Raw genomic sequence first — 69760 nt, 5'->3', positions numbered from 1 at the left:
CAAATCTTATAGTGGCCCAAATTTCACTTTGCCTTGTCTGCTTTGAGCAAGTCAGACACGTCAGTACTTTAAATAAATTCTGCTCCTCACATCACAGATCTTTACGTTAAAAAAAAAAACAAAAAGCAAATTGTATTACCAATTGGTTGTCCACCAATTTTGCATGTGTAATAGCTTTGAGAACTAGGGGTCTAGGCCATTTACTTTAATTGGAGTAGACTCAGTGTGGGGTCTTTTCTGCCATTTCAGATCAATAATGTGAATGATCTTACTTTCAAGGAATATACCTTTAAGAGGGTTTCCATCTAAAAACTCCTCCCATTATTGCAACGTAAATTTCTGTCTTGAAAGGGAGGTGGTACTTTTAATGGTATCATGCCGAGAAGATATTAATAATACAATGGGTTTTGCTGAGCTTCTTCTATATCTGAACCCACCTTTTGAATCCCAGAGTCTAATTAGGGACTGGGGAATAATTAGTGCTACACCAAACCTCTTTATTTCATTTCATTTCATTTTCAAAGAGCCAGAGCAAATCTCTTACGGGAACCTTCTTTCTCTGTTGAATATTTTATGGCTTCTGTATGCATTGCTATTCTGCATGTTGTCAAATTCACATTGTCTCTTTTGCTCTGTATCCCAGGTGAAGTGGGAGACTCTGACACTCTTGAAATCTAATTAGTGCACCTCAAGTCGACTCACAAAAAAACTTGATCTCCTCTCTTCTCTTCCTGCTGCTCCGTTATTTAAAGAGCCTTGCAAGCCCAGTGGTCATTTCTGAACCTTCAGCAGTTGATTATTCAGGGGCTTCCTTGACAAGCAAAATGCTCAGGATGAAATTCAGCCAGGGTGCAGAGAGCTGGTTCAAGCCCCTGCATATCTCCTAAGACCAGGACTAGGGTGACGGGGGAGTAGCCAAGAAAAGGAAGGGGGCCCTTTCTCTGTACTCCGTGCTCTCAGTGGAAAGGAATCTCCATGCCAGCTTTGCATTGGCTAGCACATAATGATTGGGGCCACAAAATCTGTGAATTTGTAGAATCCCATATAGATTGGCATAGCAGGGCTAGAAGGGTTGCCTACAGGTTGGGGAGTGAATTCCATTGTTCTCCCGCCCCCATTGAGATTGAGTATGGAGCCCAGTTACTTAGGAATTATATGGAGGGTTTGAATTTCATCCAAAGAGAAAAACAGAGAGTTCAGACTTAAGGTGAATATGAGAACCAGCAGTATTCTACTGTGATTATATAACATACAGGGTCTTTCTGACAATAGCCATTTCTGTGGGCCGGAAAGTGTTTGAAAAGGCAGTAGAGTATTTTAATAAAACCCTAAATGTTCTGTTCTATTCTATTGTATATAGGTTTTTATACCACCCTCCATAGTATCTGAGCACCTTCCAACTCTGCGTTAAGCAACAGCTGTCACGTGATTATTTTTTATGAAGGGTAAGAAATTTCAGGATCATAGTGCCCATATATTATAATAATAATAATGAATTTGCATTTATATCTTTTGTCACCGGCATGGTCACCCTCATGAGGAGCTATGACTATCCTTGTTTTATGGGGGAATAAAGAAAAGCACAGAAACATTGAGTGGGTTTCCAACAGGCACACAGCAAGTCTGTGGCTGAATGAGGTCTAGAACCCTAAATCCCCAGCTGCTGCTCTAACCACAGGGCCATATCCAAGAGTATTGACTGCCTTACTGACAAAGGCAAAATTTAATCCTAAAGAAAACATTTAGTTACTAATACTCATGTTTTTGGTATAAAGATACCAAATAGTCTCAACAAACTAAGACAGAAATAACCTAATATTAATATATACATAAGAAAATAGATCCTGTTTAGGATATACAGATCGTTTCCAAACTATTTCTGTTTCACCCATTGAAGAACTCTCACTGAGTGGGAATCACGCCTTGAGAGTCTTGTTTGAAAGTCTCAGTCTTTGGCAAATTCTGCAGATTCTTTGATTGCTTTATCTGGTGCACAATGGTAGGCTGGAATGTATGTTATCCAAAGACCTCAATGTGCTTTCCAAACATTAATTAACTCTCTCAATACCCTTGTGAGCTACCCTAGGTAAGTAGTATTATAACCCTTGTGCCAATGGGTAAACTGAGGCATGGGGAAATTAAGGCCTAGATCCTCAAAGTTAGGAGCCCAACTTCTGTTGATTTTAATGGGAGTTAGGCTGACATGAGCCTAAGTGAATTGCTCAGGGTCAACACAGCAAGTCAGTGGCAGAGCTGGGAATAAAACCCTGACTTTAGTCCCCTGCTCTAATCATGATGCCTCTCTCTAGCTTCAGGTGCTGAATCTCTTTTAGCGCCCATGTCTTCCTTAGCAGGTGACCACATCAAAAACCACCGGTGATCATTTTAAGACCAGCTGTAATAATACATTAGAAATCATGTACTGGATTTCCATTTTGAAATCAACAAACATTCCTAGTTCAGACGCTGTTACTAATATGTCCAAATGTAGAAAAGATTTGCCATTGACATTACTTACAAAGGCGCTTTAAGGCATTCTCTGCATAACAAACCAAATATCTGTCAGTCCATCTACCATGGACACTAAGGATGGCAATTTAATATTCGAAAAGTGCATTTTCTTGTTGGAGATTAAATGTTTTGGCAAGTTAAAGGCGCTGCCGTGGGCTGAGCTGTCGCCTAATTATGTCAGTCTCTTTGTGGGGTGTTTTGATAAGTACATCACAGGAGCATCTTTAATCTTCATGCTAAATCTGATCACTTCATGTCCTAATTCCATGTACAAACAGTTCTCCAGCTGAGACCTTGAAACATATAAGAATAAAAATTCCAGTTACCAGTTCCAGGAAAAATCTGATTATTTTAACACAGTCTTTTATGCTTTCAGACAATTTTTGAGGAGAGGCCGCATTGTCCAGTGGGCAAGGTACAGGACTGGGAGTCAGGAGACATGGATTCTTTTTGCCAGCTCCGCCACTGACCTGATGTGCCCCCTTGAGCAAGTCACTCAACCACTCAGTTTCTTCATGGGGTACTTACCTTCCTTTTTAAAAGTACGTTGAGACCCTTAGATTATAAATGCTAAATATTATTAATTCACCCGAGACAGTGCCCAAGTAAAGAGCCTCAAAATATTTTGTATTTATGTTACATTTATAATTCGAGGATCTCAATGTGCTTTACAAGCATTAATTGATTCTGTGAAGGAGGTAAGTATAATTATGTCCATTTTCAGGCTGAAGTCAATGGTCACACAGCACAGTGATTTCAATGGGACTCGGGCACCTAATTCGCTTAGGTGCTTTTGAAAATCCCACTAGCTGCCTATGTGCATCTTTAGGTACCTAAACACCTTTGAAAATCTGGCCCCATGGGGATTTATACTTCACAGGTTGATTGGTGGGGAAATCAAGGGCCCAATCCTGCCAGGAGCTGAGTGCAAGTGCAGAGATGTCTCAACACCCATTATAACGATTGAGGGGCCTGATCCTCAGTGGGTCTGAGCACTCTCAGCTCCCCTGGAAGACAAAGAGTCTGCTCCTGCTTCCATAAGAGTTGAAGGTGTTCAATAAACATCTGAGGGGCCTGAAGTCTTGTTTGTACTGGGAATTAGCCCCAGTCTCAGGAATTGGTGGCCAGTTACTGTTGTAGTTGCACTGGTACAAACACCCAGATCAGACAAAGAAAGCTTTGATTTGCGTGAGTGGAACTGAGCCTGGTTTCAAGCAGATGCAGCTACCCATGGAGTGACCTTGGTTGCTAGCCACCAATTGCTGAAATCAAATCTTATCCCTAGTATAAACAAGGCCATCGACACCTTTCTGCATCCTGCAGTGTCATTATCCTTTCTTTCTGCCAAGATGCACACATTCGTTAGCTGATTTGGTTAGAGTTAGGCTCGAAATAGCATATTCACTCTTGAGCCTTGATTTTTGGTAGTTTACAAAAACTATGACCTTTCATACTGAAATTTCTCTTCCAAAAGGTGAGCATTTTTGGAAAGCTTGAAATAAACTGGAAAATTGTTCTTATTTGCAAGGAATCCTGCAACCAAAAGGTGCTGGGCTGTGTACTGAGCTCAAGGGGAATCTGCTTGGTCTCCCACTAACAATGCCTATAAACAATGGTCTAATGCAAATTAAATGCATGATTTTCCTATACTCCATTTTCCCTGGGAGATCCCCAGCCAAGCAGTGACAAAGCCCAGCCCCACACAAACAAATAGGTTTTATGAAACTTAAAATCGCTACTGACGGGAGACCAAAAATGAGACATTTTATCCCAAAAGGTAAATATTTGAGAATGCTGTAAGAAATTGGAAATACATGTTGAGTATTATATATTTTTTGTATTACAGTAGGGCCAAAGAATCCACTGAGATCAGGGTTCCACTGTGTTGGTGCTGTACACACACACTCATAGTTAAAGATAGTTCTAGCCCAGACAGCATACTGTTTAAATAAACAAGGCAGACAAAGGGTTGGCAGGGGAAGAGAGGTGAAGTCATTTGCCCAAGGTGACAGAAGGAAATAGGCAGAACTGGGCCCTAGCCACTGGACAATGCTGCCTCTAAATTGTAGAGGTTATATGGAAAAGGCATCTTAGCCTTAAAGGACAAATAATTAGTCTCAGGCCTTTTTTTATTTTTAGTTATTTACAATGTGCAAACAAGCCAAGAAGATGTATAGAATCTGGGCACGGAGTCTGGCCCCAAGTGACTGGTAGTGGGATCCCACCCCCTCTCCCTTTTGCAGGAGGTACAGAGGACATTTCTTCCTGCCTCTGCAGAGGGCCAGGCACCAGGAAGTGACAGGAATGCCAATCAAAACCCCCAAACCCAGGAAGTCATTGACTCTGTGACTCTTGAGATCATCCCATGACAAGCTCCCTTATGTTACTACAAGGCTTTAAAATACAAACACCTAATACACTGTTGAAATCATATGGATAATAATACTGAATACATAATAATAAAAGAAGAACACTTGATTTAGGAATGACACAAGCTCTCTGCAGGTCAACAACATTCCAAACAGCGTTTAAAGCAGTTGTAATCACAGCACTTAAGATATTTCCTTTTTTTAAAAATGATCAGTATATATATATATATCTATATTATAACTAGCCCCTTGGCTGCTGTTTCTTGCTACACTGTAACATGTGACTGCTAGCATTTAGAGTGATGCACTCTGTAGATGCGGCAGCACCTGACCAAATGTTTTTCCCAGTATACCAGGTCTGTTATTGAAGGGTCAAGCAGATGGATCTGGTTTCAAAACCGAAATATTACACTAGCCACTAGAACCTAAAATCGGCTCTAAAATACTACTTAAAAATGGCTCTTGCTGTGTTGATCCAGCTGAAAACCTAGTTCTAAGACCTCTGCTGCTGGATGCGGTTTCCATGGAAATAGACGTTAGATCAGAAAAAAAAAAAAAAAAAAAGAGCAAGTGTCTAAAATAATTTGTGTTTTGAAAGCTTTATAGTTTTATGTCACAATATTAACCCACCTTAAGGTGGGATTTTGTGTGTAAAATCCTTGTTTTTAAAGTATGCACCACAGGGGTGGATCCCCTTAATAAAACCTCATATTTCAATACTTCAGGTACAAAGCCTTTGAAATAAAGAGCTTGGCTCAGAACACATTAGGGCTGCTCTTCCCTGGTCATTTACCTCTCATGCATATTGACTTTTGATGCAATTTAAATGAGTGGATCACAAAAATTACCAAGGGAATCATATTGAAATAATTTTTAAAAAACACACTAAAACCCAGCCAGTTCATTCAAAGTTCGTCTGGGAATGAACCACTTAACTATGCTTAGTAAGTCAATACCTCAGAACCAGAATTGTTCATAGTGTACCTCTTAACACAAAGAGGGATGGTTCTTAAAGCAGCCTACATGTACATAATTATAAAATGATCATTATGGATGAAGAAATTGGACTAGCTGGCTAGTGGCATGGCTGCAGGGGTTTCCAGTGTAACTGCACAAATCCGTGAGTCATTGGCCAAGTGTACTGTATGTAACAAAAACCATCAATGAAGGCTGCATGCCATTCTTTAACTGTATTGTTCCCTAATAATATTTACATCTTTCACAGGCAGGGTTGTATGGCTTAGGGGAAGCTTCAACAAAGCATGTTGAGTCCTTTGGCTAAAAGATACTATGGAAGTGCAAAGGATTTATCATATTATACTACCTCTTGGTACTTTTAGATTGTAAATTGTTTTGGGGGCACATGTTTCACTCTGATTTCTCTTTCCTGTATTTCACTTGCATTGAAGTAACAGGTACATTTATGGCTTCATACAAATGACAGCACACGGCATATAATAATTAGCCCTTTTGTAGCATCTCCCATGAAGGTTTCTCAAAGCATTTTACATATATTAGCGAATGAAGCCGAACTACTCCCCTCTGAATTAGGTATTCATTAGGCTAAATCCCAGCCCAACGCGCAAGGCACAAAAAGGGCGTGTTGCTATGCTGAGAACCCCTTTTAAATGGGTCGAAGCAGCCTCAATTCCTACTGAGTTCCCTGCTCCCCAGAAAGGCATTTGGTTGCAGCACCCCGGGGGGGGAGCTGAGATCGCTCAGCACCTTGTAGCATTGATCTGTCCCTGCCCCGAGCACTTTCCGCCTGAAAGATGGACAAAGCCCCGGACAGCCTGGGAGCCCCAGCGCTGGGCAGAGCCTTCCTGCTGCTGACCCTGCAAGGGCTGGGGCTGGCACGTGGCTCGGAGTTTGGGATCCTCCCAGGACAAGGGGGTTTCAGGGAGTGGTTGGAGGGACGGAGCCTTTGCCCGGGGCTCGGGGCGTTAGCCCAGACAGAGACAGGGGTGGGAGAAGGAGACAAAGGGAGTCCCGTTATCCCCATTTCACACGTGGGGACGGTGAGGCAGAGGCGGGGTGCGCGTGCCGCAGCGCGTGGAGGAGCCGAGCGGGAGCAGACCCGGGCGTCCTGGCCCCCAGCCCCTGCTGGCCCCAGCCCCTTCACCGCCCCCGGGTCCGGCCCCGGCCCTGTTCTGTGGACTACAGCTCCCACGATGCACCAGGCGAAGGGGGCGCGCGAGCCCCCTCCGCCCCCCGCTGGGCGACACGTGCCGCCGCTCTCGGCCAATGGGGGCGGGGCGGGGCCGGTCACGTGCCATTGTTTGGCGCTTTTGTGAGCCGCAGGTCGGTTTGGAGCTGAGTGTGGCCAGCGGCGCGGACGGAGCAGGTGGGTGAGCGAGGCGGAGCGGGACAGACCAGACAGCGCCTAGGAGAGGCGCGGGGAAGTAGCGGGTCGGTGCCTGCGAGGGAGCGCACGGTGGCGGGAGCGGGAGGGTGGGTGTCGGTGGGCGGGGGTCGCGGGAGGGACCCCCACGGTCCCCCCACGGTGCGGTTCGGCGCTGGAGGGGACGGGACGGTCGGGGCCAATGGGGGGCTGTGTCCTCCGCCGCGCGGAAGTGGGTCAGTCTCCGTGAGGGGCCGCGGCCGCTTGGTCGCGAGGGCGAGGCGGTGGCTCCGCGCTTTCCCCGGGGGAGTCGCGGCGCGCGGGGAGCGGGGCTGACCAAGAGGACGGGGCTGTGGGAGACAATGCCCCGGGGGGCGGGGTGGGGAGCGTCCCCTCCCTCCGGCTGGGCTCTATTGTCCCCGCCGCCGGGGCGGTTCCCTACGGAGGTGGAGAGGGGGGTGGGATCAGGCTCAGGCAGCGGCGGTTGTCCCCGCTCCCCTCCCTCCTCTGACAGGACCTTCCCCATTGTTCGCGGGGAAGGGGCGGCGCCCAGCGAGCTCGGCCGCCCCGCTGCGAGGTGAGGGGCGCGGAAGGGACCGAATCAGCCCCGTGGCTCGCAGGGCAGGGGCCGAGCCGGGGCGGGCTCCCCGGAGGCAGTGGTTGCCGCGTGAGGACCTTTGGCGCGCGGAAAGCGGGGGCCCCGATCAGGTGAAACGGGCGGGAGGGGTAGATGGGGAGGGGGACCCAGGTGCCCGGATGTTACAGTTAGCCCCGCCCCCTCCCCTTAGCCCCTGCGCGCGCTCTCCAGCGGTTTGAATTCGGTGCTGTTCGAAACGCGCGTGCCGAGGGAGGGGCTTCGAGGGAGCCCTGCGTCACGCGCGCTTCTGAGTGGCTAGATGGGGCATCTGCCTGCCCCGCCCCCACGAGCTACAGCCTGCCCCGCGTGCTGCTCTTCGCTCTGCCCCCCCCACATCCCCGCTTACCCGCAATAGCCAGACTGCTCCACCATTACTCTGCACCCCATTACCCTTCCAGAGCCCTGTCGGTCTGCCTTGATTGTAAAGGAGGTCCCCCGCCCTGCTACTCCAGGCTCACAGTCCTTGCCCATCTGGTTCTGATCTTCCCTATTTAACAATCCAGCTGTTCATAGCGGTCTCACTCACCTCAACGATCAGTCATGCTTTTGTGGCTTTGAAATGATCTCTACTCTTATGTTAGTGAGGCTATCATAATCTGGCATTAAAGAAAATGGCTCAGCTATCAATCTTTAAAAGTGCAGAGTATCATGTAGTGCTTGTCATCCAATGACTTCTAAATAACCATTCTAAACAGAGTCAACAGCAGTGGGACTGTACCCATTTTTTGTACATGGGTAAACTGAGGCACTTGTAGCTGGCCTGTATCCAGTGGATCCTCTGGATAGAATGCTGGACTGGAACTCCAATCTGAGTTCTATTCCTGGCTCTGTTACTACACTGCTGGGTCCTTGGGTAAGTCACTTCCCCCTCTGTGCCTCCACTTCCACATTAAAATGGGATAATGATACTGTCCACCTTTGTAAAGTGCTTTAAGATCTATGGCTGGAAAATGACTCTAAGAGCTAAGTGTTACAAAATGGTTATGCTCCGAGCATGCTATATAATGTGGCTTGGTTTCTCTTCAGTAGATGGGTACTAGGATCAGATTTCCCTTATTTTTAAGCTATGGCTACCTGCACAAGCACAACCAAAACTTAAAGTATCTTGAGAGACAGCTGTTTATGACTAGTCTCATTGTAGTCTTAAATATAGTGTTGACTAAGCCTAAATTGTCACCCCAATTCTCTGAAACTGGGAACCGGCTGTTGTCTTGAATCCACTTCCTTTGGACTACAGTGCCACCCCTAAAATTTAAAATGTTACTTTCCTCAGTTTATGAAGTGACTTAATTTTTGGTGGAAAAAGCAGGATTAGTAGCCCTTTGTCAGGGCGGAGAAATTATTGGACTAAACACTTACATTGTGGCCTTTGCAGTTTTGAAGTGCAAACAAGGACTGAAAATATTCAGGAGGTCAACTGGGCCTAGAGGCACTGGAATAACGGAAACTTCTCCAACTGCCTAAATTGGCCACAAACTCTCAAATCATAGAGTTAGAAGGGACCACAAGGGTTATCTGGCTGTAGTAATTAATACCTCTTCAGTATTCTCTTATTGTAACACACAGGGATTTTGATGGGAGTTGCATTCTGGTGTGTAAAGCAATTTTTTATTAACTCTTATGGTTATTTACTCAAAGAACTAATGACTATTAATTACTTAGGGGTTCCACTGATTGGAGTCTTTCCAGAGCACATTTCTGGTGTCTACCTTCTTAGTCATGGCTTCTTCTGGTATGTAATGTGTTAAGAACACTTTATTGAATATTCCTGTATTGTATCTTCTCAATAACTTGTAAATATTTTGAATGAAAGGGAAGTTTCTTCACTAACCTAAGTTTGATGTTAAATAAGCAGTGAGCAAAGTACTATTCTCCCATCTCTTAATGCGGGGGTTAAGAAAACTTTGAATTAAATGCGTGTGAAAACGCATGAAAAGCTTTGTCAGGTAGCAGATGGCTTTCAGTTCATCTATGTGCTATCTGGTATGGTTGATGAAAGTGACTATAAAATGTGGATGTGATGCCCTAAATCCTATAAGCAGAACAAGTCAGTTCTGCAGGAGTTTAGGAGCCATTTGTGCTCTGTCCTGAGAAACTTAGTCTGAAGTTCTGGAAAGAAGGCTGGCCTGCTGGCTAAAGCACTGCACTGGGACTTGGGAGACCAGCGTTCAATGCCTGGCTCTACCACAGCTTTCTGTGGGACCTGGGGCAAGCAATTTAATCTTTGTCCTTCAGTTCTCCATCTATAAAGTGGGATACTTGCCTACCTAACTAGGATGTTGTGAGGATAAATTCATGTGTAAAAGTTGCACAGATACTGTTGTGGCTATGTGACTTAAGAAACAAGTGTATTGTTGGCTTATGCTGCTGCTTAAACAGGCTAATCTGCTTATTTTAAACTCTTGCTTCATTAGACAGCTGCATTATCTAAATCTAAGAATCCAGTGTAATGATGCAAAGTCAACACTTAAGTTGGCTCTAAGTACCAATGTGTTTTGTCGTTCTCTTAGATATTCAAGTGAAGGAGCTGGAAAAGCGTGCCTCTGGGCAGGCATTTGAGCTGATACTCAGTCCTCGTTCAAAAGAAGCAGTCCCAGAATTTCCCCTCTCCCCTCCAAAGAAGAAGGATCTTTCACTGGAAGAAATTCAGAAGAAGTTGGAAGCTGCAGAAGAGAGACGTAAGGTAAATCCAAAGTACCAGTAGCTTCAAGGGCCAGTCAGGTAAAGCTCACTTTAAAAAAACAAAAAACAAAAACCATTTCTGATAAATCTAAACTTGCAGGACTTTCAATCTTAATATAGGCACTTGTTAGTTTGGACAACCAGTTAGATACTCACATGTTAGCACAGTGCTGCAAAAGAGCAGGAGAATGTTTGCTTGTTAAATGGCTTGCAGTAGAATTTCTAAAGCTCTTACTCAGTTGTGTTAAATATATCTGCAAGACCTGAACTTCATTCCCAAAGTGACCTTTCAGGGTTGTCCCAAACATGGGGGTGGTGGGGCATTTAATAGGGAGAGAGAATGCTACTCTGTGATCTCCTAACCTTTATTGAAAGGTTGTCTTCCATCTAATTCTTCTCCTACCTCTTACTTCACGGGGAAAGTCTTGGACTCCTTCTCCCAGAAAAATCTGGCTATTGGTAAATCTCTGAAACTCCCAATACGAAGTCCATGGTTGAAAGTTGGACTTGACATGACACCTGCTGTTGAGACGCGGCTTCAAATTCCTAATTATAATTAGGAGGGTGATAAATGCAAAGGCTTGTTAACATAAACATAACATCTGATTTTTGCATAGTCTCTAGTGTCCATGGGTTCATGCTAAAACATACAGTGACTGGAGGCGGATAGAATCATCCAGATAACTTGGCAGCAATGTGCCCTTTTTCTTTCAGAAGTGATCTAGTTTACCAGATTCTTATACTTAACTGCAAGAACTTATTTTCTTGTGTACTCAACTGTGGTGGAATCTGGGCAAGTAGAGAAGGAAAGCACTAGGGATTTGTGCCTGATATGTGTTAAGACTACAATCACAAATTGAAATAGTCAGTAGAAAATGTTATGTTGTCTCCAATGTAGACAACTACAATTGGGACCTTGCTATATAGTTCATCTGTCTTGTGTCTAAACATGCATGGTCTATCTTGTTAGTCTCATGAAGCAGAAGTCTTGAAGCAATTGGCTGAGAAACGAGAGCATGAAAAAGAAGTTCTTCAGAAAGCAATTGAAGAAAATAATAACTTCAGCAAAATGGCAGAAGAGAAGCTGACCCACAAAATGGAAGCTAACAAAGAAAACAGAGAGGCACAAATGGCCGCTAAACTGGAGCGCTTGAGGGAGAAAGTAGGTGTAGAGTTCTAATTCCCACTTGGGAAGAACTCTTGTATGTTCTTTTCTATGCTAACCAACTAAACATACCCCACTTTGCCATTAGTTGGTTAATTGTCTAAATAGACGTCTGGGGGGGGTGGTATCTTTTGGTCAGTCTCCACACTAAAGCGGATTGTATATCTTATTAAATCCCCAAAAGACCTATAGTAATTCTGTTGGGAAGAGGACTGGAGGGAATTTATGCACTTTAAAAAAGGAAGCAAGAAGTCACTGATCTTCTTCAAAACCGTGGCATATGCTACAATTCATCCCGTCAGTTGGGGGTCAGATGTGAAGGTGGAATTGGAAGATGTGGCAGCTGAAGTGTAGACATGAGTGCTGCTACAAACCTAGAATCTTGGTTTCTTTAGTAGACTAATTCAAACAACTAATCGCTCAATCACATTTGCTTTCTTCAGGACAAGCATATTGAAGAAGTACGAAAGAACAAAGAAGTCAAAGAACCTGGCGAGAATGAAACTGACTGACTTCATTCTGGAAAATGACTCTCCCCCTCCCCCTAAATATCCAAAGACTGTATTGGCCAGTGGGTTTTTTTTGTTGAATTTCTAGAAAACTGATGTAGAGCTGTATAGTTAGATCCAAACTGTACACTTGCTTTGGGGACTAAAGGGGAGATCTTACATGTTTCACTTTTTCTAAAGTGTTGTCTTTCCAGTGTAGCTATCTTCTTGTTGCATCCTTTTCTACTCCAGTGCACTTGCTACTGGGCTGATGGCTAGTACTGTATAAGCTCTGTAAGACATGTTTGTGAAAGGAATATGTAGTATACTATTCCATGCTGAATGTTACACTTCAAAATCTGACTCTGTCCCAGTCTTATAAGATACTACTGTAACTGACTGACTTAATAAAGCTGCACAGTGCTATTATCACAAGTGAATTATTTCTGAAACTAGTTTGACAATGCATTAAAAAAATCCAACTTTTATAGATGACGGTCTATTTTAGACATTCTTTAACATTGGAAAGAAAAAGCACACTGCTTCAGGCTTTTCTTACACCCAGCTACTGGATATACTGTAGTGTATGGCATCCTTTTCCCTAGAGCTGTCTTCATTGTCTTAATCTTACAATAAGAGCTTTGTTGTGGCACCTCAGCAGTTGTCAGCTGTTATGGTTCTTGTTTAAACAATTCAGAACCACCTCCCTCTGGATGTTGACACTTCAACAAATAAATCCTTGTTACCACATGACTGTAATCTGACTTTTTATGTTAAAAACAACTTTTCTGGAAACACTAAGAGAGCGATCCAAGTGTTGCCATGCAGCTTTGTGCAGTGACTTCAGACTTGACACAGTTCTTGCACTTCTCTAATCCAATGACAAAAAGGTTTAAATTTAAAAATGGGCATCTTATCGAGACTTCCAGTACTTACCATGTACAGAAACTGGTACAGTGCAATCTACACCTATTACCAATTAAGAGGAGCTACACTTCTTGTGAGTAAAAAATAGTTTATTCTAACAGTAGTTAGAACTTAAGGGAGAGATAAGCACCCAACTCAATTGCTGTCCTTACAAAATAGTCCCCCAAAACTCTATTTTAATTACTGTTAACTATCATGTGTTGTCCTTATTCAATTCATGCCAGTCTAATTGGAGAAAGGCTATTATTTCACTTAGCTCAGTCGCTTTCCTTCCAAAGTGAAAGACTCTAGGAGGCTCTTGTATACATTTGTGAATGAATACTGCTAATTACAAGTTAAAGGAATAACAGCAAATAGCACATGTAAGTAGCTATATGCTCATAAAGTCTCCAACCTAGACATAGGTAGGATTCATTCTTAAACGGAGACCCTGTTAGTCAGGCTTGTACTATAATTTATCCCAGAGAACTTTACTAGATAAATACAGGAGTACCTATTGAATGGCTTGACACCATATACTCTTACCACTGAAGCTTGTAAGAGGCAAGGTGGGGGAGATGACACAGGTACCAAATCTGAGACTGCTAATGTCTGACTTTCAGAGGCCCTGAGCACTAACAGCTCCCACTGACTTCAGCTGGAATTTTGGATGGTCAGCACTGCTAAAATAGCTGAGAGCTCAAAATTGGACACCATTTTTTAATTTGTTAGTCTTATTGCAACAGTCACTTCACAATCCAGTTCTGCTTTATGGGAATAAAAGTCACAGGGCCTCTGATGTCCTGAAGATGGTGTGATGGCTGAGCTAGGGATCTAGGTTTTTAAATTGCTGACCTGAATTCCAAGCTGCTCCTCCAGTTTTCTGGGGGCTGTTAATATGGAAACCTTTCTGAATGTGAACTGTTTTTGTGCAGTGTTTGTATGGTATCTAGAACAGTGAAACCCTGGTCAATGACTGGGGCTCCTCCTAGCAATTACATGTATAATAATGTCAGGTCAGATGCGATCAGATCAAGAATCTATTCTGCATATTTAGTCCAAGTATTGTAGGGTACTACTCTATCAATGGAGGGGAAAACTAAGAATAAAAGAAGAGACAGGACAGAAGCAGAGGCAAAGTGACTTTTCTGAATTCACGTAGCAGTGCTAATCAGAAATGAACCCTAGATCTGGCAACTGCCAGTCTAGCGCATCTCTCATGATATACACTACATCACTTTTGTGGGGGGGAAAAAGTCAGAGAATCCCAAAGTATTCATCACATTGATTTTGTCTCAGCTAGGGAGAAAGCCCAACCCTGTCAGCAGCCTAGTGCCATGCTGTGAAGAAGAGCACCACCAACTATAACCTCAACATTATGTTGTGTAGTAGGTTACCAGATGGGCCCTGGTGCCATATCTAAAGATCTGGTCATACCTAACCCTGATCCTGTTATATCCAAAAGGAACAACACAAGGGGGATATGGCTTAACTAGTCTCATTCCATCTTAAGAAGGAGAGTGGTGGAAGAAAAGGGTCTTTAAAGAAGGGTAATAAAGGAATTTGAGGAGGGAATTAAAACATGAGGGACCCAGGAATTGAGAGGATGACAGCAAGTGAGGGGAAAAGTGAAGTAATGGATTACAGGGAGAGAGGATGGAACAGGAAAGATGAGGGGAGAGAAATAAAGGGAGAAGACATCTGGAAAAAGTGAAAGGCTAGCCAGCCAGCCTGTAAAGAGCACCAGGCTTTGTTAAGACAGACAAATTCAAGTTGGAAATAAGGCACGCTTTTTCACAGTGATGGTGACTGACTATTGGAACCAATTACCAAGGAAAGGTGGATTCTCCATTTCTTGATGTCTTCAGCTCAAGGTGATGCCTGTCTGCAAGACATGCTTTAGCCAAACAAGTTACTGGGCTTATTACAGATATAACTGAATATTAATTGCCTGTAGTATACAGGAGGTCATGCTAGATGATTTAATGCTCTCTTCTGGCCTTAACATCTATGCAACTACAAAGCTATATAAAAATTCTTGGGTCCATATTAGAAGAATTATGGCTTGAGAAGTAGGAAAAGGCTGTGATGTGTTTTTTATTGGATTAACTATGAAAATGAATATAGCCAGTATTATAAGCTATCATGTTGTTTATTTTATGCTGCCCTCATATTTTCAGTTTTCAATATACCACAGATTTTTGCACTGATAATGTCCAATTACATCATAGAGATTGTCAGGGGAAGCTAGACATCTGAGTAGGGGACATTTGTGGTTGACCCCTTCACTGGTATGGATGGCAATTTGGGATTGTAGAATAAATACATTAGCTCAGGGGTTCTCAAACTGGGGGTCGTGACTCCTCAGGGTGTTGTGAGGTTATTACATGAGGGGTCGCAAGCTGTCAGCCTCCACCCTAAACCCTGCTATGCCACCAGCATTTATAATGGTGTTAAATATATAAAAAATATTTTTCATTTATAAGGGGGGGGGGTGGTCATACTCAGAGGCTTGGTATGTGAAAGGGTCACCAGTACAAAAGTTTGAGAACCACTGCATTAGCTGGATGTTTTTGCTACAGCAATCTGTGAAATAGTTATCCATGTTGGGATTTAAAATGTCATCTTTAGGTTTTAGAGTTAACTCATTTCAGATGAACAGGCCAGTTCACCTCTTTCAGGTATTGATACAAGTTGTCCACAGACTCTGGAAGATGTCACTGCATCGATATAGGTCCTAGGGCTTGTCTATGCTAAGAAGCTATTACAAAATAAGCTAGGGTGTGAATTTAAAACATGATAGTTATTCCACACTAGTTCCCAATGTGTACACTCTTATTCCATGCTGAGTGACTTTTTGCAGATTCAGCTTATTACACTCCCAAAATGGTTTAAGCTAAACTATATAAAGGCAGTCACTGCAGAATAAGCGTCCACATGGGGAGATAGTACAGAATAGCTACTTCCCTGTGTAGATAAGCCTTTATTCTGTTCAGGTTTTCAGGGTTATGTTTGCAATAATGAGTGCTACAAAGATCTTTTTTTTTTTTTTTTAAAGTGCAAGCTCAGATTCTGGAGCACAATTATACATCAAGGGGTGAATTCCATAGCCACTGAATTATGGATTACACAGGGGCTCTAGCTATGATTTAGAGAGCCCAAAATGGTCTGCAACCCCAGTTGGAAAGATCTATGTTTCTTTATAAATGGCTTTGACATACTTGCTATTGTTCCTACCTCTCCAGGACAGATGGCTGAGTATTCTTAATTGAGGATATTGCTGGAACCTTTTCTTTGGCCATTCCCCTAGAGCAGTGGTTCTCAACCAAGGGTATGCATACCCCTGGGGATACACAGAGGTCTTCCAGGGGGTACATCAACTCATCTAAATATTTGCCTAGTTTATAATAAGCACGAGCAAAGTCAGTACAAACTAAAATTTGACACAATGACTTGTTTATACTGCTGTATACACTGAAATGTAAGTACAATATTTATATTCCAATTGATTTATTTTATGCTTATATGGTAAAAAATTAGAAAATAAGCAATTTTTCAGTAATAGTGTGCTGTGACACTTGTATTTTTATGTCTGATTTTGTAAGCAAATAGTTTTAAAGTGAGGTGAAACTTGCAGGTACGTAAGACAAATCAGACCGCTGAAGGGGTACAATAGTCTGGAAAGCTTGAGAGCTACTGCCCTAGAGCCTGCATTTGGCAGGTAAGAATTACCTGTCTAGGCTGGCTTTTGACTGAATTTTAAATGATGTTAAAGGTGACTTGTGAAGGGGGAAAAAGGGGGCTGTACCTTGTTTTGCCTTTTTATGATGTATAAAGAAGACCTAGAAGGAGTTTTTTCCTAATAGAAATAGAAATCCGGGTTCTGTCTGCACTGGGTGGATCTAGTATGGGGTCTCAAACTCAAATGACCACGAGGGCCACATGAGGACTAGTGCATTGGCCCGAGGGCCGCATCACTGACACCCCCTCTCGCTGCCCCCAGCCCCGCCCCCACTCCACCCCTTCCATGAGGCCCCGCCCCTGCCCCGTCTCTTCTCCACCTCCTCCCCTGAGCGTGCAGCTCCCTGCTTCTCCCCCCTGGAAAGTGCTAAGCGCCACCAACAGTAATGCACCTCACTCAAAGGACAAAACACGAACTTAGTTAGATTTACTTCTCTTAAAGCACCCCCACTGCACTGGGCTGCACCACCATTTCACCCCTGCTCTGCCTCTTTCAGGGATGGCAGGTTTGTAGAAATTTTGGTGGTGCCCAGAACCTGCCCTCCCCCAAACTCCACCCCCACCTGCCTAAGGCTCTGGGAGGGAGTTTGAATGGGGGAGGGGGTCTGGGGTGCAGGCTCTGGGATGGAGTTTGGGGATAGGAGGGGGTGCCAGGGTGAGGACTGTGGGGCTGGGGATGAGGGGTTTGGGGCATTGGAGAGGCTCAGGGCATTAGAGAGGCTCAGACCTAGGGCAGAAGGGAAGGGGAAGGGCAGTCTGCCCTGGCCATAGTGGAGAGGGGCACCAGGACCCTGCGGTAGCAGGTGATGCCGGAAGCCGGCAGAGCAGACTCGAGTCAGCATGAGCTGCAGGCTCCGGGGCGGTGAAGGGGCAGCAAATGAGCTCAGGGGAGACGCGTGGGGGTGGCAGGTGGGGCCAGGGGAGAGACCCAGCCTCAAACATTGGGGACCAGGGAGCTTAGCTGCCACAGTAAATAACTGGGGGGGCGGGGAGCGTGGGGAGCTTGGAGGGCCGCAGGGATGCGGCCTGCGGGCCGCGTGTTTGAGACCCCTGATCTAGTATGATTGGAGATCTGGTGAAATTATAAGTCCAGAGACTGAAAGCTGAGCAAATGAGAAGGGAAGGAATTTTTAATCATACTTTTAAAACATGTTTTTCAAGTGTAACACCTCTTTAACTATTTAACCTGTTCAACTAATATACATTTTGGAGAAAGGATGTCGTAGTTAAAGAAATACTCCCAACCCTTCAGGGTAAGTTAAGGGGTTTCAGTGTAAAATATACATCCTCTGAGGCATCCAATAAATGTTTTGCCAACACCAGAGAAGACCAGACTTGACATTTCTGATATTTCCAAAGCCAAAAAACAAAAACTCGCTCTTTATCCATCATAAAGAAGCAAAAAAAGATTCACAAGCCAAATTTTTAAAGATTCTCGGTGGGTCACTTTTCACATCCTCCATACCTGAGTCTATTTTGAAGGTCTTGTATTTCATTAATGGTTTTTAATGGTAACCAGATGCACTGAGCACTTCTAACACCCTGATCTCACAGATACTGACAAATGTTCATAGTCCTACTAAAGTGTTTTTCATGGCAGAAACAGGTTGGGTATGGAGGTGAAATGTCTGAAACAGAGAGAGCTGAGAGGCCATTTGGGGATGAATTCAGATCAGAGATACAGCAGTCTGATATTTCACTGCTCCCTGACTCCTGTTTGATAAAACAGTAGACAAAACCTTTGTCAACTCCTATGTCACCTGAAATTTCTTTACTGACAATGAGTGAAACCTCAGAACCTACTTGTGTGGTTTTACTGACCCTATTTTATAGATGGGGTGCAAATAGCGCTGTGTCATGAAAACAGCAGGGAATTTGCAGGAAAGTGCCACACTAAGGTTCATATCATAGAGCTATATTTTATTGAAGAACCGGGTGCAGAAAGGCAGGTGTCCCTGGGAGTGGGCCTATTTAAATCTTGATCCGAAGCTACACCAGTGTGATTGGATGTTGATCGCCATGTAAAGACAATGGTCATACGTTTTAATTAATCAATATTTAAAAACCCAGTGAAAAGAGTTTGCCCCAGCATACTGGGTTCCAGAAAAGCCATCGCTGTAATGTGATAGCTCAGCTGGGCTGGGAAACGTGGGAGATTGCCACGGTTTTGAGAAGGATCCGGACTGGGGTTGCCATAGGGGAGGGTGGGAGACGTGTGTGTTCAGGTGGAAGGCAAGTGCCCCTCACTAGACTGTGGAAGCTGCCTGTTTGAAAACAAAGAGGTGTCAGTAATAATGCAATGGTCACTTCGTTTGCATGGAGAAAATACAGGCTGACGGGGCTGCTAGCCACGGGCAAAGGGGAAGGTTCAAGGATCTTAAATCCCCTCCCCATCCTGCAAAATTTAAACACTCCGATTTCTAGAAACGCCCCTAATCCCCCATGCCTGATCGAGGCAGATTTAGTCCTTGTCAGTCACCCTGAGGCTGCGATTAAAACGGCTGGTTTCAAAATAATGTCTTAGGGCAATTAGTGTCCGAGCAGAAAAAGGGAGAGCTACAGGGGGCGGCCCTTCCCCGCAGCCCTTTCCTGCCACCTTCAGCTCCTGGTATCTTCTCTTTGCAGCCCCGTTCCGCCCCCCCGCCCGGGCATCTCACCCGCCCGGCTGCCCCAGCTTCAGGTCTCTACGGCCTCCAGGTGGCGCAGCTCCCTCGCTGCAGCGGCCTGGTCCCTGGGTCGCAGAGGCACGGGCGTCCCTGCCAGATGGGTGGGGAAGGGAAGCAGATAAGGCGGGTCTGTCTGGGGAGGCGGCCGCTGCAGAGGGGCGGGGTGCCGGACTGGGTAGCCCCTTCCTCCCCTCTCTCTCCCTGGTGCCGCTGGGACTAGGGCGGGGCAGAGCCAGGAGGATCGGACACGGGCCGAGGGAATTCGAGCTTCGCAGGTACCTGAGCGGGGCAAGGGAGGGACTGAGCTGTTTTAGGGAAGGGTGGGTACCTCTCTAACACTACAAACCTCCGAGATCCCCCACAGCCTTTAAGCCTAATACCAGGGATCCATAGGGGACACCCTGGGGCATCCTTCATCGTAGGAATCTGTAGGGGACCCCAATACTTAAAACCTTAGGGCACTAGAAAATGGGGTACCCTGTGTGGAAACCCTAATAGCTAGAGATCTCTCAGGGGTACCTGGAGACTGCTGGGGTGCCCTGGTACTGCATACTCCTGGGCGGACCCTAATCCTATAGATCCTAATATTAGGAAATTCTCAGAAACCCCAGTCCCCTGAGCCTTTTGGAGTCCCCTTATGGCACGTAAAGGGATCCTGGTATGGGGCGGGGGGTAGAGTTTGCTCTCGGTTATGTGGCTGAACGCCCATTGACTTCAGTGGCGCTAATCCGGATTTACACCGGCAGAATTTGGCCCTTGAGTTTTAGGGGAGTCTGACACCTGTACATAGCTGGGTCCTGCGGACGCAGTCCCCACAACCAAGTACAAAAAAATCACAGCTCTGTTTTGGATCAGTTTCTGCCTGTCTGACAAAAGTTTTTCAGAACTTTGAGAAATAAGATAAAAATTCAATTGAGGTGAAATTGATCCCTACAGGGGACACGGAGTTTAAGCCAGCAACGGAAGTGAGTTTTGCTGATCCTGCCCCAGTTTAAAAGAAACCACATAGTGGTTTAACATTTAAAATAAAACCACTTTTATTTGCGCTTTTGACAGGATGTTTACATGTGTATACACAAGCAAATACACATGTAAACATTGAGGGCCAGATGCTGCAACCTTTACATTAAGTAGCACTCCATGGACTACCGGTGTAAGTGCTACTGAATATGAGTCAGGGATCCATCGTGGGAGAGTTAGTTTATGGCACTGTTGCACGCCTGGAGGTGACCTGGGTATTTGGTGCAGCACTGTTGCAATCTAGTTAGGTACGTAGAAGTTCTTGATTAAGAGTGTAAATGAATCTGGTATTTTCCTAGGTACTATACAGGGCCCTTATTATTTCTTCGCTCCCACTATGTTGTAAGAAGTTCACTAGTGAAAGATTAGTGCTGCCCAACCAGTCTTGGGGCTGCCTGATTTAAGCTGTTACCTGTTTCCTATCTTCTGTTTTGTTTGGCCACATGGAAGGTCATAGCGTGAATGATATATTTCCTTGCTACTGTTAACTTACTGTTAAGGCTCTGAATCAGAGGTGATGCTAACTTACAGGAATATTTTTGGGTCCCTTCTCACCGCCCCCACTAAAAAATACTAAGTGCATTATTTCCACAAACCAAAAAAATATACTGACACAACACATACTAACACACTTGTGTTAACAAGTCCACCTTAAATAAGATGAATGGTACTTTGTGTGTAATACTAAATCGGGGAACCCTTGAGCTGCTGGGGGCCCTAAGCAAATACTTAGACTGCTTATGCCTAGCAAGCACTACCACTGCTTCAAATACATATTTTTATTGCCTTGTAGATCCTGGAGCAGTGTCTCCTAAAATGTAGCAAAGTGGGGCCTTAGCTTCATTGGGAATTTGCACCGATTCCAGCAATTGATGAACCAGCCATCCACCAATATAGCTTGGAGTTGGGTAAGCACTACCCATGCAAATCGTGGCTTTCCTTGTCTCCACCTGGGGTTTGCAGTGGTGTGCAGCTACACTGATGGCTGGAATCAGGACATATTCTCAGTGCAGACAAGGCTTGAGGTTTTTACCAAACCGTGGAAGATTTTCTATCACTTAATGTACGTGACCATAATGTGTTTGAGTCAGGAAGCATGTGTGCAGCTGCCTTCTTGCCCGTGCCTTCCCGAGCAGGGATCAGGATGGTTTCAGTTCTTTTTGTTGAGGATTAGTTGGAGGGTGGAAGAAGCTGGTGATCACATTCCATTGTCATCCTCCCCATTCTGGTGATTCCCATCTGGAGGAGAGGAGGGTGGCATGAGCAGTTTGGAGTGTGTGTGCGGGGGTCATGGCAAGTATCTCATGTCATTTCACTTCTTCTTAGGCGTGGCCCTCTTAGCCTTCACTGTTTTGGGTTTAAATTAAATTAAATTAGTGGAGATATCCTATCTCCTAGAGCTGGAAGGGACCTTGCAAGGTCATCAAGTCCAGCTCCCGGCCTTCACTAGCAGGACCAAGAACTGATTTTGCCCCAGATCCCTAAGTGGCCCCCTCAAGGATTGAACTCACAACCCTGGGTTTAGCAGGCCAATGCTCAAACCACTGAGCTATCCCTCCCCCCTTGTTTCTTGGGCTTGGAGTTTAGAGGCTGCCTCCACAAGAGTTTTCTGTCTCGAACCCTGGAATTCTTTTATATAATGTGATTTCAGCACTAATCAGACCTGCACAGACTAGGAAATATTATTTTGTCCCCAAGCTTATTTTTTCAATATCACAATGGGGTCTAGTGGGCCCAACCAAGGATCATAGAATCATAGACTGTCAGGGTTGGAAGGGACCTCAGGAGGTATCTAGTCCAATCCCCTGCTCAAAGCAGGACCAATCCCCAACTAAATCATCCCAGCCAGGGCTTTGTCAAGCCTGACCTTAAAAACCTCTAAGGAAGGAGATTCCACCACCTCCCTAGGTAACCCATTCCAGTGCTTCACCACCCTCCTAGTGAAAAAGTTTTTCCTAATATCCAGCCTAAACCTCCTCCACTGCAACTTGAGACCATTACTCCTTGTTCTGTCGTTTTTGGACAGAGTTGGATCTCATTGTGCTAATTGCTGAACAAACCTAGAATAACAGTCCCTGCCTCAAGGATTTTACAATCTAAATAATCTTCTAGACAGACAGTGGGGGAAAGGGATGCAGTGTAGAAGCTGAGCAGAAAGCAATCTTTTCATCTGAATGCATGTGGTTCATCTTCAGCTATCAGCCTGGGGGGGCCATGTATCTGTTTTGATGTAGAGGTAATGATAGCCGGTCAGTAATAATAATAATAATTAATAATAAATAATACGCCAACCTTGTCTAAGGGTACATTTACCCTGTGACAAAAGACCCGTGTCATCATGGCCACAGCTGGCCCAGGTCAGATGACTCGGGCTATAAAATCGCAGTGTAGATGTTCAGGCTCAGGCTGGAGCCTAGGCTCTGAAGACCCCCAAGAGTGAGGAGGGTCTTAGAGCCCGGGGTCCAGCCTGAGCCCAAATGTCTGTACTGCAATTTTTAGCCCCACAGCCTGAGCCCCATGAACCCCAGTCAGCTGACCTGGGCTTAGGGTTGCCAACCCTCCAGGATTGTCCTGGAGTCACCAGGAATTAAAGATTAATCTTTCATTAAAGATCATGTCATGTGAGGAAAACTCCAGGAATTCATCCAACCAAAGTTGGCAACTCTACTGGGCTATGAGACACGCTGTGTGGTTTCTTACCAGAGTGTAGCTGTACCCTGAGCTGTTCCAATGGTTTCATGTCTGAAATGTAAGAGTTAATCTGACATGCCCCGTTGCACTGGGTCTGGAATGGAGTTTGAACTTTGTGTTTAAACAAGGCTTTAGCAAGTAGAGTTAGGGTAGACAAAACATTTTAAAAAACGTTCTAGCCTAGAATAGGGTCTTCTTAATACACTTCCAAGGCCAGTGTGAATGCAATAAAAGGAGCCAAGAAGTCTGGTTTTTGTCTCCTCAGGGACAGTAGTTTATGAGTAGACTGCAACTGCATAACAGTTTGCGCCCACAGATGTGTTAGGGAATCTAAATGATGTGTTTAGACTATTTGTGTTTTGTAACTAGTGTTTTTATAAGGCCATATGGAAAATTAAGAACTGCAAAAAGCAGCTAAGACTTAGAACACTTTATCAACTCTAAAATGCAGCCCCCTCTGAGGTAGAACACACCAGCTGTTTAACCACTCACAGCATCACTATGCAAGCATTTAGGACAGGGAATGAAGGGGGATGCTGAATCCCATTTGTAGAGGGTTGGGGAGTGGAACGTAACTAATTGAGTTACAAGTTTGTCCAGGATGTTGGGGCTTGGGCCATCACAACCTGCTACTGGCTAAGCAGGTGAAGATTAGTGATCACTAGCTAAGAATTGTGCACCACCTACTATATTTAGATATTATCCAATCTTCCTCACCCCCTCCCACTCATTTATCTCCTCTTCCTGTTATGCCTTGCCATTTTTGCTTTCTAAGCTCTTAGGGACATGGACTGTCATTCATTGTATATTTCTACAGCACCTGGCCCAATGGGGGTCAGACTTGCTTGTGGCCTCTAGGCCCTGCTGTAATACAAATAATAGTGTTTAAACCCAAACAAAAGAAACCCTCCATGCTACTTTTCATTCTTCATTTATTGTAAATGTCAGGAGAACATTATCTCTGATAAGCAGATCTGCTAAGATTTAACAACAACAAAAAACGAACCCTACATGTTGATCCCCTATAATGCTGCTCTTAAAACCAAACTAAACTTTCCTTTCTTGTCTTTATGAAGGTTTGCTTACTTGGCAGCAATTGAGTGTACCGGTCTCCTTGTCATGGCAACCATTGTCCCGGAAAAACTTACCCGCCTTTTCATTAATGTGCAGCAGCTTTGGCAGGTCCCCAGGCTGCTGGAAATGGCGTTCCCCTCGCCTCCCTGCACTGTGGGCACCTCAGATGTGCCTAAGGTCTTCTGGAAACCCTACATTCACACCGGCTACAGACCCCTCAACCGGACCTGGAAGTATTACTTCTTGACGCTTTTCCAGCAGCACAACGAAGCTGTCAACGTCTGGACTCACCTCGTGGCTGCTCTGATCCTGCTTCTGAGGTTCCAGCGGCTTTCCCAGACGGTGGATTTTGTGAGCGATCCTCATGCCCATCCCCTGTTCATCATTGTCATTGCTTCTATCACCTACCTAACCTTCAGCTCCCTGGCTCACCTCCTCCAGGCCAAATCAGAGTTCTGGCATTATAGCTTTTTTTTCATGGACTATGTGGGAGTAGCCATTTACCAGTACAGCAGTGCCTTGGTGCATTATTACTATACCATTGAGCCAGACTGGCATGCAAGGATCATGGGGTTTTACATGCCAGGAGCTGTTTTGCTAGCGTGGTTATCCTGTGCAGGTTCCTGTTATGCTAAATATAGATACCACCAACTTCCTCGCCATCTGAGCAGGCTGTGTCAGGAAATGCCCTTGGGTCTGGCGTATGCTCTAGATATTAGCCCAGTAATTCACCGGCTCTATACAGCTCAGCCCTCCGAGCAGGCGGATCCAGCCCTTTTATACCACAAATGCCAGGTGTTGTTTTTCCTTATCGGTGCTTTTTTCTTCTCATACCCTTATCCAGAGAAATGGTTTCCTGGGAAATGTCACTTCTTTGGGCAGGGGCATCAAATCTTCCACGTGTTTCTGGTGCTGTGCACCCTGGCCCAGGTGCAGGCGGTGGCTCTGGACTATGAGTCAAGAAGGGAGATTTACACCAGTCTGCACGGTGACCAGACTCACAATTTCTCTGCCCTGTGCTTCTTCACCATAGCCTGCTGCCTCCTCACTGCCGCTTACATGACCAGCAAAGTGAAGTGCAAACTGAACTGCAAAGGAGAATGAAAGCTGTGGAGGGGAAGCTCCTGATCTCTCCGAACCTGGCTGTTTGAGGGGATGCCACCATAACAATCTGGCTGTGGACTGTATTTTAAAGAGTGATGGAATGCTTGGAAATGTGCTATTGTTAAGTGATCTGCAAAGGGAAAATGCTGGGAGTTTGTGCTCTTTGGGGTTTTTTATGATGTATAAAGAAGACCTGGAAAGGTGTATGTGTGTATAAGTGTTAAAACATTTTCTTTTTCTACTTATTTTCTGCCTTAGAAATTCAGGTCCTGTCTTTAGAAGGCCTCAATGAAGAGCTGGGAGCAACGCTCTCTTTGCTAAATATGCCTCCTGCTGCCCTGGCATCTATGGGCTGAGAAAGCTGACTTGCACAGCTGAGATCCTAAGTGAGTCTTCTAGCAAAACCAGGCGTGGCCAGCTCTGACATTCCTGATATTTCTCAGGCAGAAGTTAAGACAGAAAAAACAAGTCCAGCTTGTCTTTACATTTTGCAGAGAAGCAAACAAGGGGACAAGACAAACATTTTTTTTCTGTTCAGGTCACAGTAACTTTACATGGCACTTTACACACAGAGAAAGACATGTGGCCTGCCCTTATCATCTAAATAAGACAAGATACACTGAAGACAAGGCCCTGTCAGGAGAGAGGAGGAGGTTATCAGTAATGATGAAGAGGAGAAGGGAGGAAGGATAGCTGGAAGAAATGGGTTTCTAAGTGGGATCTGAAGGAGGAAAGAGGCCAGTTGGCCACTGAGAAGAGGGAAGCTTTGTCTATACTGGCCCTGTACCCCTAAAAATTCCTTCTGTTGCTACCACTGGTGCAGTTCCATTGCAGGTAACAATAATGTGAGTGCTACTGTAAACGAAATACCGGTGTTTTAACCACTGTGTCTTGCAGACCTGATCTGGGTGATAAAAACACCGGTGGCCAGTCTGTACTACAGCTGCCACCACTGTCACTACACCAGCGTTGGCAACAGTGGTAAAGAGAGAGACACTCCTGTAAACATAGCCAGAGTGTGTCCCAGGCACGGGGGCGCATGAATGCAGAGGTGAATCTGCGGGTGGGAAAAGGAGCAGAAGGAAGGGGACATGCGAGCAGTGAGAGATAGGTGGGGGGCAAGATTGGTGAGTACAAGGAGCCTAGATTCGATGTGGCCAGAGATGGGAAAGATTCAAGATTGGGGGGGGGCTGGGCTGAAGCAGCTGGAGTGTGGTGGAGGGCAGGAAGATGACTTTAGCAGCAGCTTTGGGGACAGACTAGTGAGGAGAAGATGATTGTGTTCAAGGGAAGGGGGATTTAGCTGGGGGTGTGGGCTGCAGCAGCTGGGATAATGAAAAAGGGCCGATGTTAGTGACGAAGCAGTGATTGAGATTTAGCAAGAATTTGGCTATGGAGGAGAAAGAAAGCCGAGGCAAAGATGATCCAAGATTCTGGCCTGGGAGGTGGGAAGGACAGTGGGGGAGGTGGGGTGAACAGAAAAGTTTAAAACGACTGATTTGAATCTAGACTTAATTTTGGTTCTAAAATTGGTTCCAGTTCCTGCCAGGACCTGATCTCATTCCACCCCCTCCTCCCGGTTTCTCTTTCCTCTGGTGCCCTCACTGATCTAGACTAAGGCCTTGTCCACAGTGACGAAATTGACCCAGTCCTGAAATGGCTTTCTCACTCTGTCCAGTCTGGAAGGGTTTCAGGAACCTGGCTACTTCGGCTGCTCCCGAAGATGGTTTTCAATAACCAGGGTAAACAATAAATGTTCTGCCCTGTCTAAGCTGGGCTACAGCAGCCTGCAAAGCAGGTTCACCTGAAACCGTTTTGAAGAGCGGTCATGGAAAAACGGTTTCAGAAAGCTGTCATTTCCAGGGGCCGGAGTCTGCTGCCATGTAAAGAATCCAGCTGCCTGATCCGGTTGGCGTAGTGAGGGCTGCAGGAGGAATCATAAACTACTCAGGGCCTAAGTCAAGTCCCGGCAAGTCAACAGTATTTTAAATAAATGCATTGGCCATACGCATAGTTCTTTAAAGCAACACAAATTTCATTGGAGAGCTCTAATGGCTAACGAGACAGCTTACCGGACCAACTGACTTTAAGATGCACAACTCACATATTTAAAGTTATTGGATCAGTGCATTTCTGTTCTGCCATTTTTACCTAAGCAAGGAGCCAGGAGCCGATCCTGGGAGGTGCTGAGTCCTTGCAGCCCCCAATGGACTTTTCTGGCTCAGATGCCAAACTCTTATGTAAAGTGCTTTGAAGATGAAAGACACTGTGTACATGTTAACAAATATTAGAGAATCGTATAATTAACAGGCGTCAGTGCCTCTCTCCTCTCCCTCTCCTTTCAAGTGGGAGAGGAGTGACTTCACCAGCTCTGTGTCCCCCACAACCCAGTTGAAGGGTTCCGCTATGTTCCTAAAATCCTGAAGTGAGGGAGTTTCACACCAGCATGAACAATATGGAGTTTGAACGAGCCAGTTGACTTCAGTTCTCCTTAAAGCTTGTCCTCTTGGTAGATGATGTTTTCTGAATGTAAATATTTTATTCCTCTATTGATACACAAAAAGCCTTAGGATGTAGTTTGAATTTTAGTTTATCTTTACTTTAGTGGGGGATCCAGGATTTCGCTGCCTCTAAGATTTTAGAATGGCAACAAACTAACATCCATGTGTCTCCCAAACATGGGGAAGGATCCGGATCTGAACTTCTCCAATGTTTGGATCTAGGATTTTGAGTCAACTTGTGACAGGAATCAAAGTCTCAAAGTCTGGATCCGCTTTGGTTTGGACCAATCTCTAGTTTGTTTAAACTATTAAAATATTTTTAATATGTCATATGAATAGACTAGATCAGTCAATGTGGATTATCAGCCCAAGCTGTGTTGATGTTCCCAGACTGGGGCTGCCTGGTTCGGGGTGAAGGGTAGGGCCTATCACCGATGGTCAGGAAAGATTTGTGCTTCACCAGAGATCACTCCTTGACATATTTAAAAGCTTTGCTTCCTTGAAAATTATTTCACTGATTTGCAAACACTTGGGCTACTTTTCACCTTGGAAAAACTCAGGGAAGGGAATGCCTAGAGGTAGACAATAGCTTGGTGGGCTTTGAAAGAAGCCCTGGGGGTCTGATCCTGCTGCCACACCTCTGGCCAAACCTCTATTGACAGGAGCAGGGCTGAGATGGATCGTTGTTTGGTTGCACATCTTGCTGGCAGCAGAGTTTGTGTTGCTGAACTCCTCCTTGTAGGAGTTAATTGGTCAGCCACAGAGGAGCTGTTAGAGCAACAAGAAGAACAAGATCTGACAAGTGTGAGCAATGTCTCCAATGCTCCTAGCTTCCACCGTAAGACCTGCTGCAGCACCACAGGCAGGCCGGTGCCTGCTCTGATGGGGACTATATCTTCTCACTTGCAGCAGTTTTGCTGTTTGCCCCAGATGGGGCAGCACATGGGATTGGTTGCATTGTGTTGAAGGGCCAAGCCGTCCCAGGAGGAGCAGGACTGAATGCAGCACAGCAAAGCTTGTGCAGTTTATCTTCAGCCCTGTTGCAACTGGAAATAGGCCCATGAAAATTAGGAGCCAGATTTTAAACAGCCCCCCTAGTTTGGGCATATTCGGGCTAGGTATAAAGGCGGGGGAATGTGTAAAATTCAAGCCCAGATTCGAGTGAAGGTTTCAAACATCCCCTAAATGTTGAGGGTATTCGGATCTGAGCTTTGGTGTGGGACGTTCCCAGGTCATGATGTTCATTTAAACACTTCCATGGATACTAAGCTTCTCCTTGTCCTTTGAGGCTATGATGCCTCTCCTGTCCTGACCCATCTGCAGCCTCTGTGTGTGATCAGGCTCTTCTGCTGCCAAAGAGCTCTGTGGAGTCAGCCCCCTTGCTCCGGCTGGTACTTCTCAAAGCAGATGTTACTGGTGCGTCATTGTTTATGCCGCAGGCCATTCCTTCCTGCGGCTCTTACATTCCATCCTTGGCCCAAGGAACTGCATGTTAACTTGGGGGTTTTTTACTCCCCAAAGGAGGCAAGAGTAAAAATAACAGTGACGAGTTACACTCCTGAGGATGATTTTGCCTTGCTAGCACCACTTGCCGCTGCTGTCTTAGGTGTCCATCCGTAAAGCCCTGTGTGGTACCTAATGGCCTGATCCAGTGCCATTCTGCATGCCCGCAACTCCCATTGACTGGGTCAAGTTCAGCCTGTCGCTGAGCTCAGCCATGGTGCTTCATTAACAGCCGCTAGGGCTGGACCCAGGATGGCGGGGAGTGGCTAAGCTCAAAGCATTTTCAGTGAAGAGTCCTTGACTTTGGAGCCCCCCCCCCAATCAGTTCATCTGCACCTGAGTTTACCCTCCCAGGTGTAGAGCCCTTAGCTCAGGTTTTGGGCTAACGGAGGTTGGTAACTAAGGGGTTATGCTTCACGATTGCTAGGGAGGCTGCCTGAGCAGCTGTGCCCTTTATTAGGGCCCTGTGGCCATTGTAAATATGGCATGCGTCGTGTTGCTGCAGAATGTGGTTGATGACTTGGGCTTTAGTGGGGTAAATGCCTCCACAGGCTTCGGGCAGGTGTTGCTTTATAACGATGCCTGTGTCCCTCTCCTCCCATGGGCATAGCTTGGTGGTGCCCACTGCCAGTGAGGTCAGACACTTTCGGCTACACTTCTCTAGTTACAAACTATAGAAATGATCCCTGAAAGTATAGTTACTAGTACTTCAAACTTTACCATTGGCTAATCAGCCTCCCTTTGCCTTGCGGCCAACTGCTTCACTGTCTTCAGGATGAACTCAGCCTCTGTGCCTGGTCCCAGTGCCTTATCACCATCCACTTCATTGTTTGCTGTATCTTGCCAGGAGTGACTTGCAGGTCTCACACCAGCTCTAGAGCACGGGTGGGGACTGGGTGGCCTATTAAGGGAGGGAAGGCAATAGAGGTTGCTGGCTGCAGGCCGAAGAGGGTGGGGAGAGGTCACCAGCTAGTACGATGGTGGGAGTAGTCTGGCAAACTGGTCTTGTTACCTGAACAAGTTGGGAAGCTCTGCCATGTTCTTAATCACTGCAACTACATGAACGGTCTTTTCTGTTGTCACAAGCTCAGCAGAATGACATTACAGCTTCCATAGCGTCTGCAGCAGTGACCATATTACAAACATGCAATATCCGGCATGCTTAGGAGGTGTGAAAACTGGCAAGCCATAACGTTTGGCAAAGGTATCAGTTCAAATGACCAAACTCTATTGTCAAATATCCTCTACTTTGCTGTGTCAGCTCCAGAGCAGCATAACTGATAAGGGAATCAGGACAGGCTGGAATCAAAGCCCCAGTAAAGGCACATAGCATTTATGTGGGTATCCCTCAGGCAGTGTCTGGGCGATCCTGTGTTATATGTGGTACGCACAAAATAAAAAGATTGTGCAATTCAGCTTTGTTTCTTTTGCAATTGTCTTGATCTATCATGTTTGTAGTGTGGTTGTAGCCATGTCGGTGGTCCCAGAATAAGAGAGACGCAAGGTGCGTGAGGTAGTATCTTTTGTTGGACCAAATTCTGTTGGTGAAAGAGATACGCTTTTAAGGTCTGCAGAGCTCTTGTTCACATATGGAAAAGATGCTGGGAGGCACTCTGATTACCTTTCCCAGACCTGAAGAGGAGCTCTGTGGAGCTCAAAAGCTTGTCTCTTTCACCATCAGAAGTTGGTCCAACAAGATATTGCCTCACCCACCTTGTCTCGCCCTCTTAATCTACCATGTTAGATTCCAATTTGCTGCATCATATAACAAACAGCATTTGTGTTCCATCCAGTGGCGGAAACAACAGCGGAGTGGGTTTACATTAGATCTAATCAGGTTAATACTGTGTGTTTGTTTAGAGGATCTGGTATCTTGCTGCAATAGGCTGAGTACAAAAACCCCAAGGCCATTAATCGTAAACATATGACAAAACTTCCCCTTTACACTTCACTTTATTTGCGTTTTTAGGTGCAATGTTTCTGACAAACTTTTAAAAAATCAAGTAGCTTTAAGAAAAAATTTCTGCCCTGATCCTCTTACTGGTGCTATGATGATGGACCCGCAGTAGAGGATAATTGGGTTAGACAGGAGCACAGATCCACCCTGATGGAACAGGCTTCAGGAATAGGGTGCTAGTTTGTAACTCCTAGTTTACAAATGTTCTCCCCTTACCCAATCTGCAAAGCAATTGAGAAATTCCTCCCTCCCATCTTTATGCAGCGATGGGCTTGGCTTTGTCTGTTGCCCGTTTATAACAATAAATAAGAGCCATTTGTCTCATAGCTAGCCCATCGTGTGGAAGAGAAATTCACCTTGAGGCAGAGAGCATGTGCATGACCATCTGCCTTGCTGAAAGCTTTAACAAGATGTGGGGGCTTCATCACCCTCTGCTGTGGGGTGAACTTAACCTTTGTTAAATGGAGTGAATAAAAGCAGATGCAAACCTAGTGTGTGGGTCTAGACCTCTGCCCCCCAGTGGCATGATGATGGCTGTGCCACACTCCAGCTGTGTGGGTGAAGCTAAACTCTAGTCAATCTTGCCATTATTTGTACAGCTCCTAGTACGATGGGGTCCCGGGCCAAGCTTGGGGGGTGGGGGGGTCCTGTGGGCTACCACAGTATTAATAGTAAATAATTACACACTGGGTGGGGGAAATCTCAGGAGGAGTGCATTTGTACAGCAAGTAGCACAAGGCAGGGCTGGGCCATGAGCACCCCCCACACAATGCATAGTAAATAATTCTATGATGATGGGGGAGCAGGATGGAACTCAGGCAGAATGGGTTTCTTTGTACAGCAGCCAGCACCGTGTGCGAGGGGGTCAGGCCATGCTTAGGAGGCCTGGGCACTACCATGCTAGAGCCTCAGTGCTCCCAGGCTACACCTTGCTCCGTCCTGCCTCCCCACCTACCTCCTCCCCCATAGCGGTCCTGGCTGAGCCCTCCAGAGGCTTATCGCAGCTGCTGCCTAAGTTAATGGAGATATCCCATCTCCTAGAACTGGAAGGGACCTTGAAAGGTCATCAAGTCCAGCCCCCTGCCTTCACTAGCAGGACCAAGTACTGATTTTGCCCCAGATCCCCAAGTGGCCCCCTCAAGGATTGAACTCACAATCCTGGGTTTAGCAGACCAATGCTCAAACCACTGAGCTATCCCTCCCCTTAAAGAGCTATCTGCCACCCCTTCTCCTTCAATTGCTCCCAGGGCGGGACCTGGTACCACTGGGTACAGCTGCCCAGAGAGCCGCCCCACGGCCCCACCCTGTAATTATTCACTGCTCGCAGTGTGGACGTGCACAGGACCCCTTTGTGCTCGGTGCTGTACATACGCATGCGGCCTGACAAACACCTCGCCCTCCCGCATGATTATTGACTACGCACAGCTCTGCCACTAGGGGGCGGCGGGGGGGGGAGTGCCTTGGACGCAGCCACGAGGGGGAGGGTCCCTGGGACGCCTCGCTCCGCAGCGCCCAATTAGGGACCGGGGCGCCGGGCGCGCGCGGAGAGCCGAGTCTAACTCCGCCCCCAGCTGCGGCCGCGCGGGGCGGGGGCGGGGTGTATCGGCAGCCGGCCGCTGTGATTGGCCCGTCTCCCGGCCAGCCCCCGCCCCCCGTGCCGGCTGTGGGGAGGAGGCGGGAAGCGGGAGCTGCTCGGTGGGAGAGTTCGTTGGCCGCTGGTGCCCGGCGCGCGCTGGCTGCTCGCGGGCCCTTGGGGCGGGGGCGGCCTGTCGCGGCCGGGTGAGAGGAGCAGTCGGGGCCCCTGTGAGGGGTGTTCGCGGGGGAGCTCGCTGCCGTTCGGAGCCCCGGGGAGGCGGGTTGGGAGGCTGGGGGTCAGGAGCAGGGGGGCTCGGGAAGGGCTGGGGGCGGGGGGGTAGGGGAGATGGGGGTGAGGAACGATGGGGGGCAGGGGGTGAGGAGCAGGGGGGTTCAGGAAGGGCTGGGGGTGAGGAGCGGATGGGGAGGGCTGGAGGCTCAGAGCAGGGGGGTTCAGGAAGGGCTGGGGGTGAGGAGTGGATGGGAGAGGGCTGGAGGCTCAGAGCAGGGGGGTTCAGGAAGGGCTGGGGGTGAGGAATGGATGGGAGAGGGCTGGAGGCTCAGAGCAGGGGGGTTCAGGAAGGGCTGGGGGTGAGGAGCAGATGGGGGGCTGGGGTAGGGAAGATGGGGGTGAGGTGAGTTGGGAGGCTGGGGGTGCGGAGTGGCTGGGGGTTCAGGAAGGGCTGGGGGTGAGGAGTGGATGGGAGAGGGCTGGAGGCTCAGAGCAGGGGGGTTCAGGAAGGGCTGGGGGTGAGGAGTGGATGGGAGAGGGCTGGAGGCTCAGAGCAGGGGGGTTCAGGAAGGGCTGGGGGTGAGGAGCGGATGGGGAGGGCTGGAGGCTCAGAGCAGGGGGGTTCAGGAAGGGCTGGGGGTGAGGAGTGGATGGGAGAGGGCTGGAGGCTCAGAGCAGGGGGGTTCAGGAAGGGCTGGGGGTGAGGAGTGGATGGGGGGCTGGGGTAGGGAAGATGGGGGTGAGGTGAGTTGGGAGGCTGGGGGTGAGGAGTGGATGGGGGAGGGCTGGGAGCAAGCAGCAGTGGGCTCGGGGCAGACCACGCAAGGGGCTTATCCAGCCTGTTCTTGAACATCTGCAGCGATGGGGAGTCCCCCGCCTCCCTTAGCATCTGTCCGGGGAGTTCAAGAGCTTTCCTACCAGCTCGCCCAGATCTCCCTTGCTGCCCGGCAAGCCGATTACTCCTTGTCCTGCCTTCACAGGGTGCTGAGAGCAATCTGTCTCTTTATAATGGCCCCTCACATATGTGATGGCTCCTATCCCGTACCCCCTCAGTCTCAAGACTAAATGTGCCCAGGTTTTTTTAATTTTTTCTCATAGGTCAGGTTTCTAAACCTTTTATCATGTTTGTTGTGTTCCTCTGGACTTACTTTAGTTTCTCCCCATCTTTCCTATGGTGCAGTTCCCAGAATTGGGTCCAGTACTCCAGCGCTGAATAGAGTGGGCAGTTACCGCCCATGTCTTCCACGTAACCTCCAGCTCCCTTTCAGCAGTACTACCACCCTGGTCAGTTATTTCCCTTTTTGTAATTTCACATTTGATTTTTCCTTTCTACGTAAAATACATTGCACTTATCTGTATTGAATTTCATCTTGTTGAATTCAATCACTTCTCCAATTTGTCAAGGTCCTTTTGAATTCTAATCCTGTCCTCCAAAGTGCTTGCAACATCTCACAACTTGATGATACCTGCAGAATTTATAAGCATGCTTTCCACTTCATTTTCCAAGTTGTTAATGAAAACCTTGAATATTACTAGACCCAGGACTGACCCCTGAGGGATCTCATGAGATACGTCCTCCCAGTTTGACAGTGAAACATTGAAAACCATGCTGCATGTGGTCTTTCAACCAGTTGTGCACCCACCTTACAGTAATTACATATAGACTGCATTTCCCTAGTTTGCTTATCAAAATGTCATGTGAGATTGTGTCAAAAACCTTATTAAAATCCAGATATTTCTCCTCTACAGCTTCCCCCCATACACTAGGCTGTAAACCTGTCAAAGAAGGAAACTAGGTTGGTTTGGCATGTTTTCCTGACCAAGCCATGCTGGCTAGTCCTTATAACTGTTATCCTCTAGGTACTTACAAATTGATTGTTTAATAATTTGTTCTAGCATCTTTCCAAGTATCGAAGTTAGGCTGACTTGGGTCTTTTTTGTTCCCCTTCTTCAGTCTTCTGGGACCTTAACTATCATCCATGAGTTCTCAAAGATAATTGTTAAAGGTTCAGAGATTGCTTCATCTAGTTTCTTAAGAACCATAGCATGAATTTCAGTAGGCCCTGTCGATTTGAATACATATAACTTTTATATAAATATTCTTTAACCTGTTCTTTCCCTATTTTGGCTTATGTTCCTTCCCCCTTGTTGTTAATATTAATTGTGTTGAGTATCTGCTCACCCTTAACCTTTCCAGTGAAGACCAAAGCAAAATAGGCATTAAACACCTCAGCCTTCTTGATGTCATCAGTTATTTGCTCTCCTTTCCCACTAAGTTGAGGACCTACACTTTCCTTCATCTTTCTCTTGCTCCTAATATGTTTAAAGAATCTCTTCTTATTGGGTTTTATGTCTCCTGGCACATGTAACTCCTTTTGTGCCTTACCCTTTCTGATTTTGTCCCTACATGCTTGTGCTACTTTTTGTACTCCATCGTGGCAATTTGTCCATGTTTCCACTTTTTGTAGGATTCCTTTTTCATTTTCAGGTCATTAAAGAGCTGCTGATGGAGCCTTATTGGCCTTCCTATGCCCCTTTCTCTCTCGCTGCCCTGGGCCATAGGCCCTTGTCTCATCTCCTCCCTGCAGATCAGCTATTGACCATTCACTGTGGCCCTGTTAAAACACAACAGTGCATGCAGGACCAGTATAGACATGCAGCTCCTGTGCTACTTCACAGGGTATGTCTGGATTGCAGTCATGGAGTGTGACTGCAGCTTGAACAGACATACCTGAGCTAGGTAGTTTGGGTCCTGGAACAGTGAAGCAAAAGCAGTATAAACTTCAGTGTGGACTAGTCCCACCACCCTCAAGTAACTATCCAGGTTTCTGGGCAGGTTTGTACAGCTAGTGCTGCCATGGTTTTGCTGCTCTGGGACCTGAGCTAGCTAGATGAAACATCCCAGTTATTGCAATATATACATACCCACCATGTGGCCATTCTCACTCAAGCTAGGCTAACTCCAGTGTAGATAACTCCTATTAATTTTGCAGTGAAGCCATAGCCTCAAGTGTTTCCAGCAATTATAAATCCAAATGTGCTAAGAACTGTGTGAAAGAGAAGCTGCAAGCATTTTTTTACAAGCAGCCAGTTACAAAGCACATCATCATTATAATTATTATTTGGCACTTACACAGTAGATCTCAAAGGGCTTTCCAAGCAGTTACCAACTTATCCTTTGGTAAATGAGATGCAAAGGATGAAATAACTTGCCCAAGGTCTCACAGTGAGTCAGTTTCATATCCCTGTTGCCCACTCTTCCACTACTGCACTGGAAATTGTTCCTGTTCTCGCACAGAACATATACAAGAACACTGCTGGTGATGCTCTAGCCTGCCTTCTTATTTCAGGCTGCAGCAGGTCCCTCATTATTTGTATACAGAAAAAGGATCAGCCATGAAATGTGTACGAAAAAGAAGCACTGCTGAGCAGTTGGAGACTTGTGGCATCTGGCTAGACACTGCAAAGTTAAAGAAGCGCAAAATACAGGTAATAAATCTATACTATTTGTGATGTCATAGCTTTGTACAGCTCTTTACAAACCTAGTACACAATGTTCTCTACCCTCAGGAGATTAAAATCTAAGTTAGAGGGCTCACATGAGGAGATATAGCATGGGAACAAGAGAGATTGGCAGAGGAAGAAGCCTAGAGCATTTTATCTCTCCCTTTTTTTTTTTTTTAAATGAGCCATCACTGAATTGTCTCAGATGTGCAAGTGGGGAGTATCTTAACAGAGACTAGCAGTGCAAAGAAGCAAGGAAGGATTTAAAGGTGAAGAGGTAGGAAATATGGCTTCTTGGGGAAGAGGGTTGTTCAAGCAGTGTGGTACAACTGTAGATGAAAGGAGATAAAGGGAATAACAAGGAGAGGGGAGTTATGTCACTGTTGACAAGTTAAATTCACTCTAGCACTTCTCTCCCCACCCAGACTCTCGTATCGAAGCCAACTTCAAACATGCCAAATCCACTTCTTGAGAGGAACTATAATAGTCACATTTCAGTTAATTTTACTCAGACAAGACTTTCTCAGCCATACACCAGGCAAACTACCATCTCTTCGTTCTTCAGCATTCAACCAACAGGTACTGTAGAACAATTTTTGCAAATACACACACACACACCCCCCTTTTTAATATGGCGAAGTTACAGTGAAACGTTATCGTATCATGCTACATCATATGTTACTTATTCAGGATCAGGTTAATATTCACAGAACCTGGCTAAAAATTATGGCTTGTTGGCTGGGGAGTCTTCCTCCTCAGAGTACACTAGAAAGATTGACCAAATCTCTGTGCGTACATACATACATACATACATTATTTTCCTGACAGCACAGAAAATCCACCTAGTCTCATTTCAAGGCATTTATCGTGGGCAGAGACAGAGAATGCCTTTAGGACTTTAGTTTGGAGTCTGGACACTTTCCAGCATTGCTTCTGTCAGGTAGCCTAAATTAGATCAGAGGCTAAAAAGCATGGGATGGGCAAATCTGACCCAAAATGAACAAAGACCATTCAGATCCGTTCCCACGTTTGTCAGATTGTATTCCCTACAAATGTTAAAGGCTGGGATTAACCTAAAAGAATTAGGTGTCCAATTCATCCTGTGTGGTTTTTATAAATTTGGAACTGATGCTACAATTCACTGTTTGTGCAAAACTCCCATTGATTTAAACAGGAGCATCATGCTGTGTAAGGGCTACAGGATCGGGACCTTTGTTGGGAAGGGTAGCATGTTAACTCTGAAGTCTTGAAGCTGAGAGGAGATGATAGGGGAAGGAGTGTACTCATACTGTGGACACATCTCTAATTGGTTTAGTCAACTGGGTCCATCTAGTGTCATTGAATTTTATCTAACGGGATTTCAGCTCAGAAATGCTGACTGCGAGCTAAGCCATGGCTCAGTTTATGATGAAAAGTGCTTTTTACCTCTGTGTGCTCTGGCTGTTGGAGTGAGCGCAACAATGGCCTTGGGGGAGCTCAGCCTACTAATCTTGAATGATATTTTTTTAAACACTTGCACACACTACTATGAGTCTGATTTTATTTGTCTCTAGTGGGCAGGGCTTGTAGTAGTGCCATTCAACCTCTGCTTATGCTTTGTGCTGTTTCCTGCTCCCTGTGGATTTTCTGTATGAAGGCTACTATCCTTTCATTCACTATAGATTCCTATTGCAAGATTTAGAGACTTCCCTGCAGTAATTTCTACAGAGTTTTCTATTGCTGTGTAAATATTAACTCTTTATTCTGAAATGGAGAAAAAGCTAGAATCTTGGGGTAGGATGTAGAAATTACACTATTTCAAATGGTTTCAAAAGCAGAAGACGGATTCTGTTGTTTCTTTGCTCCCTTCAAGGAGATGACGAGGTGTCTGGAAAATTTTACAGTTCAGTTTTCTAATTCCTTGTGCATCACTAATTTATAAAGAAGTGAAGCATCTTCCAGTAGTTAATCACTAAACAGCAATCAGACCACTTTGTATCGGAGGAAGATTTATTAGAATCTTAATTTCTATTGAACTGTTCATTGGTAAAGCACTTCACAAATATACAGTGTCATCAAAATCACTGCAGCCCCCTTAGGGGTGGAAAACAGGCATTACATAACTGTTAAAAGGCACATCCTATTGAAAGTGTAAGGGGAACTTAAGTTGGTGGAATGGCTTTACTGAAGTTGGAATTTGACTCTTTGGGGGAGGCCTGAAGAAGAGATGGAGCATCAAGGGGAGCTTGGAACTGCTCAGATATCACTTCACTTCTCCCTCATGGGAGGCAGAACTTGCTTGACTATCATCTTCTTGCTTTACATATTGCGCCAGCCATCTCACTAATTTCTACAAGGAGGTAGAACTATTAGGATGTTGTGAAACAGGAGAGAGTCTGGTTGTGTCCAAATTAATTAAAGGAGGGGTGGAGGACAGTGTAGAGTTGTCTAAATCAAGCCTGGGAGAGGCATAATTGTGTGGTTGCTAATCTTGAGTTTGAAGAGTTTGCATATCAGCTGTGTTGTCTTATTCAAGTACATTGTTTTTTCCAGGTGAAAAGGATGATGAAGAAAACTTAAAGACACATCCTCTTATGTCAAATAAAGGAAAAGGCTCTGATTTCTTGGCTGCCTCCTCTATGAAGAGTTCTGGGGCTGCTAAGTTAGAGGAAGCCCAGGCCCCAACCTTGAGCCCTCAGGAGGACAACATTCAAGAATGTAGCCAGCTGCTTGTACAAAACACACAAGGCTTGAACATTCCCCTGTTGAACTATACCTTTCCACAAGCACAGTCTAACAGCAGGAGTGAGTGCACAGCCATTGCAAGGACCTCTGCTGGTGAGACAGAAGACTTTCTCTCCATAAACTTCACCCAGGATTCAGAGGGAAATAGGGTTCTAGCTCACAGGAATTCAGATGACTCATTCACTGGAAGAATATCTGTAGCAAATGGGATAATTTCAAGGAAGAGAGAGAGTTACTTTATAGGCGAGAAAGAGGGCCATTTGTGCTCTGAGAGGGGGAGAACTAGAGTGGGTCTCAAACCTACACACTTGAAGCAAGGTAGGAGGAGATGCAAAAACCTGCCCCCTGGTGGAATTTCTTTTATGGATTTGTCAGAGGTTGAGAATGTGTGTCCTGCACCCAAGGGTAATGAAGGCCAGCAGACCAATTATCCTCTATCCCAGAGGCGAACAACTAAAGCAGAGCTTTTGAGAGACAGTAGTCAAAATTTTGCTGCCTTTTGGACAAGAAACTGTCACAATATGGCTGATTCAGAAGAAGAGCAGGGGCCCAGTGAGAGTAGTCCTACCACACAGTTGTTTACCCAGGATTCAGAGGGATACAGAGTCATTTCTCACCAGTGCTTCTATAAGAGTGTCAGATCACCATTGCAGAAAAAGTATCTACAGGACAAAACCAACTTTGTCCATAGGACGCCTAGCCCACCCTCTGTGGACTGCTTTAAGGTTTATTCTTCAGGGGCACGGGACAAGACTCCGTTAGCTACTACAGCCATGAATTTATGTGAGCCTGAGTCATGTTATGATTTGTTATTCACAGAGGATTCAGAAGGAAACAGAATTATCAAACACTGATTCAGTAGTAATTTTTTTCTGAGTAAACAGGGTGCTGAAAAATTGACTTTTTTTATGTACATGAAAATTCCTCTGAAGCCTACACAGTGCATCACTTTTTTTAAGAAAGATACAAGGACTATGTAAATGTACACATTGCATATACGGCCTTTGGCTATGAGTGGTATAGACCCAAACACACAGGCTACTTACTCTGCATGGATTGTCTTTGACTAAAAAGAGATGTGTGCAAATAAAGTGATCATTTTATCGTAAAATGTGTTATAATCAAGTTTCCACATCTGTTCCTTCCGATGCCCTGTTCAGATGAACACAGGCACCATGTTGTCACACATTGCAACTGAGTGAATAATCTCTTTGGGAGGGAGTCACCAAAAATTGCATGTTTGGCAAGGCTCTGCTTAGTGATGGGTCTATATTAAAGGAAGCATGAAGGGTACCTTCAATCCTACATGTTGAGGAATAAGGGTCCATTATTATTCAAGACTTAAAGGGAAAAGATACCTTGCCCTTGATTTAGAACATTCCCACTCATCTTGTAAGATTTGAATATTGCAAGATGGCTCAACAGCTTGGAAGTTGAAGTTAAAGATTTCCCAACATCAGCTCCCCAGAGTCCACAAACTTGAGGACCCATGCTGTGTAGTCTAGTGTTTCACAACACATCTACAGGTGGATTATCTGCCCCCCAAAATTTAGGTTCAGCTGCCCATTCAAGTGGTGTGAATTCAGTGGTACAAGATGTCTCTGAAGTCAAGAACTTGAGTCAAAAATGGACTGGACATGTATATAGCTAAGAACAGCCCTGGGATTATTTAAAAACAAAAGTTTGTAAAGGACACAGACCCTCTTGCTTCAGCATATAGGGTAATCCCTAATTGACAGGTGTTATGAGGACTGGAACTAAGTTGCTTGCAACTTCCTTTGAAGCATGTGGTACTGGTTATTTGACTAGATGGACCCCTGTTCTGCTGTATGGTAATTCTTATGTTACTATAACAACAGAATAATAATTTGACTTAAAGGGAGCATGTGTGCTATATAGAAAGCTATAATGCTTCTTAAGGGGCACAGCTGTCACCTATACATCTCTTACTGCATCAGTCCCTTCATTAAATTAATAGGATTAAGCTACTTGGCTCAATAGCCAAATCAAAAATCATCATCAGAAAGTGTAGTTGTACCATCCCTACCAAAGGTAGCTGGTGTGGAGAAGGAAGAGATGTACACAACCGGCATTTCAGACTGAAAGCCAAAGGGTGTAGCTGTGTGCAGGGTGGGATTCTAGACCGTCAGTGCTAGTTGTGATTGCCACCACAGTGCTTAAATAAAGTAAGAGAGTACAGTGGCAGGTTTATTTATTTCAAAATAGTGGTAGTCTCAAGGTTTCTAGTGCCAGATCTGGCTTCATAATCTGCAGGGCCCCACAACTGCCACAGTAAGGACTTTTCTTGCTGGCCCTACCAGCAGGGGGTTCTAACAGAGCAAGCTTCCTCCCCCCTCTCTGAGCCAGTTACTAGCTGCAGGAGTGAATCTGGACTTGAAGTGTGGTTTTTCCACCACTGGTCACACTGCCAGAGTAGGGAAGAATCTGGCTTGGGTACATTTGTGCCTGCAATGTAAGGGGAGAGAGAGGCCAGTTCACCCCATTCGAAGGCAGCATGCTAGTAGAGGGCAGGAAGATTACACAAAAGTGCAATCACTTGCAATAGCTGATCCAATATTGTTCCTATTATGTGGGACCAGGTTCCCATATTTTCCTCTGACAAAGTATGTCCACAGATGCGTGGATACAGATGCATTTTGGGAAAGGGGGCTAATCTTCCCTACTGACTCAGCAGCTGGTGTCACAGCAGAGGATTGTCTGTGTGTGTACAGAATTGTGCAATGCATCTTTGGAATTATCATTCCACACCAAGGACTAAAATATGTACCAGCCAGTCCTCCCCATTATCCTATCCCATCCTACAACCGACACAAATCAAGCCTGACAATCCCATTACAGCACTGGTGATAAGTCAGAACGAAGGGGGTTAGATATCAACTGTATGTGATGTGTTTCAGGCAGAACAAAATTGTAGTGTATATTTTCCTACAGCACAAGTATATTATGAGAGCTGCTCACTCAACACATTCCTGACAGTAGTTTAAACAGGCATGCGCTGACTTTTCAATTCTCTGCTAAGTTGCAAGGACAGCAGAGTGACTTCAAAAGAAAGCACCAGCTGCTCAAAAGCAACACAGGAGAGACCAGGACGAGAGAGCCGCAGGACCAAGTGATTGCTGGCACACAGAAGTCAAGTTGAGTCAACATGGAGTACAGTGATCCATGCCCTTTGCTGCAGCAGAAACAGCCCAAAACAATTGCTGCGGCTCAAGCCAGTGATACTCTTCTATGAACAATGTTTCAGATACCAGTACAAGCGGACAGACAATACCAATCCTCAAAAAAACCCAGCACAGTTGTTAGCAAGCTGAGACTATCAAGGAAACCTGCAACTATCATTGGAGAACCACATATAGGGATCCATTTATATAAAGGAATCATCATTGAGCTTGAATACAGCTGAGAGACATTAGCACAGAATGACACTTCAACAGTGACTTCTCCCCTTTCCTTTTCCCCACATGGTTTTCTGCAGGACTCAACTCCTAGCTTTGATGATTCAGTAGATAAATTTTAAATCACATTAACTGGGCAAAATTCTTACTGAATTTTATATTAATAAAATAAAGTTAATCTGAATAAAGAGACCATTTTAATGAAACACCTGGAATTCTTGACAAGTTACCTTAGGGCAGGATATAAGTGTCATGTAATGTGACTCGGGGATATTTTGATCTTTCAAATATTACAGACTATTTAAAAGTCACTCACCAGCCAACACCAGTTTAGCAAATTGAGCTTGGTTAAATGATCTGATAATTCATTTTAATTTCTCCTGTCCCAAATGGGACAGGAAAGTAAGTGGAAGAAACTTTAGGAAATGGAATCCTTTTTTGAGGAAATAATGCAAGCTCTTAAACCACCCTCAATACAATAAGAACTTCCTAAAAACTGACAGCCTGGAAGGAAGAAGCAATTTACTCTCATTGATAGCTTTGCACCTGACTTCCCCTGAATAGAGAAAGAATTAGATGCTTTATGTCCATTTATATTATAAATTAGCTAGTCATATTGCAACAAGACCATCATGAGTCAAATGAATGATTCAAGTTTAAGTCACCTTGGGGAAAAACACAGATGGGAAGAGAACTTCATTTAGCAACACTCGCATCACTCTGTAGAAGACACTGTTACCAGTAATGCTTCAAATTATGTGGAAAAATGTCCTTTTTCTTAAAAAGTTTTTATATATTTTAGAGACATGGAAAACACTGCAAATCCACAGTTGCTTTCTTGAATGAGTTTCCAGTGCAGAAATAATTTCTAATTAGTAAAGAGGCAAAAAAGTTTGATCCTTAGGAAGGCAGCTACTGTGGAGAAAAATCTCAGGAGTACGATACACTTGCTTACAGATTTAAATGAAAGTGTAAAGTCAGTTTTCTTTCATGGTTACATCTTCATCCTTTAGAGCAAATTTTCTTCTTAACACTTCTGATATTAGAACAGCCGGGTCTTCCTCCTTCAATAAAGTTCGGTTCCTGATGGAGATACAAAATTAAATGTATTAACAGCAATTTGGATAGAGATTCTCCAAAGTCTGTAGATGACACTGTCTCTGCTAGGCCCAAGCTTTAGGATTTTGTTTAAAAAATTGTTTTATAAACTAAATTATGAGAAAATTGTGTGTCACTGAAACCCCTTTTTTATTTCAACATTTCCCTGCAGCACTGGGAACCCTGACAGTCGGTCAGAGTTGGGTAAAGTGCAAAAATTGAATAGAAGACAAAGTGAGTAGTACATTAAGGCTGTCATTTTGCAAGCTGCCTAGGAAATACGGAGAGACAGTTCCCATTACTTTCAAGGGGAAACTGTGCAGTCTAAATGCCCCATGTTGTGTAAAAAATCCCAGCCTACATTAATTTCCCCCCTACCCCTCTGCTTTAAATCTGAAGTGTTAACAGGTAAGAAGAAATATACAAAATACAAGCAGTATGCAGGCTGTCCTCCTCCTTTATTAAAACCAAAGGACGTTACTTTGAACTCAAATAGAACCACCAATTATCTATGATGATGTTAATTGTGACTCTAGTAGAGTCAATTAATTTTAACTAGATTAAAGCAAAAAATAATTACGGTTTGCTGTATTTGTTTTAAACACCTGCAGCCACGCACTGAAAGCTTTTACTAGACTCAGTGATTAGATTTAAGAAGTTCACAAGTAACCCATGGCTTCAGGCCTGAACCCCCAGTGCCACGTGAAGTGTCTGCAGGGACAAGACCTTAGTCCACAATTGTAATGCACTGTTTAATTCCAGCTTTTAAATCATGACAGTAGATAGAAACACTCCACTGATTTCACCAGAATCAGGATTCCCTCTGATACGAGTGCAGAGACAGGTAGACAGAGTTCAGAGCATGGACTTGGAAGAACTTCTGAAGCCACTCCTCCACCAGGGGAAGCTTAAGAGAATCCAAAATCACCCAGAGTTCCAATAAACTGCTTCCAAAGGGCAATGGGTGGAGGAGGGAAGCCAAGAGCAGATGCAGGAAGAGGCTGGATGGGCAGAGGCAAAGTGAGACTGCAGCGATAAAGACGGAAGTTGTACTGAATACAAGGAAAATGCTCATCCCCACCATGGGTAGCAAAAAGAGGTGCGGGGGAAATCTATCAGAGGGAGAGAACAAGCCTCCAGCAGCAGCGCACAACCAGCAGCTATTGTAGAAAACTGACACCAGGCGCGGTACCTTCAACCAACAACATATCGGCATCTTGATTCTTTAGAAATTCCCACTGAAGAACTCCAACAGCCAGGGAAGTAATCATGGACAAATTAATGCGCAATTACACCTGAATTAGATCAATCCCATGACCAGTACTTATAAAAACGTACTCACATTCAAAGCAGATCTTCACGCTACATGTTTTTAACCACACACTGAATGAACGGATCAGCTGGAACACTACACAGACAATTCCTTTCCAAAAGGCAGCAGATATTAAAAGGGCTCTATTCTGATTTTAATGGTGGAAACATGCAAATGTGGCTCATACTCATTCCTGAAGTTTCCAGGCTGTGGGTTTTAACACCAGTTCCTAAACAGGAGCATCAGAGAAGCATGGATTTAATCATCTTGTTAGGGGTAAATGGCATCTCCACCCACAAAAATTAAAATGGTCATTTAACTCCTTTTACACATTCACTTTATACTGCTGGCTCTGGTACCATCCGAGTTCGGGAAACTGGTCAGACGAGGGACAGACTCCAGGGAGGCTGCCTCTTGAAAACAACTTCAGTTCTTGCTGTTTCATGATTCTTCTGAGTCAGACACCCGTGATGCTGCTTCTACACCTGCTCCTGCTGGGATGTCCATATGATCACCACAATAACCCCAAAGAGATCAATGACTCTATAATCAGTTCTAAGCTGATTGAGATCATTTACTATCAGTGGCTGTGGCAAGGATATTTCACAACTCATTAACGTACATCAGCTGCGAAATAACAGGTGTTCTAAGAATAACCCCACCCGATCTTTTCACATTCACTTGTTTTTGTTCACTAAACATTTTATGTGAAATACGGAACTGACGTCAACAAGATAAGACAGCAAAAAGCCATATCAATTAGATTCTAGGGCTGGGCAATTCAAGCCCAGCAATTCACCACAAGAAATCTAGACTTCTAGGGTCTTGTTATTGTTCTCCAGGCCAACAATAAGTAAGTGCTGCATTCAGCCAGTCAGGGAGGTACAAGCTGCTCCCCCCACAGCATATTAGGGAGTCCCAACTAACTCTCATCAGATATATGGCACGTCACCATGGTATGGGGCTGGCCTGGAGGGCAATCATCAATTTGTGCTGGTCAAACAATGAAGACAATTGTTCATCAGTTAATTGCAAAGTCACATGGAATACATCATTCACGGCTATTCATCCAGCTCTCATTCAGATATTGTAACCCTCATCTCCAAGCGCATGTACTATACACACTGGAGGCAAGGCAATAGGCTAAGATAGAGGGACAGACAAGAGCAATACATGGTGTGAAGCCTATGGTTATAGATTTGGTTATACAGCCTCAGAGGAAGCATTGGCGAAAACACACATCACCACAACCTTTCCACAAATGAATGCCGTTATCTTTTGGTAAATCCACTGGAGACATGGCAATTCCTGTTATTGCTACCGCAGTATTTGCCTAACATCTGGGCCATTCATTCTGAACCCCATCAGGAAAAAAAACAGAGCTATCAATAATACACTAAAATAAATTTGCATACAATGTGATTCAGCTTCTCCTGTTAATCAGGCAAGCAGTTATTCCTTGTGGGAAACAGGCCTCGGCTAACTTGGCAGAACAGAAAAGCAGAGCTCTTCCTGCTCTCTGCCCGCCCAGTCCCAGTGGGATAGAATTTGTTAGATATCCTCATAAAAGACATTTGTATTCTACTTTATAGACGTCTGTGCTAATAGTTACTGGTAATACCGCCTCTTCATGGAATCAGGCCATTGGAACATAGCTACCTAGAGAAGAACTAGCCCCTTCTTTGGAGAAAGGCATAAACCATTAGATACATGCCTGGTCTACACTTAAAAATTAGATCCATCTAGTTAAGTTGCTCAGGGCTTTGAAGAATGTCGTGCCATGGTGAACTCAACCTACCCCAGTGTAGAGGCAGCTAGGTGGATGGAAGAATTTCTTCCGACCTAGTTACCACCTCTTGGAGAGGTGGATTAACTACAGCGACAGAAAATCCCCTTCCGTTGACACAGGAAGTGTCTATGTTGTGGCGCTACAGCAGCATGGTCGTAGCAGTGTATGTGTATCCCCAGTCCCTAAAATTATACTGGTCCCATTCTCTTGCTCCCCCTGCAGATGAGTGACTTCCAGTGAAGTCAATGGGAACTGCTGATAAACAAGCAGCAAGAAAATTGGGCCCTTTTCTCTGTGCCACCCTCTGCATAGCTGTGTGTTATCACGGCTGGCTGTCCATCCATTCCCATGGCTCAGACCACCTGCCCCCCACCTATGCAGAGCCTATTCACGGCACGAGACTCACCTACTGCTCAGGTGGATGTATACTGACTTCCTGGGGAATCATGCAATTCCATCTCATTTGGGGAAATAGAATGACTGGAAAAAATGAGGATGGTGCTACCCTGAAAGTCAATCATGCCTTGTATAGAACTATCTGCATAACCAGCCGCGTATATGTCAACACCATCAAATCTTGCTGTGCTGGACAAGTCCTTTAACTTGATCTGAAATGCCCTGAGGGTTCACACTAGAGCCTTCCCTGCACGAGGAGCGGGGGAGGATAGTTGCTGGAAGAGTTAAAGCCTGCAGTTGTCTTCAAGTCCTCAGGTCACAGGCAGGGGCACAGTTTCACCTAGATTTGTTCTCAGTGGCAGTGCTCCATTCCTGCTGATCCTAGGGAGAGGTTGTGTCCGACATTCTCTCTGCCTACCCTCCTGCCCAATACTCACGCCAGTGGCATTCTTCTATTCAGCTGGTTCAGGAACAAGATGTAAAACATCCCACAAACAGTCCTTTTCATTCATCATTAGTTATCCCTATGCATTTTGGCCAGGGAGGCATAAAGTCAAAATACGAGCATTTATACCATAATCCCCCCTATCCCACCCATGACAAGCTTTTAAGAGGACTTCAGCTATGTCTGTTGAAGGGATTACCCTATGCAAGATGACTGAATAGGTCCAGCATGGGGATAATATTGCTATCTGCATTCTCACGCTAACCAAGCTGCTCGACCAAGTGCATCCACTAGTTCAACAGTCATTTTAAGATTAAGCCTAAAAAAGTCACCATGCTGGTTTCTAAAACTCTCCACGGATTTGTGCCAGTCCGCCTCAAAGACCTTGTGAAATGCCTCAGCACCAATCCCTATTCATCTAGCACCTTCCCAGTGATCCTGGGAATGCTGGTGTGAGAGCCGCCTTCTCTGCAGCTTCTGACATGGGGAATGAGCTTCCTGACTCTTCCATTGCAGGTCTTTCCCTGATCAGCGTTGTTCTGCATAGTGCACGATTCCCAGGCCCAATATGCCCCAGGTGTTTGGCAATTTCCCTCCACACAAGAGTTTATCTTCCAGGAGAAGTTTACTTTATCTTTTTGAAAACAAATTTATTCAATTAGGGTTAAATATTGTGTTGCACAAGTGTAACGAATGTAGGCCCTTTAGCTAAGTTTTAGTCCATTTCTGATGGAGGTTCAAATTGAACACAGTCTGAAGAAAGTCTGGCTTTCGATCACCAAAAGAAGATGATTCACATTTACCAAATACGACATCGCAGACTAAATTACCTAATGCCTGACAACAGACGTTGATGCAACCCCACTAAATCCTGCAAAACGACAAGTACTTTTTTGAAAATTCCATCTCCTTTGACTGGGATAAATCAACATCGCAAAGGATGCCAAAAAAAGCTCCTTTGGACAGGCAGGAAAAAACTTCAATCTGCAATTCAAAAGAGGATACATATCCAGTGTATTCATGATCGGGAGAAATTCATTTAAGCTCTGACTCCTACTCCAGCCTCCAGAAAGATTAATGGCAAGAATTATATAATGGAGGAGGGATAAATTTCCACTTCTGAATAATATTTCTTTGGAAAATTTGAGAGCAATGATACTTCAGTGCAGGCTGATCTGTACAGAGTATATTTCAGTTTTGTTTGGGGCCAGAGAATTACACTTCTCTTTAATTGGATTAGGCATAAAATTCATAAAGGAACATAATGATGATTCAAAATGTTCTTTATTCTGATATTGAATAGGGCTCCCCACAATACCATAGAAGTGGCCACATGGATTTTGGAGCGTGCTGGTGAAAGGGCTGAGCGTCAGTCTAATTCCATGGCGTCCATGTGAAACAAGGACAGTACGAATGCCAGCTGAGATATTAGAGAAGGTATTTCTTCAGCGGGAGGGTCCTGTCTCCGACAATGCACAGGTAAGCATGTCAGTGACTTGGCATTTCCAGGTTACAAGACAACAGTACGATAAATCTGCTTCAGGACAGCGCTTATGAGGAAAAAAGCATGAGGTGGGCGGTTCGCCTAATCAGACATTGCATGGAATGCACACAGAGTTTCGAGGTGAGAGGTGTGCAGATATCTGACAATAGTAAGGTAGTGTCTCAGAGGGCTTCACTCATGGATGTCTCCTCTCCCCACACATTTTGCTAAACAGTAAGAAAAGCAAGATGATTTTTGGTGTGGATGGGAGGCAAATAAAACAGATCTAGAAATATCAGCAGTTCTAATGTACAACAAATATTTCTTTGTAAAGCATGATTATAGCATGAAAGACAAGCAGATGAACGCAATATTCAATGTGTCTACAATGCTTTGAAACAAAAAAAGAGGACAGGAGCGTTCACACAGAAAATAAAAGAGGTTCAGGAAAGACTTACAAATCTTTGTTCTGTTTCATCCTATGAATGTCTTTAAGTATGCCCATCATGTCTGCAAAACTGCTGGCCTTCGAAAGAGACACAGAATCTTCCTCGTCAACATCCTTTGGTTCTGGTTTACAACATTCAGAGGTTGCAGAACAAAGCATGGAAACTGATGGAAGCTCCGGAATTTCTAATTCTGCCTCCTCTGTGATATCACTAATGACAAAGGAAGTTGTAGATTGGAATGAGGATCCAAAACAAGGTAAGGGAGAAGATACATTTGAACTTCCTGGAGATAATAAATCTGGCGTTAATGAAGCGGAAGCTGAAAAAGAAAACAATATATGTAGATACATAAACTAGTGCCAAAGCACCTTATTTTTCTAAGCAGTAGAATATAAATCAAGCTCAGATCTTGGCCAACCTCCCCCAAGTTATGCAAAAATAAACATGACCAAGGGCTTTCCCTTTTACCCTCCACATGCACACTGCTTCCCACATCCCTCCCGTCCCTCCGCTACAGCTCTCATCCCCACTGCCTCTTATACCATGCTTCTGTCTACAAATCTGGGTACACATATAGCTTCTATCACTATATTACTACGCATCTCGCAAAGACGGACTTTATCCTCACAAGCCCTCTAGGAGCCAGGGAAGTAGTATACCCATTTTTCAGGTGGGAAACCGAGGCACAGAGATTACGTTATATGGTTAAAGAAAGACATCTGTGAAATCTGGGAACAGAACAAAGGTCTCTTGGGTCCCAGTTGAATTCCTTAACCAAAAGGCCATTCTTCCTCTTCTAATCCAGGGCCTTCCTCCTAGAGCCTCTAACCTGGGCTGTCCCCCTTACACAATGCCTCTACCAAGTTGCTTCCTTTCCATTTTGTTCTGAAAACCCATTACACATGAAACTCAGGCATTTCTACACGACACAGTACGAACACAGGACTGGGAACTAGCAACTCCTTCATTTTAAATTCTGACTCGGATTCCAATTCTCTTTGGGACCTTGGATTTTTCCCTAATTTATTTAACATGTTAGAGTATACGCATCTTCTAGAAGGGCCTTTTCGGTGTCTGAAAGGAGCGTACAGAACCGCACAGACTCGCTTTCAGTTTCCAGCCATCAGAGTCATTTTTTTGATGTAGATAAAAGCCAATTGCACATTACCTATTACTTTCCACCAACACCTCCAAAATGAGATTGAGAACTGTAGTTATCGCTTGGATCATCAGATTACTTGGCTGCAACTATCTTCTCAATTATAAATCCAAAGTACTGAAATCAGAACACGCTGTAGACTTTGCAAAAGGCCCTTATAAACCAGCTGACAAACTTGGGAACATTGCCAGGGAAGGAGCGGGGAGAGAGAAATATGATCAGTGTTTCCCATGTGGACCTCTGATCCGCTCACAATTATCTTCCTCTACTTAAAGGTGAGTTGAACAGTTTATATGACTGATCCGACATCTTGCTCTCAATACATGACATTTTTCTCCACTCTTTGTTTCAAATTCAATTGTTCCTCTTGGATCTTACACAAGGAGGAAGAATGAGGGTAACAGAATCTCTTAAGAGGAGATGTCCTTCACTTTCATGGTCTCCAAGAACCTTGGTGAGATGGCTTCCCCACCCCTGGAGTTCTTTCAGCCTTTTAGTGTGTATGTATTTTGATACCTTATGGCTTATAGACAACAAGATGCAAATGTACTTCCCTTAAACTACCTGACTCTGCACAATACATTCTGTATTGAATTATGGATTGTTTTTCCATACAGATCCCTTTCCCCCTTCATCTGCGCTTTGTCTTTTTGTAAGACTACAAATGCACCAGAGATCAGGAAAAAGTAATTATTGTTCTACATATGCAACCTAAATATGACCATGAAGTATCTTGGAAGAGTTTAGAAAAATTCTTAATCTGCTGTGAGATAGTATCAACCACCGTGTCAGAGTGTGTGTCTCTAAGAAAGAATGCACCATGCCCTACCCAAAGGCATGGAAAATGCCCGAGTTTCCTAGCAAAATAACCAGCAAGAACAATTCCAAAATGCTTGAAATCACTGAGTGAATCTCTTTGGAAAACAATGACTGGACCAGAGTTTGCAGTGAGGCAGCTACACAAAAATATAATAATATCACCTGGCGTGGGGATGAGACAAGGCTGATGTATTCAGAGCAAGAGCCACAATCTAGTCTATTATTAACCTCCCACTTTACTGCTTGTCCCAGAGAACCTCTCTGCCTCAGGTTCCACCTCGGTAAGTGCTCCCCTAAGTATTCTGTGCATGTAACTGGGACCTATAAACTTGTGGCCAAATTCTGCCCTGAGTGGATCATCATAGATATGCTAGATCGCCTACTTTGTACCGCATCTCATTTAAAAATTACTTGTGATCCAGACAACAATATCCTATGTATTCCAAGTGGGCATCTGATATATTAAAGATGGCTAAAATAAGTTAGAATGTGCTGAACCTAATACATAAGATTCATGTCTGAAATGCAGAGGCCAACATTCAAACTAAATCCAGTACAGTCTGAGGATGTAATGACAAGTGTCTCCCCTTGTAATGGAACTAACTACACCTCTACCCCGATACAACACGACCCGATATAACACGAATCTGGCTATAACGTGGTAAAGCAGCGCGATGCACTCCGGCGGATCAAAGCAAGTTCGATATAACGCAGTTTCACCTATAACGTGGTAAGATTTTTTGGCTCCCAAGGACAGCATTATATCGAGGTAGAGGTGTATGAGCAATGGCTTATATTGTTTATAAGGCTGTAAGTTTGTCACAGCTCTGACTTATGACAGATCCCACGACACAAGGTATTTTTCAAAGAAGTGTCACCCTACTCAACTGTCTCCTTCTCCCTGAAGGATTAGATTTGGTTCTCTAGTCGAGTATGGAAGAGTGCTCTGGGTTTTAAATTTAAAAAAAGGTAAACTATGTTTAATTGCAGAATAAAGGATATTTCACTTAGGACAATTTTCCATGACAAAGCAGTATTTAAGATAGTGTTATGACATTTTATTTAAAAATGGAAAAGGCTTTCGCATTTTTTGCCATACAAAAAGTTACAATTTTTGCCCCTTTTATGCCATTGACAGAAAGCCAAATCATAACCACTCCCTTTATACCTTGGTTGTACCCCAACAGTTCAAGTGCACTGCACATGAATAACATGCAGCAGCTTCGTACAAGAGAAGCTGTTTTGGAGAAGGTTCAAGTTCCAGTAATGAGCCAAGTTTCTACTTTCAAAAGGTTTTAAAGTTGTAAGATTGACAAGGCCCCAAGACTACTTCTGGTCTTGCACAGCTCTGTGACTGATTGGTCAGCAGTACAGACAAGCATGTGATGCCACAGTGTACTCTGGAGTTTCACCAAACATAGCATCCTGTTTACTTCCAGAGCCACCCAGCAGAAGCTAGACCATAAGAGCAAATTGAAGGGTGGAATTTCCTCTTTCACATTAAATTTACTTGCATTTTTTGAGCTTAAAACACAACTAAAATCAGTGTGTTTACGACAGGAGCAGTTAACCAGCTAGAATTAATTCAAGAAGATGATGTGCACATGGTCAGACTAGATGATCACAATGGTCCCTTCTGGCTTTATAATCTATTAATCTGTGAACTCCAGCTGGCCTCTTCTCAAAAAGCGTAAGTGGCCCGAGAACAATTAGTACTCATCTCTGGTCACGAAAAACCAGAACACTTACATCACACTCCCAAAGAAACACAGGAAAAGAACCCTTTTTAAACACCAACAACAGGCCTGGGGGCAAGAATGACAAGACTAAATCCCCAACGTTTTCATTCAATGGGAGGCACCCAGTCTGGAAACTCAACACCCTCCCCCACCATCTCCAGTACAGTAAGTTGATTTTGGTTGCACTTATTTTAAAAATAAGTGTGGGGGGGGGAGGGGAGGGGGGAGAGGTTTCTAATCAAACAAATGCCAATACGTACAAACAATACCATTCATTCTGTTGACATCACAGATGACATTGCACCAACAAGGGGAGGGAAGAAATGGACTCAGCCATTATGAATTCTATAAGTCTAGCCGTTTATGTCATTTGTGCTCCACTACATGGATGCTAGAAATGGCTGTATTCCATTTAAGCCACTGCCAGCTCTTAGAAAGCAATGGGAGATAACCATGCTGATCCTCACTAGTCAATAAACTCCTAGGATGCTCAACTCAGCTGTAGTTGTAACAATGAGCTGTCTGGACCATTACAAACGTATATATTGGATTAGATCGCTAAGGCACATACTAGAGAGAGGGATCCAAAGACGACAAAATATCTATTGTCTTGCATTTTTATGCAAAAAGCCAGAATACTGGCAATGTATCGGACCAGTACTGCTTTTTACAGCGGAATCACTGTTCACAGTCTCAAGTCTTTTATGGTTAGAGAAGAAGGGCTGTTATGTTCCTACCTGGATCTGCAGCTACAATTTTAGCTATTTGACTCCGCAGGAGACTCAGCTCATCTTGAAGCTCTGTCGTCCGACTGAGGGCCGGTAAACCAGGTTTCTTCAAGACCAGCAGCTTCTCTTCCTGCTTTCTCAAGTTGGGGACTGAAGCGTTTCGCTGTATCACAAAGAACGGGCTGGGCTTCCACTTGTGCTTCAGTGGGCGTGTGTCACTCCTAAAAAGTACAGCACAAAAGCCCATCAGTCACACAAACGGAACAGACCCCACTCAAGCAATAATTCCACAGCCTGCCACCCAAGAACTGCAAAGCATTTTACAAACAATGAATCAGGATACTCAGGGGAGGTAGATATTATCCCTGTTCTACAAAGGAGGAAAATGAGGCACAGAAACTGCTGCCCAAAGTCTGTGGCAGACGCAGGAACAAAAAACCAAGCCTCTGAACTTTCAGTCTAGAGCGTTAACCGGGAGGCCAGCAGGATATTCCTCTCTGCTGGCTGGTTTACATTTCTATGCAATGGAGCGGCATTTGAGATTGTGTGTGCATGGGGGCATCACCTGTCCCCATTACATAGTTTTTCAGACTGCAAAGGGCCTGCATTTTATTTTTCACAAGACACGTTAATATTAAAGTTACTGGCCTGCCCCAGAGCTTCAAAAAGCGAAATGGATAGAAGTGGACTCTCTGGACAAACAGGTATAAATCCCAGAAGGAATATGACAGCCCTTCATCCTTCTGACGTAGATATCCTGAGCACCATGTAGTTTACTAGGTGGAGGTCTTTCAATTACGATCTTAAAAACTAAGAGCCTAGCCACTCTTCTTGAACGTTAAGTATCCCCTGGCACTTTCTGTAAGAGTTTGCCCTAGTGTCCTTGGCCAAAACTTCTCATCCCTCCTCTCTGTAGATCAACTTTCAATAAAATCAATCAATAGGCATCTCACCAGAACAACTCAAGTGACTAGAAATTATGAGCATTTGATCAGTTACTGTTTTATCTTTCACAAAAAAAGTCGCTGTACAGGAAGAATGGAAGAACGGAAAGCTATTGGGTGAGAAAGAAAGTAAAAATACCTGACTCTAGCATACGTTTCTTCTTCATCTGCCGCTATCCATGCAATATCTGCCAGAGTGGGGACTGGAGGTGCATCATTTAGATACAGATCTGAAATGTTTGGTAGAACCTAGGAAGAACATAGTGACATTATAATAAATAATAGTTTTGTTCTGTTTGGTACAATTTAAAGATGATGAAGCCTTCTCTGCATCAGATTCATAGCTGAGTCTTCACTGTACGAAGCCAGTGTAGATAGATTCAGATAAACCAGTACATGAAATGCTGTGTGTGTTTATGAAACTGTCCTCAGCTTTTTTGATGTGCATCATAAAACTGGCAAATGCACCTGCAAAAATGTACGCACTAGTGCCTGAAATGCAGCCAAAAGGAAAAATTAGTGAGCACATGAACACCACTTTTCAGCTACAAAGCAATACCATTATTGAGCTAACTCTCAAACACCCAATGAGGTAGGCATGTATCATGAGCCTCCTATTATGGTTTGGGAAACAGAGGCACAGGGAGGTTAAGCGACTTGCCTGAGGTCCCACACTCAGTTAGTGACTCAGCTGGGAATAGGACCCAGAAGTTTGGACTCAGTCCCCTCTAATCATTAGCTCACACTCCTTCCCGATTGCTGGCATGATTGGGAACAACATGTTCTATACAAATTGCCACTGATCATTTCAGGGATTTACAAAAACTAGGAAGAATTAAAATGGTTAAAACAGATGATAATTTATACAATCCTATTGGCTGCATGTGGTGCATTTCCAATTTCAAAAATACTTTACTTTGCTATGGGGAAAAACGGCAAATCAGAATTACTTCTGTTGCTAAAGAACTGAAGAGTCCTGCATATATTTGCAGACTCTCTTATGCATCCCCTTACCTCAAAGGACGCCCTAGGACAGGGTTTTAAAGGAAGGTTTGTCCCAATCCTCCTGACAACACTGCGTGATGAGCCATGGGGTTTGTTCTGCCAAATTGGGATAGTCTGAGAATCAAGACAACATTTTATCAAATAGTTCAAATAAAGAAAGATTAGATTTTAAAAGGTAGCTTCTGAAAGTGGCGAGAGCCACCATATAAACTAAATTCAAACCTATGGCATCTCTTTTAGCTATTTTTAAAAGAATAAAAAGTTAAGAGTACCAGCAAGTACCAATATTTATTTTCAAATTAAGAACATCTTTCTACAAACCCATGTCTACCTTTACACACATGAAAGTCAATGAAAGGAACTGAGGTGCCGAACTGGTATTTGTGCCTTTGAAAATCACCTCCTTAGTCAGTTTCATGTCTGTTTATAGTCATCTTCTAGACTTTGGCAAACTCTGGAGGTAAATGTTTAAATCCAAACAAGCTTATTTTTCAATTCATGCAAAACTCCCCATTAATAGTTGGTTGATAAAACTTTTTTGTAAGACACACAACGTCTATATTTTGGACCGAAGCTACCTGACAGTGCTGGTTTAAATTTAAATTGTTTATCCATATATTAAATAATAAATTGAATCACTAGGCTATAAATGCACCAATTCCTATAATACAGATTTGAAAGCCAAAGCAACACTTGTTTTAAGGTATAACAAGAAGTTCCTTATTTGTAATCTCACCATTCAAACAGAATAGCTAAATTTTATACATAATAAAACCCAATAGATAGTGAGTACATGAAATGGCATCCTTGCAGCTCTTACACGAGCAATAAAGGTTAGGGGTACTGGGAAGGGAGATGACAAATGAGTCTCTCTCTCATGATGCGTTCTGCAGAATGAGAAGTTTTGGGATCCCCCCGCTCTGCATAATTAAGTATTTTTCAAAGAGATGTTGTACTTACTGACTCTGTTTCCATCTCAGGCTGTAGAGAAGGTTCCCAAACTGGATGAACAATTAAATCAGAGACGAAAATCGTAACGCCAGGAAACATAAGGCAGCTTCATATTATTTCACCTTGATGTACACAGATTTTCTCACTAAAAAAATAAAAACACAACACAATGAGCCTAGATGTGGACAAGTTCTGCATTTGTGTATTTAAACATCAATATCTAAGTCAACTTTACAAAGAGCCCTACCTTTATCAGAAGAGTAGTTAACATGGCCCTTTTTTGGGCATGCAGTGATTTTAAGACAGGCCCCTAAGGCCAAAGAATTCTGCCACTCTTACAGCTGAGGTGAATATCAAGTGGGATGTTGTCCTTCTGAACTCAATACTTCTGGACCTTGAACAGAGGTAACCATGCAGCCTTCCTCAAAAAGCAGTTTTAATCCCAGCTGAGAAGTAATGCACAAAATGAACTAAGGAGAGTATGTAATCACATGGTTGAAGAGCCAGACTGGATGTTAGGACTCCTGGGTTCTACTCTTAGCTCTGCCATGAAGTTACCATGGTGACTGGCAGTTTCTCCTTCTTAGCCATGGCACTTGCCTTCCAAATAAGGATAGGTGGGTAAGTTGAAGCATCTCTTATTTGAGCTCCTTAGAGGTAGGTGGGAACAGGGCAGGGTTTCAGGCAGATAAAGGGGACAGAAAATGTCTTTAGCATGGTTCTGTAAAGACAGGCCCTCTGACTCTCATCCCTCGCACATCTAAACTCCCACTCCCCAGTGGGTGGAAAGAACAAAGGCAGAAAAATAACACACGCCCCCCCCAACCCACAGGAGCAGCTAGAGGGGAGCTCCTCTCCTGCTAGTAGTGACAAAGGAACTGCCAGTTGAAGGCAGTTGAACACTGTACTACCCACATCACAGGATCAGAATGTTCCACTTACTGGTAGGGGAACCGGGGGGAGGGGGTGGGGGGGAGAGAAGAGCATGACACCATCCAAAAACATTAAGCTTTGGCAGTTTCATGGGTCTCAAGCATCCTCAAGGCCAGATGGAAGAGAATCCTCTAGTAATGGACACAGAGGAGAATAATTCCCCCACACTGTTTTGTCAACTTTGTACATTTGACAGGATTTTGTATACAGTCAGTTCCACTGGCTAGTTGCGGGTGGGGTGGGGGAATCTCTCACACAACAACAGAGAGAGGGGTATTTAAATATAGTAAAATGTGATTAGAAACCCATAGGGATTGGCTGGGGGGTGCTCAGGGGTAGGCGTATACTTGGAAATACAGCTAACTCAGGTTTTTGAAGTTGACGATCTTTCAGCCGATGGTGTCCCTTTAAGCTCCTCATATTCAAACATGCCAAAGATGTTTTAACAATCACCAGCAAAACAACAAAGTCTCATGCTGACAGAGGTCAGCAACTAGAAGATGCCAAGATCCAAAGAGAAGCCAAAAAAGGCATTTAAAATGACACGTCTCCCTAACGTAAGCAGGCCTCGAGCGTTAGCAGTTAGTTGTCTGAAAGGGATTTTTCTCCCCCCTGCTCATTTCCTCTCCTTGATTTCTCATGGGAGGGGGGTTAATTTGCCATAGTCATTTTCATCCCTTGCAGTAACATTAGTACCATAGGAATGACGTGGAGAACTTCATGAAGCAAGCAACTGTCTCTAATAAGATCGACAGTCACAGTAGCATCCAGGTGCCTTCATATACAAATACAAGTTCACCTCAGGTTTGCGGTGATAAAATCACCAACTTTTTTTCAATCAGTGAATACCAATCAGTGGCTCAAGAGTAACAAGTGTGGTAACGGACATATAAACATCAGCCATGTAGAGAAAACAAACCACGACAGCCCTCCTCCATACTGAGCCAAGGTCAGCTAAAAGTGACATATGCTGACAGTATCACAGTTCAGTCAACCAAAAATAACTACGCATGACAGAGAGGGGCACTGCCAAAGTGTTCTTCAGCCTGCACAACCACCATTAACTGTCCCCGGTTCAGGTCATTTACACAGGAGTACAAACATTGGTGTACCCAGGAGCCCACAGAGTAATCAATCGGGGAGAAGCCAAAGAGGAATTGACAACAACCGCAGTACAGAGATTGAAATCTATTGCTCCAGGATAAGCTCAGCTGCTCCCAAAATTGAAGAGAAACCTCCCATGTCTTAAGAGATGCTACAAACCACTCAAGCTTCACTCTTGAGTTACAGTGATCCAAGAAACTCATGATGCCCATCAGAGAAAGTCAGGCCCATCGGTTTTCCTAGCCTTGTCCCAAGTAGGGCTAGGGGCCTTTTTGGTTTGAGTGGGGAATTTTATTTTAATAGTATTAATTTAAAAAACATTTAATGATGATGACACAGTGCATTTTACTGTTAGGGACCCTTGAGGAAGTGATATGAAAATTAACAGGCAACTAGAGTGTACATGTCTGTGTTAGGGAGAGAATCAGAGACTATTAGTGATGCAGCTTTAATTCCAACTAAAAAAAATACTGGGCAAGATGAACTGGAGAGGGAGTGCGGTGAAGTGGTTCAGTGTCAAATCAGGAGCCAGAACTCCTGGATTCTAGTCCCAGCTTTGGGAGGGAATGTAGCCTAGTGGTTAGAGCAGGAGCCTCTGTTTGTCAACTGTTACCGCAGATTATCAGCTTCACCATTTATAAAATGGGGGTGATGACAGTGACCTGCTTCCCGAGGAGATCTCCCTGCTGTTGAAAACCCAGCGAGGGCAGCACTAGAGAAGGAAAGGTTTGCAGAAAGACCGAGTGGGGGATGTTCTTAGCAAGGTCTTGTATTCCCCCCCAATCCAGACCGGGGACTCTCAGTCTCTCACCCACTTTACAGAGAAGCCCAAAGTAGCAGAGGCAATACCTGAGAGTGAAACACCTCCCCCTGCATACATACGTCCAGTTACGCTACTCCCCCCCAACCCCCCACTCTCTCTATCCCTGCCATGTCCCCTCCCATTACAATCAACCCCAGCTCCGCCTCCCCTACCCTCCATTCCCCCTCCCGTGTTACAATCACCCCCAGGTCCCCCTCCCCCCAGGCCCCCTCCTGTGTTACAATCACCCCCAGCTCCCCCTCCCCTACCCTCCATTCCTCCTCCCGTGTTACAATCACCCCCAGCTCCCCCCTCCCCCCATGCTCCCTCCCGTTACAATCACCCCCAGCTCCCCCTCCCCCCATGCTCCCTCCCGTTACAATCACCCCCAGCTCCCCCCTCCCCCCATGCTCCCTCCCATTACAATCACCCCCAGCTCCCCCTCCCCTACCCTCCATTCCTCCTCCCGTGTTACAATCACCCCCAGCTCCCCCCTCCCCCCATGCTCCCTCCCGTTACAATCACCCCCAGCTCCCCCTCCCCCCATGCTCCCTCCCGTTACAATCACCCCCAGCTCCCCCCTCCCCCCATGCTCCCTCCCGTTACAATCAACCCCAGCTCCCCCCTCCCCTACCCTCCATGGTCCCTCCCGTTACAATCAACCCCAGCTCCCCCCTCCATGCTCCCTCCCATTACAATCACCCCCAGCTCCCCCTCCCCTACCCTCCATTCCTCCTCCCGTGTTACAATCAACCCCAGCTCCCCCCTCCCCCCAAGCCCCCTCCCTCCGTGACAATCATTCCCAACTCCCCCACCCTCCATGCCCCTCCCCTTGCAATGACCCCCAGCTCCCCCCTCCCCCCGTTACAATCACCCCCAGCTCCCCACCCCCTGCGGTTACCTGACCTGCCGCACCCCTCCACCCCCACCTGAAATTCTCTACACGGAGGAACCCCCCAGTGGTGCCGCCGCCGCCTCTTCCCGTCTCACCTCCGCTTCCGGTGAGGCATCGGGCCCTGACCCGGAAGTAGAACGCGATAACCGACTTAGGCAGCTGTCCCGACTTACTTCCGAGAGCGCCTCGTCCCTATGCGCCTGCGCAGTATCGCGTCCCTCCGGGTTAGCCGGAGAGTGGCGCCTCCGCCCCGCCGGCTGCTGCTGGGGGCGAGTGACTCCGCCCCCTCCCGTGAGCCACCGCTCCGGGCCGGGGTCGCACGGGCTCTCCTGGGCGTGGTGGCGTCACAGCGAGACGTCCCGGGGCTCTGTGGGGCGGGGGCTGAAGCTGACTCCGCCCCTGAGGGAGGGGCCCTAGCAACGGGGGGGGGTTGGGAGAGAGGCGGAGACAAGAGGGTCCCCCCAGCAACCCCCCCCTTCTCCTTGGGGCAGAGATACCGGGCTCCGGGCAGCCAACTTTCTAATCACCCGCCCCGCCCCTTCTCTGAGGCCCCGCCTCTGCCCCGCCCCTTCTGAGGTCCCACCCCCCCACTTGCTCCATCCACCTCCCTCCATCCCTCACTTTCACAGGCTGGGGCAGGGAGTTGGGGTATGGGCTCGGGGCTGGAGCTGAGGGGTTCAGGAGGGGGCTCCCGGCTGGGGTAGGGGGCTGGGGGGGACGACAGGACTTTGGCTGTGGGGGAGGGGGGGCTCTGGCTGTGGACTCTGGGGTAGGGCCAGGGATGAGGGGTTTAGGGTGCAAGAGGGGGTGTGGGTGCCAGCAGCGCTTACCGCGTCTCCCAGGAAGCAGTCCCCATGTCCCTGTAGCCTCCAGGCAACTCTGTGCAGTGCGTGCTGCCTTGGTACCTGCTGGCACCGCCCCCCCCCAGTTCCTGGCCAATAGGAGCTGCGGAGCCAGTACTCGGGGCACAGGCAGCACGCAGAGCCTTCCAGTCCCTGGCTGCCCCAGTGCCTAGGGGCCACAGGGATCTGGCAGCTGCATCCAAGAGTAGCACAGAGCCATGGCAGGTAGGGAGCCTGCCTAAGCCCCGGGCCCCTGTTGCGCCGCCAACTGGACTTTGAATGGCCCAGTTGGTAGTGCCAACCAGAGCCACCAGGGTCCCTTTTCAACCAGGTGTTCCGCTCAAAAACTGGACGCCTGCCAACCCTACCCCAAGAAGCCCCCTTCACCCTATGCAGGGGTACAGAGACACAGGGGGAAGCCTCAGGAACCCCCATCATCCTGTAGGGGGGCAGAGACATAGGGCACCCCCTAGGAATCCCTCTTGTGGAGCTGGTAAAAAAAAAAAATCAGAATTTCTCTCCCCTTGGCAATTCCCCAAAAGTTTTCAGTCAGTTTTGGAACAAAACGAGGCACTTCCAAAGAAATCAAACTGTTTCTGTTCAACTTTCCCCAAAACAAATGGAGCAGCCACGCGTGCCCAGTTCCTGGGAGGAGTGGGCTGGAGTCTGGGGACTCATGGAGCCAGCCTCACTGAGAGCTGGAGTTCTCAGGCTAATGGGCTGCCCCAGTCAGACTCTAGAAATCCAGGGCTCCCAGCAGCCCATCCAGAACCCAGACAGGTTTCAATCAGAACATGTCTGTAGTTCCAAGTGATGTTTCCAGAAAACATTTGTGGTTTAATGAATTGACCTTTTCCAACTAAACTGTTTCTTTCATGGGACAATTCCTAACCAGCTCTACCTCCCTCTGATCCCCTTCAGGTTCAGTAGTGCCCCAACCCCAGCACGCTGCTCTTGTCCTTGCTCCTTCCCTTCTACCCAGGGCTTTGGTAGAAGCCTACATGCAGGGACAGGTTGGGGTGAGGAACGACTATAGGGGACACATTGAAGGAATACCCAAATCAGGATGCATACTGTTTTGACAGGAGCAATGCCCCCCAACACACAGATACCTACATCCCTGTGGTAGGATACATTCTTCGCCCAGGGCTGGTTGGTGCTCCCATAGGTAAGCTGCACAACTCAGCGATGCAAAATGTATCCCTCCTCTCCACCCCATACAGAGATCGATTTCTCCATGCTGGAGGTTACCTAGTCTCTCAGCTGTAGCAGAGCTCTCAAATACCATTGCCACACCAATTCCTACTACCCAAACAATTTTTAATCAAAGACCAGAAGGCCAAGGTATATATGTAGTAGCAATTTAGTAGCATTATTGACTTTGCAAGGAGCCTTCTCACAGCTGATTGGAATGATTTAGCTTACGGTCACAATGCAGAGTGATTTTGGATTGTTAGGTGGTACTCAGCAGTGAGGGGTTTGATCTCCACTCAACACAGCATTTCAGAACGTCCTTCACCCCCACTACACCACTACTGTAAACCTTCAGGCCAGAGCTCTCTGAGAGGAGCCAGGCACATTCAGTTTGCGACAGGGAATTTACCTTGCCTGACTCACTTTCTTCCTGCTTTTACAGTGGAGCTTTGGACATAGGCCAGTTGCTAAAGAAGAGATTAGAGCCATTGGCAGAAAAGTGACACAAACATGCTAGTTGTCCCATGAAGAAGGGTCCAGGAGTCAGCGCATCTCAACTCCAATCCCATCTCTATGGCAACATAGCCTATTTTGGCCTTACCCAGCCAAACTTTAAATACCTTGGCATTTGAGTCCATCCATCTCCAGGCTACAGGAGAGTCAGTCGCCTCAAAAAATGGGCTTTGTTCTAGGATTCCTTTGTCAGTTCCAGAACTTTCATAGTCTGTTCCTTCTACTATTCTTGGTGACCTTCAGAGTGGACAGCAATATTCAATGTAGGTGTCGGACTGCTGAACTTCTAGCAGCAGCAAAGGGAGTTTTGCCTGGGAAGAATGAGAGCACATGGATCTGAGGCGCGGCAGTATGCAGAGAGGGGTGATCTTTGTATTGGCTCTGGCTCAAAACATTGGCCTTGAGACGTCCTCTCCCTCAGGGCTGACTTTAGGCCGATTCCCTGGAATCGGGCCCCGCTCCGGGGGTCTTCGGCGGCATTTCGGTAGTGGGGGGTCCGCTTTGGGGGTCTTCGGTGGCATTTCGGCGGTGGGGGGTCCGCGGCGGCATTTCAGCAGTGGGGGGTCCTTCGGTGCTGTGGAAGACCCGGAGCGGACCCCCTGCCGCTGGGTATTCAAATCGGGCCCCGCGGGTCATAAAGCCGGCCCTGCTCTCCCTCACACTATACCTCCTACCTTTCAGTATGTGCCCAGCCATTTCAACCCTGCTAATCCTTTCACACGTTACTCGTTCGGAAACAAGTCTTGATTTAGTCCAATTGCCAACATATCAAAATGACAAGCAAAACAAGCATTTATTTTTCAGATTTTTTTATTATTATTACACAAAAATGAGTGAACTAAGCTGGTACAGATGGTAAAATTGAGAACATTTCTCACAAGAATTACCTGTAAAGCTCACTCAGAACACTGAGCTAATGCTTAATGTAATGGTTTTTCTGTCGGCGTCGTTATAAACAACCCTATAATCAGGTATTTAAATATGTAAAACCATTTTAGAAAGAATGAGGTATGCACAAAACACAAACATCATCATTCCATATTGACGTCGGTGTGTATTAGCTTATTACCACACCGCTGTTTAATTCCAAGATCACTAGGGAACACAAATGGAGAAGAGCATCAATGGTTGATACACAGTATATATCTGAGTTATAGGTTGGCTGGTTGATGTTGGGTATTTCTTCCCTCCACTACACTAAATAATCCTTGAGAGCTCTCCAATACTGCTATAGAAACTGTCCAGCACAGCCTGACTACAATGTATTAAAATTAGTCACGCACACATTAGAATGGAAACATTTACTTTTGTAAAAAATACATGATTTGAGAATGTTCACCTCTAAACGTGAATGGTCTCTGGGCAAGAACATTAGATGAAAATATATTTTACATACACTGATTAAAAAACTCGCAGAGGAGGAGGAAATGAAATAAGTTTTTCCCTGAATTACAGCTGTCAGAAATCAGCCCTGACCCATTCATGATTTAAGATCAGACCGTCACAAAGCACAGATGATCAGGGAATAAAAAAAAGCTTCTACTTCATCCTCTTCAGAGATATCAAAACCACCTACAAAAGCCTATGAAGTATATAGTAAAAATATGAAAAGTTTGGCACATATTAAAAAAGTTTAAGACACCGCTTTTGTTCAGAGTCCACCTCTCAAAACTCGATCAAAGATTAAACAATAGTAAAACCAGCAATTAGTTCTTTTAGGCAGCTTTACGATTGGAAGATTAATACTGGAATCAAACTCCTTATGAGAGCCATACAACAGCTTCTGAGCCCCTGGAGTATACTGATTATTCTTGAAACAGAAGAATTCTTCCCACCATGCTTAATTTCTAATGAGTTGATTCTAATTATGGTGGGGAAAAGGCCCATTTCAGGGACTCAAGAGGGAGATGTAGTCATTTTGGACAATGTTAAGGATACCATAGATCTAGGTTTTGGTTCTAATTTGGTTGGGAATGTCGTAGGCACTGTCTGCCTTAGAGATTAATTGGTACCATATCAATCAATGTCAACCCAACTCTTCTAATGTCCACTACCTGTAGACACATTCAGTGCTGTAGTAGTGGAATGTTTTACCCTGCGTCCACATTGATGCTGTGCTAACTGGGACACTCTGTCATCTGTGAATGTATCCCAGAGTTCACAGCACTGCTTCCTGGTGAATTCTGGTTATGCTTCTATGGTGACTGATGCACCTTAGCACAAGAGTGAGAGAAATACTTGCACCAATTGTCTTACCATAGTAGTATGATGCAATCACATTGTCACTATCTTTAGCACCAGTTGATGCTTTTCTTGCCTCCAACTGGGGTCATTACTAATGGCACAGCCAGCAAAATATAAATTGAAGTGATTCCGAGTACAGGTACAAAGCACTTCCCACTGATTTAAGGTCAGAGCCATTGATGACTCTCTGACATAGACAGAGGGGCCCTGGAGATTTTATATTTTAATCCAACTTTTTTCATGCCATGAGAAATTGAAAACAATCTCTAGCTGTTCACGTGGGGCCCTGCATTTTTGGTTCTGCTACTGCAAAGCTAGACAGAGGGCAGACCATTTGATCTCCTTCCCCAAGCTAAGGATATTTATACAAGGGGAGGTTGAAAGGTTAAAATCCCCTGAGACTTTTTTTTTAGAGCAATGAAAGTGCTTCTAATTATGTTAGGTTTTATAAAAACCTAAAGGTTGGGTCAAAGCCAGAGGTGGGCAAACTACAGCCAGTGGGACACATCTGGCCCACCAGCCGTTTTAATTTGGCCCTTGAACTCCCGCTAGGGAGCGGGGTCTGGGGCTTGCCCCGCTCCGGTGCTCCAGCCGGGGAGCATGGTCAGGGGCTGCTCCACGCGGCTCCTGGAAGCAGCGGCATGTCCTGCATCCTACATGTAGGGGCAGCCAGGGGGCTCCACTCTGCATGCTGCCCCCACCACCAATGGGAGCTGCAGGAGTGGCGCCTGCAGACGGGGCAGCGTGCAGAGCCACCTGGCCACAGGAACCGGAGAAGGGATGTGCCGCTGCTTTCGGGAGTCGCTTGAGGTAAGCACCACCCGAAGCCTGCACCCCTGAGCCTCCCTGTGCGCCCCAACCCCCTGCCCCATCCCTGATCCCTCTCCCACCCTCGGAACCCCTCAATCCCAGCCCAGAGCACCCTCCTGCACCCCAAGCCCCTCATCCCCAGTCCCACCCCAGAGCCCGCACCCTTTCCCCCTGCCCCAGCCCTGATTCCCCATCTGCCCTCCGAACCCCTTGGTCTCAGCCCGGAGCACCCTCCTACACCCCAAACTCCTCATCCCCAGCCCCAACCCAGAGCCCTCACCCCCCCCCCCGCATCCCACTCACCTGCCACAGCCCAGAGTCCCCTCCCGCACCCTGAACTCTTCATTTCTGGCCCCACCTCAGAGCCCCCGACCCCAGTTTCGTGAGCGTTCATGGCCTGCCATACAATTTCTATTCCCAGATGTGGCCCTCGGGCCAAAAAGTTTGCTCACCCCTGGTCTAAGCGAAGGCCAGGATTTTCCCCCACCAAAATCACAGCCTGAGCCAAGAGAGTCCCTTTAACATAGGGGATACTGCAGGTTTGCTGTGTGGCTAAGGCTACTTCCATGAGCGATCCAGGTTCTTTTTGTTCAGACAATACCGTTTACAGACATTGAATTGTCACAATCACCATAAAAAATGCTGCCAAACCTGAGTCTGTAATGTATTTCTAGTGGTTCAGAGATGCCAGCAGGAGCCAAAACACACCGTTATAAAGCTAATACTAGGAAACATCCCAAGGGTGAACGTCACTGCAACAAGTGGGTCGAGGTGAGCTTTTTGTCACAGGTTACGCACCCCACCAAGGAAGAAAAACAAGATACCCAAACAGTACAGAGCGTTGTGCTTCAGAGAGCAGAGAAGGTGACAACAGCTCTGCTATTTGTCTGTAGCAATTGGCCGCTTTTGATTGTCTACCACGGATGCTGTCTGACCTCCCAACAGGAATGTGCATTAAAATGTGCTGCCACAAAAGTAACTGTTTATGGCTACTATAAAGCAACAATCATTTTTAAAAATTATCAGACACATGGATTAATACAATTTGTTGGGGAAGTATCAACGCGGCTTTTGTAAAGGAAAATCTTGCCTCACTAATCTATTAGAATTCTTTGAGGGGGTCAACAAACAGGTGGACAAGGGTGATCCAGTGGATACAGTGTACTTGGGCTTTCAGAAAGCCTTTGAGAAGGTCCCTCACCAAAGGCTCTTAACCCATGACCACTTAATTTGCTTAAGAGTGAAGGTCCTCTCATGGATGAGTAACTGGATAAAAGACAGGAAACAAAGGATAGGAATAAAAGGTCAGTTTTCAGCATGGACAGAGGTAAATAGTGGAGTCCCCGAGGAACCTGTGCTGTTCAACATATTCATAAGTGATCTGGAAAAAGGGGTAAACAGTGAGCTGGCAATGTTTGCAGATGATCGAAAATTACTCAAGATAGTTAAGTCCAAAGCAGACTGTGAAGAATTACCAAAGGATCTCACAGAACTGGGTGACTGGGCAATAAAATGGCAGGTGAAATTCAATGTTGATAAATGCATATTGGAAAACATAATCCTAACTATGCAAACAAAATGACGGGGTCTAAATTAGCTGTTACCACTCAAGAAAGAGATCTTAGAGTCATCAAGGCTAGTTCTCTGAAACCATCTGCTTAATGTGAAGCGGCAGTCAAAAAAGCTAACAGAATGTTAGGAACAATGAGGAAAGGAATAGATAAAACGACAATAAATATCATAATGCCACTATATAAATCCATGGAAAGCCCACACCTTGAATGCTGCATGCAGTTCTAGTCGCTCCATCTCAAAACATATATTAGAAATGGAAAAAGAAACAGAGAAGGGCAACAAACATGATTAAAGGTATGGAACAGCTTTCATATGAGGAGAGATTAAAAAGACTGGGACTGTTCAACTTGGAAAAGACACAACTAAGAGGGATATCACAGAGGTCTAGAAGATTATGAATAGTGTGGAGAAAGTGAATAAGGAAGTGTTATTTACCCCTTTACATAAGAACTAGGGGTCACCCAATGAAATTAATAGGCAGCAAGTTTAAATCAAACAAAAAGAAGTACTTTTTCACACAACACACAGTCAGCCTGTGGAACTTGTTGCCAGGGGATGTTGTGAAGGCCAAGACTACAACCGTGTTCAAAAAAGAACTAGAGAAGTTCATGGAGGACAAGTGCATCAATGGCTCTTAGCCAAGATGGTCAAGGATGCAACCCCGTGCTTTGGATGTCCCTAAGCCTCTGACTACCAGATGCCGGATTGGACAACAGGGGGTGGATCACTTGATAATTGCCATGTTTTTTTCATTCCCTTTGAAGCCTCTGGCATTGGCCATTGTTGGAAGACAAGATAGTGGGCTAGATGGACCATTGATCTGACCTAGTATACCCACTCTTATGTAAAATCCAATAGTTACTGTATCATTGATAACAGAAGCGTTTTGTGATCTAAAATTTCGTCTCTCTGATCTTAACTAAATTTAACCCCCACTCTCAAACCATGTGTGTCTTGTGGCCAAGTACTTGCATAAAGTAAATGCGGATGCTCAGGATGGTTAGAGATGAAGGATCAAAAGCATTTTGTCTGGGCAATTTCTCCTTCATTCTTTGCACTTGGAAAATTCTCAGGTGCAGTTTTCAAAGCAGCTAGTTAAAAAAAACAACTTAAATTTTATAGGAAGTAACGTGCAAGAAACAATATGAACCTTCCATTTAAAAAAAAAAATGGTTACATTTTGCTTCTGAAGAAGGACTTGACATAATGCAAATTGGAAACATGAAACGTGCAAAAAAATAAATATGGGCAGTAGCGTGTTGCAACCATACAGGAAATGGGAAAACTTCTGGCTGACCCTGGCACTTTGGAGTCACGTCCAGGACATCTCAAGGCACTGAACACTGAAGACATTTGTTGACCAATTCCCCACTGCCACTTGCATCATATAAATTTCATAATCTCCCTTCGAAGGCAAAAGCTTGAATAAATAAAACGGATTTTACACCATGTCATGAAGCATCTGGGAGTGGATTATTTCCAGAGCTGAAGGCTCTCCAACAGGACATCCTACCTTCAGATCTAGACATTGTCAGCAAAGGTGTCCTAGGCTGATTGAGTTGCTACAGCGGCCAAAGAGAGGCCATCTCAACTACTCAGGACCTAAATACGTAACAGTTTATAGATCACAGTCAACACCCTGAATTGCACCCAGAAGCAAAGAGAATTGGTGTCATTTGCGAAATGCCTGTAGAAACCATTCTACACTGGAGACCCAATTCTGT

At 45.3% G+C, this 69760-nt stretch overlaps 4 protein-coding genes across 20 annotated transcripts; 3 read left to right on the top strand and 1 right to left on the bottom strand.

The window, feature by feature from the left end:
• The first annotated feature begins 7139 nt into the window (after positions 1-7139).
• STMN1 (stathmin 1) lies at positions 7140-12943 on the top strand. 3 transcript variants are annotated; one of them, XM_034754204.1, is made up of 5 exons: positions 7140-7224; positions 9521-9590; positions 10369-10541; positions 11511-11702; positions 12149-12943. In XM_034754204.1, exons 2-5 carry the CDS (start codon positions 9578-9580, stop codon positions 12215-12217), a joined length of 447 nt encoding a protein of 148 aa, XP_034610095.1. In that variant the 5' UTR covers positions 7140-7224; positions 9521-9577; the 3' UTR covers positions 12218-12943. The 3 variants fall into 3 exon arrangements, with proteins under 3 accessions (XP_034610095.1, XP_034610098.1, XP_034610096.1); XM_034754207.1 differs by lacking the exon at positions 7140-7224 and adding an exon at positions 7267-7289; XM_034754205.1 differs by lacking the exon at positions 7140-7224 and adding an exon at positions 8556-8711.
• Positions 12944-19668: 6725 nt separating this feature from the next.
• Positions 19669-27455, top strand: PAQR7 (progestin and adipoQ receptor family member 7). Of its 2 annotated transcripts, XM_034754183.1 has the most exons (3): positions 19681-19781; positions 21320-21434; positions 24294-27455. In XM_034754183.1, exon 3 carries the CDS (start codon positions 24337-24339, stop codon positions 25393-25395), a length of 1059 nt encoding a protein of 352 aa, XP_034610074.1. In that variant the 5' UTR covers positions 19681-19781; positions 21320-21434; positions 24294-24336; the 3' UTR covers positions 25396-27455. The 2 variants fall into 2 exon arrangements, with proteins under 2 accessions (XP_034610073.1, XP_034610074.1); XM_034754182.1 differs by lacking the exon at positions 21320-21434 and having other exon boundaries at positions 19669-19781.
• A 5557-nt stretch (positions 27456-33012) lies between these two features.
• On the top strand, positions 33013-40502 carry AUNIP (aurora kinase A and ninein interacting protein). 6 transcript variants are annotated; one of them, XM_034753770.1, is made up of 5 exons: positions 33013-33135; positions 34344-34447; positions 36514-36652; positions 37093-37246; positions 39200-40502. In XM_034753770.1, the coding sequence occupies exons 3-5, from the start codon at positions 36560-36562 to the stop codon at positions 40243-40245; spliced, it is 1293 nt and encodes a 430-aa protein (XP_034609661.1). In that variant the 5' UTR covers positions 33013-33135; positions 34344-34447; positions 36514-36559; the 3' UTR covers positions 40246-40502. The 6 variants fall into 6 exon arrangements, with proteins under 6 accessions (XP_034609661.1, XP_034609660.1, XP_034609665.1 ...); XM_034753769.1 differs by having other exon boundaries at positions 36462-36652; XM_034753774.1 differs by having other exon boundaries at positions 33019-33135; positions 36524-36652.
• Positions 40503-42303: 1801 nt separating this feature from the next.
• On the bottom strand, positions 42304-61209 carry MTFR1L (mitochondrial fission regulator 1 like). Of its 9 annotated transcripts, none has more exons than XR_004643574.1 (8): positions 57372-58048; positions 57134-57269; positions 56183-56287; positions 55308-55417; positions 54234-54445; positions 49789-50098; positions 45248-45446; positions 42304-43890 (listed from the first exon to the last, which is right to left on the bottom strand). XR_004643574.1 is itself a non-coding variant. In XM_034753775.1 (8 exons), the coding sequence occupies exons 3-8, from the start codon at positions 57221-57223 to the stop codon at positions 43785-43787; spliced, it is 933 nt and encodes a 310-aa protein (XP_034609666.1). In that variant the 5' UTR covers positions 57224-57269; positions 57372-57570; positions 60954-61209; the 3' UTR covers positions 42304-43784. The 9 variants fall into 9 exon arrangements, 8 of the variants coding, with proteins under 8 accessions (XP_034609666.1, XP_034609669.1, XP_034609670.1 ...); XM_034753775.1 differs by lacking the exon at positions 45248-45446 and adding an exon at positions 60954-61209 and having other exon boundaries at positions 57372-57570; XM_034753778.1 differs by lacking the exon at positions 45248-45446 and adding an exon at positions 61032-61209 and having other exon boundaries at positions 57372-57570.
• Positions 61210-69760: the final 8551 nt, after the last annotated feature.

This window comes from Trachemys scripta, chromosome 20 (assembly GCF_013100865.1).
Source record: "Trachemys scripta elegans isolate TJP31775 chromosome 20, CAS_Tse_1.0, whole genome shotgun sequence".
NCBI classification, from domain to species: domain Eukaryota; kingdom Metazoa; phylum Chordata; order Testudines; family Emydidae; genus Trachemys; species Trachemys scripta.
Note: the sequence above shows the minus strand (reverse complement) of the source record. Positions and strands in the feature narration are given on the sequence as shown.

What these genes read in the sequence shown, in the direction of transcription:
- PAQR7 (XM_034754182.1), top strand. Translation starts at nt 24,337, where the DNA reads ATGGCAACCATTGTCCCGGAAAAACTTACCCGCCTTTTCATTAATGTG.
- STMN1 (XM_034754204.1), top strand. An exon ending in CTGCAGAAGAGAGACGTAAG is followed by an intron (nt 10,542 to 11,510) that starts GTAAATCCAAAG and finishes CTATCTTGTTAG; the next exon opens with TCTCATGAAGCAGAAGTCTT. An exon ending in TGGAGCGCTTGAGGGAGAAA is followed by an intron (nt 11,703 to 12,148) that starts GTAGGTGTAGAG and finishes TGCTTTCTTCAG; the next exon opens with GACAAGCATATTGAAGAAGT.
- AUNIP (XM_034753770.1), top strand. Translation starts at nt 36,560, where the DNA reads ATGAAATGTGTACGAAAAAGAAGCACTGCTGAGCAGTTGGAGACTTGT. An exon ending in TAAAGAAGCGCAAAATACAG is followed by an intron (nt 36,653 to 37,092) that starts GTAATAAATCTA and finishes CTCCCCACCCAG; the next exon opens with ACTCTCGTATCGAAGCCAAC. An exon ending in CTTCAGCATTCAACCAACAG is followed by an intron (nt 37,247 to 39,199) that starts GTACTGTAGAAC and finishes TGTTTTTTCCAG; the next exon opens with GTGAAAAGGATGATGAAGAA.
- MTFR1L (XM_034753775.1), bottom strand. Translation starts at nt 57,223, where the DNA reads ATGTTTCCTGGCGTTACGATTTTCGTCTCTGATTTAATTGTTCATCCA. An exon ending in GTCCTAGGGCGTCCTTTGAG is followed by an intron (nt 55,418 to 56,182) that starts GTAAGGGGATGC and finishes TGTTCTTCCTAG; the next exon opens with GTTCTACCAAACATTTCAGA. An exon ending in ATGAAACAGAACAAAGATTT is followed by an intron (nt 43,891 to 49,788) that starts GTAAGTCTTTCC and finishes TATCTCCATCAG; the next exon opens with GAACCGAACTTTATTGAAGG.